This window comes from Gigantopelta aegis, chromosome 6 (genome assembly GCF_016097555.1).
Source record: "Gigantopelta aegis isolate Gae_Host chromosome 6, Gae_host_genome, whole genome shotgun sequence".
In the NCBI taxonomy this organism is placed as follows: Eukaryota; Metazoa; Mollusca; class Gastropoda; order Neomphalida; family Peltospiridae; genus Gigantopelta; species Gigantopelta aegis.
This window is the reverse complement of record NC_054704.1, coordinates 62,295,797-62,359,723: the sequence shown is the minus strand read 5'-3', so window position 1 is coordinate 62,359,723 and position 63,927 is coordinate 62,295,797. Positions and strand designations below refer to the sequence as shown.

Below are 63,927 nucleotides of genomic sequence, written 5' to 3'. Positions count from 1 at the left end.
GATGGAGAGATTATAGATGGATGGATGGAGGGAGAGATTATAGATGGATGGATGGATGGAAAGATTATAGATGGATTGATGGAGGGATGGATAGATAGGTCAGTGGAGAGATGGATGGACACACTGAATGGATACCTATATGCAAGATATCACATGCTGGTATAGAATCAATTTCTGAGAACACCTGTCTGTGTGAACAAGTGTCCTCGGGGCCACAAGCTATTGTTTCCCTGTTTACATTATGTCCAGTCTCTTGCCACTTTCTTCCATAAACAGATAATATTTCAATAAACACTTCCTCAGCTGAATGGGATTCCTCCTCTCCTATTTGATAATAAATCTAACATGCTCTCACTTTTGGCTACAACCACTGTACAGGATGTTTTTAATGTGCCATTCAAACAGAATGGGTTACATTCATGTATGGCATAAAACTTCTAGTTTATACTCAACCAATAATACTTGTCAGCCCCCCCCCCCCCCCCCCCCCCAAAAGTCAGAATGAATGAATGAATGAACGAATGAATGAACGAATGAATGAACGAATGAATGAATGAATGAATGAATGAATGAATGAATGAATGAATGAATGAATGAATGAATGAATGAATGAATGAATGAATGAATGAATGAATGAATGGATGAATGGATGGATGAATGAATGAATGAATGGATGAATGGATGAATGGATGAATGGATGAATGGATGAACGAATGAACGAATGAACGAACGAACGAATGAACAGATGAATGAATGAATGAACAGACAAAAAAACTAATTAATTGATGGGTGGATAGATGGATAGATGGTTTTATGATATCTATAATAATGTTTTACAAGTCATTAAAATTATAATATGCTATAGTACATAGAGAAAATTCTGAGCCTATTAAATTTGTTTAAACATGATAGGCGGTTCTATTACAATAGTTACAGTGACAAATGTGAACTGTCCATCATTCAGCCTGAACTCTTTGAACAAGTCTGAGTTAACCTGCATTTAAACAACATCATGTGGCATCATGTGCTGTATATTATAGCAGTATGCGCAGGTATTATAACTGTTAGCTAGGTTATTTAGCAGTCAGAGTGGTCGGTGCTAACATCATGTTATTCATACATGGTTATTAAATGTTGTCATAATCTTTACAATGTATATAGTGATTGCTGGATAAATTCATCTATTTTATTATTTGCTCATTACAGTATTAATATTGACAATTTGGTACAATAAGTTTTGTTTACTTAATTGCATTTTGTAATGAGAACACCTGTAGCCACTAGTTATGGTTGCAGATTTAAACCTGCTACAATGAAAATATTTATACATTCTCTAATGAGATAACAGCTGCTAAACAAGATATTAATATTAAAAAAACCCAACCCTGATGAGAATATAAGTATTTATAGAACAGTAAAAGAGAAAGAGTTCGTTAATGACAAAATTTACCAGCAATTGAAAACGGTAGACAATGTATTCATTAACCATATAGCTAAAATGTGTTCTGGCTGAGAAGACATCCTGTTTTATTACCATATCTCACCCAGGGACACTGGTGCAAGCGTATCAAGAAAATTACCCGCTTTTGCTAATAGTCGTCTGATCAAACATGAATGCCGATTATTACAATCTCCATGACAATGGAAAGACATAAAATTCATCTCTTTGTCGTGAAAACCTCCGGTCAGAGTAGATGGGACAGACAGGCTGGGAAAAATGTCTGCTTGGAAGGTGGTGGAGCTCTTCATTGCCTGGAGGTAGATTTAGGGTGGCCACTTGGGAGAAGAGATTTCCAGATTGTCAAGGTGACATGAAAACAGATGTGGCAGATAGCAGACTGTAGAAATATGTTAGCAATTTCATCCTGGAATTTTGGAGTGTTGTGTTTTCACTCTTTATTGCTAGTTTACTTGATTATCACACATTTTACAAACACTGGAAGCAGTTAGCATAAACAATAATATTAGTACCAGTACAGGCATTTTTATTATTAAAAATATAATAATACTGATATAGCCCAATATATACATGTATTTTAGCTTGCATTATAATGACAGTAGGTGAATTCCAAAGTGAGTTAGAAGGAAGGAAGGAATGTTTTATTCAACGATGCACTCAGCATATTTTATTTACGGCTATATGATGTTGGACGTATGGTTAAGGACCACACAGATATTGAGAGAGGAAACCCGCTGTTGCCACTTCATGGGCTATTCTTTTTGATTAGCAGCAAGGGATCTTTTATATGTACCATCTCACAGACAGGATAGTACATACCACAGCATTTGTTACATCAGTTGAAGAGCACTGGATGTAACAAGAAATAGCCCAATGGGTCCACTGACGGGAATCGACCCTAGATCGATTGCACATTAGGCGATCACTGTACTGAGTTAGAAGATAATATAATATATGTGGAAAATAAAAAGTTACCATTCTTTTCAAAATTAAAATTATTTTATAATAAATAATTTTATTCTGCAAAATGGAATTAGTTCAATCTTGTTGTCGGGTATTTTCTCATATTTAAATCAAATTTTATTTCACATATTTAATGCAGCCAGTAACAGTCCAACATTCACTCTGTAAAATACATCTTTTGATTGAAAAAGGTTAAAATGCTACAGATAAAATACCTTTTGCAATAAAACAACAATGTTGTGTCTCTCTATATAAACATAAAATAGGAAGCTAAAATTTCAGTCTGATGGAAGACTTGGCAAGCAAACACAGCTTATTAGACTAATGAACTGTTTTTACTCAAAATACAAACACTATGTGTTTGTTATTGAACAGTAAGAAATGAGAAACTCTACAAACACTGAACAGACAAGATGTTGTTTGATCTCAGTGTGGAATATAGATTAAAACCAGATCTGCAGTGAAAACACCAAGGAAGTTAGTTTCTTAATCTCAATATTATAATAAGTATTTCAAATAACTGGTATTGAACAGTCAAACAAGAAAAATCACTTTTCACAAAGTGACCTATTAAAATAGGTGGGGTTTTTTTTGGGGGGGGTTTCCAGGACGTTTGTTTTTGTTTGGGGGTTTGGGGTGCGTTTTTTTAGCACGATGTGCATATTTTACAATGTAGCCCTTGAGTTTGAGGAAACTTATGTTAAAATTGTATTTAAAAAGAATTTGAAATAAATAAATAGATTTAAATTGACTATTGTACAGTATTATAGATAACTTTTAATTAGTCAATATTAATTATGTTGCATGAGTTTCTATATCAGATCATATTGCACGGTTCTGTTGCTTTGCAAACTGGTAAATCATGTTAGTGGACCCATGAGGCATTCGGTTTCATCGATAACATTTGAAATTGTGGCCTCTTATTGCTTATGTTTCACACATGATATCATAGTGTAAATGATTAGTGCTTGTTATAGATTGCAAAGTGCAACTGGTAAATTGCTTTTATAAAATTTATGTATTTTATTGTATTTTATTTTATTTTATTTAAATTTATTGATGTAATAAAACAATTATGGTACTGTGATGACACCTATATGTTTGGGTTTTTTGTTTGTTGTTTGTTCATAAAACATCATATTGATCTAATTACAATGCTATAGCTGAATAATGTAACCAAATTCTTCTGAAGAAAATATTACATATAGCTGCATATAGCTGACTACAACATGTCAAAGTCTGAAGACAACATTACACATAACAAACATCATTCTAAGATAACATAAGTCTGAAGACAACATTACACATAACAATCATCATTTGTTTGCTATTTATTCTTTGTTTCTTCTACACACTCCTTTCTTCTATTCCCCCAACTATCCGTGTTATCTTTATTGTAATATTGTCAAGCCATCTTGATGTATAACATGTATATTTGTTAAATGTAGGGAGAGGCGTTAATATAGGCACTTGCCTGTTGGCCAATCCCAAATTTGATTTGCATATAAATATTGTTTAAACCAACAATCATCATTCTAAAATAACAATTTAAAATTTGAAGACACATAACAATAATTCTAATTTTTTTACTCTTATTTTTTTATATAAATGCACTAAATTTTAAAACAAATTAATAAAGTAATTGAATTACAATACATGTACATGTACCATACATAATATCTATGAAAGCAGTAAGACAAATGTCTTGAGAACGTCGGTTTGAATGGTGACAGGAAATGCCAGGAGGTGTAATAATCCTGTAGAGCACAGTGTCAAGTGGAGTGCCAGTCAATCTGAGAAACCTGTTCACCTGCAGCCATTGTCCTGCAGCTGGCAATGATGTACTAAGTAAATTAGAAGATAATGCCAGGATAAACACAGATAGATCTGATTACAGAGACCAGACAAGAGAATTAGCACAAGTCACAACACCTTGAGGCAAAAAACCATGAGGACCTTGCCACTTTTATGACCGGTGTAAATCAGATCAGTGTAAGTTACATCCATCAAGGTTTAGCTGTGCTCACGACACCACCAGATCACATCAGTCCTGTTAGCATGTTATGTTCTCCACCCACAGCGATCACAACATACAGCTACAATGTCAGTCCTGTTAGCATGTTATGTTCTCCACCCACAGCGATCACAACATACAGCTACAATGTCAGTCCTGTTAGCATGTTATGTTCTCCACCCACAGCGATCACAACATACAGCTACAATGTCAGTCCTGTTAGCATGTTATGTTCTCCACCCACAGCGATCACAACATACAGCTACAATGTCAGTGCTGTTAGCATGTTATGTTCTCCACCCACAGCGATCACAACATACAGCTACAATGTCAGTCCTGTTAGCATGTTATGTTCTCCACCCACAGCGATCACAACATACAGCTACAATGTCAGTCCTGTTAGCATGTTATGTTCTCCACCCACAGCGATCACAACATACAGCTACAATGTCAGTCCTGTTAGCATGTAATGTTCTCCACCCACAGCGATCACAACATACAGCTACAATGTCAGTGCTGTTAGCATGTTATGTTCTCCACCCACAGCGATCACAACATACAGCTACAATGTCAGTCCTGTTAGCATGTTATGTTCTCCACCCACAGCGATCACAACATACAGCTACAATGTCAGTGCCGTGATTCAAATCAACAAACTTTCACTTTACTCTCTCTAGGATGAATGTGTTGGGCTTTTTCTTTTATGTTAAATTTAGAACATTTGTTGTGAGACATTTTTCGTGTGAACTAATGCTTTATATTCATACAAATTAAAGATAGAATTGTTAGTAAATATATTATGGCAGATATAAAAAATATATACCTTACATTTTGATAAATATGAATACGTGAAAACATAGTACTTAGGAATGAAAAACACAAAAATTACTCAGGTCTTCATAAAATGATCAACATTTGAAAGAAGCCAACATTTTAGAAAATTAATCTAAAATAATTATGCAGCTTAGAAAAGTCAGTTTTTTTCTATACAACCACTATGCTTTTTGGCAGTCTTTTGAAAACCTAAACACACATGTAGTTTTATAGTTTCTTTCAATTTAAGCTTGATTATGGTAGAAGATACGTTCGTAAAGCCAAAAATTATAAAAGCAATAACTCTTTAACATTTTAAAATCATATTCTTAAAACCAGCAAAAAAACATACTAACAATTATACAAGCAGATACAATAGAATGAGATATAAAATATTAAGAAAAATTTACTTTAAAACCCCCCACAAAAAAACATGATTAGTCTAGATGAAAGAAGTATAACTTAAAATCTGAATATTGTTTTTCACTTCGAGCAATGCTCTATACGGTAGTCTGTTTACATCAAAATGGAACCAATGCATTGACATGTAATTCTTTATTGAATATCAAAATATATTATTACACTTTAAACCTATATCAATTCACAACATATTATTGCAATGAATTAAGAAGGCATTTAACTGTGGAATTTGAAATTTTAGTGTATGGTCTGGAACAGAACTTTAACTGACAAAATATTTTTAGAAAACAAATCTCAGAATTTTTTTAATAATAATTTTATTTTACAAAATATCATCATAGGTTCTTTAATTTATACAATTTGTTGGTAATTTGTTAAGATTTTATTTATGTCCATAGATGTTTTTGGTAAAAACTGCTATGAGAGTTGGTGTGGGTTTAACAGTTAATAATATGTGTTTCTGTAAGCTGTACATTATTTAGTATAAAGTTAAATGCCCATTCATCAGTTGCCCAAGGAGAAGCCACATTATGGTTGTACTCATAATTTTGATTATCTGTATGACAAATTTGTTTAGGTCTATCCTTTCGTAAAAGTATTAAAAAATAAATAAATGGTTTAACAGGCCCAAAATAAAATGGTAACAGCTACTCAGCCTGATTATAACATTTGCACTGATACCAAACTGAAATTATTATTATTTGTTAAAAATGTATTCTAATACCTAATTCTTAACACTTCCTAATTTAAAAACTTATCTATTAAGAATTTAAAAAAATAATGTGAAATCAATATTAGATCCAAACCATGAATACATTTTTTTTTTTTTTTTTTTTTTTTTTTTTAATACACTGGAACAAATTGCAAGTAACTCAGCTTATTTAGTTAATTTGTAATAGGGTGAGATTAAATTATTTTGTATACATATTCAGGGGTCAAACTAGATAAAGATATAGTCGTAACCTATCATCATTAAAGTAGTTTGTCATGATTTATTTATGTTTAAAATATAAATTCTTAATGTCATAATATACCTTGTATATCATCAAAGTCCCAAATATTTGGCCTTGTTAATTTGACATGCACTGAATGCTAATTCAATATCCTCCCATTTTAATACAATTTCTATGAGTCAATCTGAACTTGATCTCAGCAACTTTAAGCAATGAAAAAGGACTTGTTAATATTAAGGGTTTAAAGTTTTCTATTAAGATACTTACTTGCTTAACTTTTATTGTTAATGAAAATTATGCTTTTGAAGTGTGAAGAAATGCCTTCCAAATGAATGACCAGCAGATGACAACAAATCTGATGCTGACTGCATGAACTGTGCATAAAAAAAAACACACATCACAAAATTGAAAGCCTAATTCAATTAGGGATATTTATGATATACATTTTTAAAAGATAATAATGTAATGCAGTACATGATGTTTGGCACTATTAATGATATGTGAACAATGAAAAGTTGTTGTTATTTTAATTTCAAAATGTAACTGGAATAGAATTCAAACACTTTTTTTTTTAACATTTTAAAGAATCACCAGCCATTTTGCATCTGTCTCCAAACCAAGTTTTACTGCGTGAGTAGCACACATTACCTGTTCAGGCTGGACTCAATTTCTGCGACATTTATATTCAAAGAGAACTTTTCAAAAATCATAAGCTGAGACTGGTGTACAAAGGCTTTGGTTCTGTCCTATCCTGTCTATACATAATAAACATGAACAGGGTTTCTATTAAAGTCAGTTGTATGAACTTATACTGCTAACAGAACAACTGCACAGACTTAGAGAGCATCACTCTGTACATGTTTCTCTTCAGCTATTGTCTCACTATATAAGCCATTTAGCAAACATTTTAAAAGTTAAAAATGACTTGAAATTATTTTTCTGATTGAATTCGATAGCATCACATACCTGATAACAAGACTGTGATTTCTGACATTGATTATTTAGCTATTCAAAAATGAATAAGCTTGGTCTTTGTAGGTTTTTTTTGTTCTGCACAAATTAAATGAACAGGGTTTGTATTAAAGTCAGTTTTCATGGTATACTGCTTTTGTTAGAGAGTCACTGTACATGTTTCTCTTCAGTTGGTCACCATAAGCCATTTACAAAAATGTTTCTTGTAAATGACTGAATTTCAGTTTTGTTTGATTATACATCAACATAAGTAACAAGTGTGATATTTGATTATTTAAAAAATAAAAAACCTAATTTTTGTGTGCAATTTCAGTAAATTTTTGTTTGGTCACTTACAGTCTGTCATCCTAAAAAATAATTTCTTGTAAAAATTCCAGTTTAGTTTGAAGTATGAAGAAAAAAAAGTGTTTTCCCTGCAATTTGGAAAACAATCTGGGAAATAAATAATTTGTAGTAAATTCCATAGTATGAAAAAAAGTGTTCCATATGGGAAGGACTATAGTAGATGAGGTACTGTGAAACCCACCTTTAAAGGACAGTCCTCAGTTTGCAGCCATTGTAAGATCTTTCCAATGAATAGTCTTTTTGGCAACTAAAATTACATATTCAGGACATTTTTTGTTTATCCAATGTATTTGCTGCTGAGTGCTGACCATAATAGTACCAGTAATTTTTTCATTTTACTTTGTAATATATATATTTTTAGAATGTACAAAATTATTAAAAAATAAAATCTGGGTTGGGTTACTATAGACATTAGGATGACGACAAACATCTTGTTTATACATATATTGATATTCTAAACAAGGAAATGTATTTATGTAACTGTAGTCACCAAAAAGGGGCGGGATTTAGCTCAATTGGTTGAGTGCTCACTTGAAGTGCTTATGTCGCACAATCTAACCACATCGGTGGATCCATGCAACTGATTGGTTTTTTTCTCATTATAACCAGTGCTTCACAACTGGTCAAAGGCTGTGGTATGTGCTGTCCTGTCTGTGGGAAAGTGCATATAAATGATCTCTTACTGCATTAAGAAAAATGTAGCGGGTTTCCTCAGGTGACTACAAGTCAGAATTACTAAATGTTCGACATCCAATAGGTGATGATTAATAAATCAGTGTGCTCTAGTGGTGTCAATAAACAAAACAAACTCTTTAGTAGTGATCAAAACAGCTCTGTTAGTCAGAAACATCTCAGGCCAGTCTGTTTAATGTTAAGAAAAGATGTCCGATATTGCAAGTGATTTCCCACTTGCTGATACATGTTGCTTCCAGTGTTGCTATGATGATCAGCTGAACTAGATGAACGGTTACATAATTCATACAGATTTGCTTTTTACTTTTAGCATATTGAATCATCAATGCTTTCTACTATTTGCTAAAAGGATACCAGCTGGATGTTTATTTATTTATTAGGCTGACACAATACACAGCTTAGGCTATTGCTAATCACCCACAATACGTTCATCTTGCAATATTTAGTAGTTTTACATCTCGATATTTAAACAAGGCATAAAAAAAAAATTGTTGTTAGGCAACACTGAATGACATTAATAAAAACTGCACTGCACTACTACAATGGATATTCTTTATATAAATAGCACAGACAAGAATAGGACATACATATTTGAAACATGTGTTTTAAAATATATTATATTCTTTCACACCTGTTGGAGAGAACACTGTATTATTATTGGCATCATACAGCAAACTCCCACTGATTGGCTGTATCGTGGTGATGACCCAGTCACCACAGGAATATCATCAAATAAAGTTTGTTTTGTTTAACAACACCACTGGAGCACATTGATTAATTAATTAATGATCGGCTCTTGGATGTCAGACATTTGGTAATTCATACACACAGTCATCAGAGGAAACCCACTACATTTTTTCTAATGTAGCAAGGGATCTTTTATATGCACTTCCCCACAGACAGGACAGCACATACCACAGCCTTTGATACTCCAGTTGTGATGCACTGGCTGGAATGAGAAATTGCCCAATGGGTCCACGAACGGGGATCGATTCTAGATTGACTTTACATCAGGCAAGCTCTTTACCACTGGGCTACGTCCTGCCCCTATCATCCAATGAAATAAGCACAACCAAAATTGATTGCTGAATACCTTAACTTAAACTGAAACGGAGTGCTCTGTGGCAGGGTCTCCATGAGTACCTGAGTACTCGGGCACAGGCATGGTATATCTAGCCAGACTCGAGTCCCTTCACAGGACTTGAGTACCCGTGCAAGGAAAAGCACTCATTTAATTATATGTTTAACGTCTGTCTTTTTGCCATATGCTTGCAGCCGGGTACATTATGGGTCTATGAGACATGGTGGGAAAACAAAAGTAGAATGTGTGGAATGCAATACAATGGCATGAACTAGTATCCATGTCTTCCATCTGGAATTAAGATGCATAATCATATTTTATTTTACTTTATTCCTTAGTCTCATTATCATCTAGTTTACATGTTGGGTCCAGGTCGAGTTTGACCCTATAGTACTTGAGTCCAATATTTTGTGTTGGGTCCAGGTCGAGTTTGACCCTATAGTACTTGAGTCCAATATTTTGTGTTGGGTCCAGGTCGAGTTTGACCCTATAGTACTTGAGTCCAAATATTTTGTGTTGGGTCCAGGTCGAGTTTGACCCTCGAGTACTCGAGTCCAATATTTTGGACTCATGGAGGTCCTACTCTGTGGTGCAGGGCTTCTAGATTATGGTAACCCCACTCCCATAGCTAGTGATATTCAATGTTGGGCTAGTAAATAACTAATATTGCTATGCCTAACAGATAGTGAATTTTTTTGGGGTCAAATGCTGCATTTAAGTATTTTGTAAGTATAAATATCCTGCCTCCACCTCGACCCCCACCCAATCTTAATGGTTTAATCTCTATATTCCTCTTTAGGTAGCATATCTGATTATTACTATTGGTAAGACTGTATTAAGTAAAGTAGGGCTAGTGAATTTTTAATTGTGGCTAGTAAATTCTTAAAATCACTGATCCCATGGATAGTGGATTTTGTAAAAATTGTAGAAACTCTGGTGGTGTATAAGTTTACTGCACATACAAATGCATTAAATACGTTTTAGGTTAAAAAGTCATTTAAATTTCATTTCAAACTCGTTTTTGGTGATATGTAAAAAAAACCCAGAAAACTACACTAGTGTCCATGCGATGTTACAACTGGTTGTTTGAAAACTTATCCAACTCATGAGGTATGTTTTGAAACAACCTGTAAGATCAGTAGTATCTAAGAGCCAGTTATGTGGTATTCATTATATGTATTCAGTGGCAGATCTAAGAGGGCCCCCACAAAATTTTTCCAACAGTTATATTTTTATTTTATTTTTTCGTTTGTTATGTTGGAGAATCCAAGGAAGCCCTTCACAAATGTTTTTGGTGTTCGACCACATGTCATTGGGGTCCTCCCTAAATTAATTTTCTGGATCCACCACTGGTATTATATGTTTGTTATTTCCAGTAACTTGTTGCAGTTACATAAGCTAATCTATTGTCTGATTTAAAATAGTAAAATATACTCAACAACGAAAGTTTAGCTAATGTTAAAAGAAATGGCATAACATTTATAAATGAACCTATTTTTATTAATTAGTATTCACATCTGAAATGTTTACCATTTACAAACAACATAAACTCATCAACCTTTGCCTTAACACAACAGGAGGACCTGGTTTTCTTTTAAGTTTATTCAACCATGGCAAGTTTAGATGTCATAAAAGATATTTGCTAAACTTTTGTTGTTGAGTATATTATGGTGACTGTATTGTATATGGAGTTTGTGTCCAATTTACTGACTATACTGGCCACATTAGACAGTGTATATTTAATTGAAGTAAATTCTCAGTAAGATAAACTGTGGGAAAATTATTTAACTATTTATGAGAGTGATGGATTGTTGTGATGGCTGTTTATTAAAGGTGACTGAGTGTTATATGTTTTAACAAAAGGTCAATATATGAGATATTGTATATATGGGCTTATGGCCTTACATACAATAAAGAATTGAATGAAGATAGCTGAGCAGATTTCATTGTAAAATAAACATTTTCTTATAACATCTTGTAATATTCTACTTTTTACGTAATCATTTGTAGAAACCCTTTTTAACCCTTTGTATAAACACTTTTTAACTTACTTGTAAATAAAGTTTATTTAACCATTAATTAGTATTTTTTATCTAATCATTTGTATAAACGTTTTTAACTATTTTTTTTCTTCTTTTTTTTTACTAACACTCTCCGCACCCCTCTCGTTGTGAGCATAGTTTCTGGCCCTAGTCAGAAATCGTGCTCGCAACGAGCGTGTTTGAACATTAAATTGATATAAGCACGTTAATTTCCGACATCTGACCTGACAGTCATTTGTGAGCATACATACTTACATACATACATAATATATTGTAGCTCAACATGATTAAATATCTCGGTATACTATCACTGGTAAACCAGTTTCCAGCATGTAGTATTAATTTTAATACCAGGTAGATAAGAACAGAAAATATTAATCCAGTCTTTTCACATATATTTAATTTTTATCTGTTCTATCTAGGTAATTTGTCAGCTGTTATCTCTAAGGTAAAATAATTGTAAGAAATGCTTTTAAATAGATGACGTTTCTTTTCTATTCTTTATCCCAATACAAAACATTGATATTTTCCAGTGAATGTTATCTCTTTCTTTCTGTCATCTGCTCAATTCAAAGCAGCAATTATTTTCTCAGCATGCCTAAGTATTTAGAATGCATGCATCAATAAACTGTACTGTCATCTAAATTGGCAGATTTATGTTTTTCATTGATTGTTAAATGAATGTGTTCTGTAATTGCTACATCCAGTAATGTCCGTCATGGCACATAGGTACACAGTAGCTGGTTTCAGCTGTCTTTGTCACAGGCTCCCATTTTTGCTTTTTGACCGAATTAAACAAAAGTGCCCAAATCTGGATTACAACATTTATTTATATTAGAATTACTGCCAAACAGCTATATAGGGTTGCAAACGAATTACCACACATTTTTTTTTCATAGATTACAACTAATATTGTGGGTAGAATAATAAAAATACATGGTGAAAGTGTTCAGGCCAGCTCATTTTGCTCAAATTTTTCTATTCTTTTGCCCGAATTTGAGGATTTTCTCCAGAACTGGGGGGATTGTTTCTTCCCCTGCCTCCCTGCCCCCCTGTTTCATACCTTATGATCTTTGTATTGGTAAAAACATTGTTTGTCAGTAGGAGTGAAAATGGTAAAGCACTTCACCTACCAGTTCTTCTTTTTCAAATGTTTCTTCCTTATTCATTGCTTCAGTTATTTCAATTATTATTCAGCAGTCTTTCAACTAGATGAAGGTTTTAAAAATACCCCCACCCCTAATTTCTGTTATTACTTTATAATATTGTAATAGTAATTAATTCAAGCCATCCTTGGATGTGACTCTTATTTGTTAAACAATTAACATGCTGGTCAAGTAACAAAAACCCAACATAAATTTGAACTCCTAGGATGGCTGCTATTGGAGGTGAGGATCAGTTAATAAATATATCTTTTTTACTGACATTATGATGATATCTCAACTTTATTTTAACCATGAATTTACCACATTCTAAACCTCTATTTTCATTCAATTCTGAAAGACGTTAGCCAGTATTTAAATTATTTGAGGATAGTCTTGTACCATTTTACCCAGTTTAGATGAAAAGGATATTAGTCATAGCGCATTTATAATACATTTAAAAATATACCATCTTGTTCACTGAATCAAAACGCCATCACATTTTGAAAGATGTTTGATTCCTTTCAGCCAAGTTTCCCTCCAAGCTGAGATGTGGTCGTTTCCGTACGATGAATAGCTCAATATTTCTGTAGGTGGTGTGTGTCATTGAAAACACACATGTAGGTTCAATGGAGCATTAATATATTTTACAATAATGTCTTGTAATTACTGTTCAAGTGACAATGACGTTAGTCGTTTTATGAGATGCTTTCAGTGAAATATAATTTTCATAATTGTGAAGTTTTTTTTTAGTCCCACAATAACAGATTTTATTTCCTTCACAGCTCATCTGACAACATCATTTTCTAGAACTTTGTGACACTTGTAGGGTAGCTAAAAGCTTTCACAGTCTCACTTTGAAAGATAGATGGATCTACTGGTCATTAATACCCTGGTATATGTAAAAACATTCACATAACACAAAGAGTCAACATTCCATCTTGAAGGAAAGATACCGGTCTCGGTGGCGCAGTGGTTAAGCCATCGGACTACAGACTGGTAGGTACAGGGTTCGCAGCCCGGTACTGGCTCCAATCCAGAGCGAGTTCTTAAGGGCTCAAAGTTTAGTTGTAAAGCCACATCACCTTCTTCTCTCTCAGTAACCACTAACCAACTGACAACTAACCCACTGTCCTGGACAGACAGCCCAGAAAGCTGAGGTGTGTGCCCAGGACAGCGTGCTTGAATCTTAATTGGATATAAGCACGAAAATAAGTTGAAATGGAATGAAGGAAAGATAATTGTGGTTTTTTATGACACACTAACTGAAAGATGTAAAAGAGCATTTGACTATTCCTTACAAGACAAACAAACATTTTATTTTATATGGTAAGGAAGGAAGAATGTGTGTCTCTACGCAAACTCTGAGCAATGATAAACATTTTTTCTTTTTTAACAAAAAAAAAATCATATACATTCACCTTTTCTATGTAGGAAGTAAATAAGTTCATGAAAATAAAAACTTGATGACACGATCATAATAAATGATATGCAATTTGAAAATAAAAATATAATATTCAAATAGAAATTTATTTTTTATACACTACTGCAACTGCCAAGTAAGTATCTTCTGTAAGAGAAATACTATATTTCTTTCTTTCAACTTATTTTTGTGCTTATATCCAATTAAGGTTCAAGCACACTGTACTGGGCACACACCTGTCCAGTACAGTGGGTTAGTGGTTAGTGAGAGAAGAAGAGTGTGTAGTGGTCTTACACCTACCCACTGAATCATTAAAACTAATTCTGGCTGCGAACCAATACCTATCAACCTTATGTCTGATGGCTAAACCACACCGCCACTGAGGCCGGTTGACACACTATTATTACAGGTGTAAGTGTGAGCTGTTAAAGGTAGATAATTATAGCTACTGATGACAGGAAAATAACAGGCCACATGTTCTGTTGGGTAATCCCACCACAATGGACACTCACCCCATCACTAAAGTGACCCAATTATTGCTTTGTGGTGACTCCCAAATACTACCTTGTTTAACAGAACCTCCCACACTACAATAGCATTGTGACCATGAAGTTAATGTGATGAACATTTCCTGTGATGCTAAATTGGTTCTTCACGCTCTTCCATTTTCCCTCTTCTGAACAACAGCTGAATGGCAGAGTAAAAAACCATGACTGATGAAAGTCTTTAGATGCTGCATGATTAATTTTAGCTTTACTCAGTATACACTGTCATTAGTAATCTTAACTGCAAAGCAGATTTAAACCCCCCAAAAACTACCATATTTGTTTCATTTCAAGATAAAAGATGTTAAAATAAAAGACAGATTTACATTTTTGCTTGTGGTGTCTACAGCGGTATGGTCATAGTGAATACAAAATTAACAGATGGATCCATTTTATTTAAATATGAAATTGCTGAACTGTTAAATATTAAACATACAACAAAAATGGAATGAAAAAGAATGTTTGTTAATAATACTAGGACATATTTCAGTTAGGTGTGTGTGTGTGTGTGTGTGTTTAACTACACCACTAGAGCACATTGATTAATTAATCATTGGCTATTGGATGTCAAACATTTGGTAATTCTGACACCCGCTACATTTTTTCTTATGCAACAAGGGATCTTTTATATGCATTTTCCTACAGACAGAATAGCACATACCACAGCCTTTGATATTCCAGTCGTGGTACACTGGCTGAAACAAGAAATAGCCCAATGTGCCCACCGATGGGGATCTATCCCAAACTGACCACCCCTGTGTGTGTGTGTGTGTGTGTGTGTGTGCATGTATGTGTGTGTGTGTGTGTGTGCATGCATTTGTGTGCGTGTGTGTGTGTGTGTGTGTGTCTGTGTGTGTGTATATTAATATATATTTGAGTGTTTGTCCAGGTATTAATGCATACTGAGAGAGAGAGTAGGTGAAAGTAGCTGGTGTTGATATAATGAACTCTCTCACCTGGACACTGGAGTAGCCTGCTGCTGTAATCTGGAATGAAAGTCCACTCCAACACATAACACCAATATTGTTACAAACATTTATTCCACTCATTGTGTGCTTATTGTTTCTTTAAGTACATTTTACGGTTATATCACACCACTCCATGTCAGCTAATTGAGGTGTGCCACAGGCAACCCTTAAATAATCATGTTTTGTAATGACAGGTAATCAAATGTAACCGAATAAATATTTTCTTTTGGGTTCAAGTTAATAATAAGCTGGGATTTTGTAAATAATAATATTGTTGATTGATAAGAAAACATGGTATGCTAATGAATGAACTAATGGTGAGCTTTCTCTTACTCGGACAATGTCACTGGTTGTTTTCACATTCATGCTGCATGCTGACACCTGCTCCAACTTGTTACAAAGCTACCACGAAGTTCACTACTGTAACTAGCTAAAAGTCCTTTTTGCAAAATGTTTTTATAGAAGACCATAAGATCAATGGAATAACAGATTTATTAGATTTTATTTTTTCAGCATTATGAAATTCTTGTTTATTATAAAAAAGAAGTAAAATATTCAATTAATTTCTCTGTTGTAAGTAAAATTCCAAGTTAATCAAAGTTATATAATAACAGTCTAATATATATTTTTGTTTGGTGTGTGAAGGACAAAATAAACTACATTGTATCAAGATGAACTGAAATTGATCAATAACGTTTAATATTAGATTAAATCTTTTAATTGTTTTTTTAATTCAGCTATATCATATTTTTTTTATGTAATAGATATGTATGCAAATATGGGAGATAATACCATCTTCAAATAAATCTAATAAACCCAGGAACACAAAGTATATACATTGGTCTGTTGGCCATTGCTAAAGCTAAAACACCAAAAAAAGGTTGTTTCTTACATCATAATAAAATGTAATTCATTCAATTATCTATTAAATAACAACAAAGACAGTTTTTAATAAAATAAATATGTTTTATTAAAGACATTGATGTAAAAATAATATATTAAGGCTGCATCATTTTTGTTATGGATTATTTTCAATTCAAATGTCTAAGAGAAACAAAATCAGCATGAGATATCAGCAGTAACATAATATTTATAACAATTTAACACATACTGGTAATATTTACACTATAAATAATGTGACACTGAATCTTTCATTGTGTACCTGTAACCTGTGTATATATATATCACTGTATATAAATACTTTCAGTTAAGAACTGTTCTAAAATGAACATGTGAAATGGTAGGGGGGCATTGGAATGTGTTTCTGTTTTGTCTAGTGAATGAGCGTGAACTTGTTTTTAATTTAATACACAAATGAAGCAACATTGTTTATTTTTTATCAGTGGGATTGGTGACAAGGAAACATTTGTAATGCATTTTCTCACAAAATGGACATAATATACTGTGGCTTTTGATATGGGGGCGAGACGTAGTCCAGTGGTAAAGCACTCGGTCGGTTTGGGATCGATCCCCATCGGTGGGCCCATTGAACTATTTCTCGCTCCAGCCAATACACCAGGACTGGTACATCAACGGCCATGGTATGTGCTATCCTGTCTATGGGATGGTGCATATAAAAGATCCCTTGCTGCCAACTGAAAAGTAGCCCATGAAGTGGTAACAGCGGGTTTCCTCCTTCAATATCTGTGGGGTCCTTAACCATATGTCTGATGCCATATAACCATAAATAAAATGTGTTGAGTGCATCGTTAAATAAAATATTTCCTTCCTTCCTTTTTTTGATATGTTATTGAGCCCATAATGGAATAGGGAAGAAATAGTGAATTTAAAACCACAAAAAAACACTGAATTACAGAAATATTAAACTGGCTGACTTTGTACTTCAGCTAGAGATGTCAGTTATCTAGTACTAGTTATTAACATGTTAGTTTAATGTCATGGGTGAACTCAAAATTGATGAAACTAATAATCTATGGTGTCATGTTTTACATAAGGTACTTGGTGACCATTGGTCATTGTAAATATTGAAATTGGCAGTTTTGAAAACACAGTATCCACTAGGTCTATTCCCAAACATAGCATGGATAGCTGGAGGACACTTGTGCCAGTCATGAATAAACTCTTGGATATTTAATTATGTAGAAATATGTTCTTAATTAAGATTTAACACTGATTTATCAAGAACAAAACCTTTAACCTGTGTCATAGCAGGTGACTTAGGCATTGATTAAATGTTCACAGGCGTGGACTAAGTGTTCACTTCAATGTAAACTTTTGGTATATATCAGCTAATTTCATTAATTAATGAATAAAATTATGAGCACATCAAAAACACAGTATCATTACCTTTATGTCTATGTGTGTTAAAATAGTTCTAAGGATGTGGTGTAGGACATACATGCAGAACTACTGAAAAAATTTGAAGTGTTTACAAATAACAAGGACTAATTAATGTTATTGTTTCTTAAAATCATAATTGGAAAAGTGCTGTTCCCCTGTTTACTGTGGACTGACATTGTGAGGTGATGTTCAGGACTCCCCAACACTGTCAGCACCTATGATTCTCAGGGCAATAAATAATTTGAATAGAAAAAATATATATATATAAATAACAAGGACTTTAATGGAAAGGTTTGTACACACACATAAACCTAATTATATGGTGTCTTTGATGCACTTATTACTTTGTTAAATAACAAAAAACAAAGTAAATATTGAGCACAAATGTAAATGTTTTTTTCTGCATGGTAGACCAACATCTGTGATGTAGGCTGAAAAGCTTGAAAAATCTCATTTAAGCTGTTAGAAGTAGATTATTTAATTGGTATTTTTTCAACCTATTATGTATTTAAATATTTTCACATCATTGTTAAATCAATAAATATATGAAACAGCAGAGTGAGAATAAATTTTGAGTGTAGCCACCTGGTATATTTTACAGAAGATTTAATATCTTTGCATATTAACTCTACGTTTTTTGTGTGGGGCTGATTAAGGTTCAAGTTTACTGTCCTGGGCACACCTCTCAGCTATCTGGGCATTCTGACCAGGGCCGTGGTTAATTATTATTTGTGAATGATTAGTGAGAGAGAGAGAGAAGCTGGTCTAGTGGTCCCACACACCCACACTGAGTGAGTAAAACTTGCTCTGAAGTTGGTGTAGTGGTCCTACACACCCACACTGATCCAGTAAAACTTGCTCTGAAGTTGGTGTAGTGGTCCTACACACCCACACTGAACCAGTAAAACTTGCTCTGAAGCTGGTGTAGTGGTCCTACACACCCACACTGAGTCAGTAAAACTTGCTCTGAAGTTGGTGTAGCGGTCCTACACACCCATACTGAGCCAGTAAAACTTGCTCTGAAGCTGAAGCTGGTGTAGTGGTCCTACACACTCACACTGAGCCAGTAAAACTTGCTCTGAAGTTGGTGTAGTGGTCCTACACACCCACACTGAGCCAGTAAAACTTGCTCTGAAGCTGAAGCTGGTGTAGTGGTCCTACACACCCACACTGAGCCAGTAAAACTTGCTCTGAGGCTGGTGTAGTGGTCCTACACACCCACACTGAGCCAGTAAAACTTGCTCTGAAGCTGAAGCTGGTGTAGTGGTCCTACACACCCACACTGAGCCAGTAAAACTTGCTCTGAAGCTGAAGCTGGTGTAGTGGTCCTACACACTCACACTGAGCCAGTAAAACTTGCTCTGAAGTTGGTGTAGTGGTCCTACACACCCACACTGAGCCAGTAAAACTTGCTCTGAAGCTGAAGCTGGTGTAGTGGTCCTACACACCCACACTGAGCCAGTAAAACTTGCTCTGAAGCTGGTGTAGTGGTCCTACACACCCACACTGAGCCAGTAAAACTTGCTCAGCTGGTGTAGTAGTCCTACAAATTCACACTGAGCCAGTAAAACTTGCTCTGAAGCTGAAGCTGGTGTAGTGGTCCTACACACCCACACTGAGCCAGTAAAACTTGCTCTGAGGCTGGTGTAGTGGTCCTACACACCCACACTGAGCCAGTAAAACTTGCTCTGAAGCTGAAGCTGGTGTAGTAGTCCTACAAATTCACACTGAGCCAGTAAAACTTGCTCTGAAGCTGAAGCTGGTGTAGTGGTCCTACACACTCACACTGAGCCAGTAAAACTTGCTCTGAAGTTGGTGTAGTGGTCCTACACACCCACACCGAGCCAGTAAAACTTGCTCTGAAGCTGGTGTAGTGGTCCTACACACCCACACTGAGCCAGTAAAACTTGCTCTGAAGCTGGTGTAGTGGTCCTACACACCCACACTGAGCCAGTAAAACTTGCTCTGAAGTTAGGGTAGTGGTCCTACACACATCACAGTCGGTAAAACTTTGGCTGATGCTGATCGCTTAACCACTAAACCATCAATGCAACATTTATAATGGAATGAGTAATATACTAAATTTACATTTATGTACATTTGAGCAAACCAGGTACATAATGGTGTGATTGATAAAAAAAACCCGAACATTAATACTTTGTACACTTTGTACTTTGTACACAAATACCTACTGGCAATGAATCATTACAGCTAAATAAAAACTGTATAAGTAACCATGGTAACTATCGAAGTACATGCTGAGTGGACTTATTGCTGAATAATGGTTTACAAAATGCCTGAAGATTATGCAGTGTTCATAGCATTGAAGGGCAGATAGATTTATTCCACCTTATTAAAACAAAGCACCAAGAAAATACTAACTGCAAAGTAATTATATCAAGTTATCTTAGATAAATGTTTACATGCACTAATCTAGCTGGCGAAATGGCATTTATTTTGCCCAAAATAATATGTTCAGAACAATAAAGTGATCCAATAATTTATAAAAAAAAAAAAAAAAAAATGTGAAATACTTTACAGAACATTGTTTTCTTGCTTTTACTCTAAGATGTAATAGTGGATGTGCCTGTACATGTTTTGAAAACATAAACAAAAAATACTATATGTGTGATCACTAAATATCATTTACGAATCTTGAAAAAGCAAAAGTAAATTGGATACATTTTTAAAATATAAAATGAGTTGTAAGATAAATGATGTCTATGGGAACAACTGTAGTATTCCATTTCTTACAAATTATTAATGGACCTTGGACTTGTACGGTTATTTTGTATGTCAGTTGTAGACATTGGTATATGAAGTCTTAATTTCAGACTCGGTGGATAGTTTGGATTTGACAAGTAGGTAATTATCATAGAGCAGCCAATCCTATATGTTTAAATCAATTTGCAACTTATATATGTATGTATGTATGCACACAAAACATTGTCAGGTTAGATGAGAAGCTAAAACAATTATTCAGTATTAAGTCACCAAAAGCAATACACACTCTACGATAGCTTAAAAATAAATTACATCAATGTACAATGATTTTACACACACAATGAAAAACATCAATCTGTTTTCACACAATTCAGCAGTTTTAAGCAGTCACATTTCTGTTAGTAATCAATAACACTTACACACACACACAGATGGGTGAATTAGATCTCACTTCCAGTGTGGTTCACTGAATGATTATATGTATTCCCAGATCTTTATCTACCTTCTCCATCTTGTGACTCTTTTCAAACCCATTGTTCTCATTCATGACTTCAAGAAAAGTTTTTATGGCAATATATTTTGTCATCATGGTATACACAGTAACATAACTAGTTCCTTCAGGTGAGATGTTCAAACACAACACAGAACATATTGAACATCACTAGAAACAACAAGTCATTACATCAAGACATAACTTCTGTGTTCTGGTAATGGTAGACAAGACAAGAGAAGATTGTCTGACACTGCAGCCTATACTCTCCCCCTGTTTTGTTTGGTTTTAGTTCTTGTTGCTTACAACTAGTTATAAATGTCTACTGTTGTAGACAACCCAGTATAGTCCTAAATTCCTTATTTTGCTTCACAATCTTCAGAACCATATCATGCCACAGGTCTTCTTTGCATAGCATTTAGTACCTTGGATTTTGCTGTTGTCTCATTCCATAATTCTTTATATCTCTCTTGTTTTTTAAAGTGACAGACCCTAGTTTTTAATTACTAAGGTATATTTTTCACTATTAGAGCTGTTTTTGACAAATGAAATAATACTTTACGTATATTGTATTGCTTAGATTCTCCATTTCCATAAATCTGAAGTGTTTCTGGTCATCCGGGTATTTCTAATATCACAAAATGCATTTATGGAGTCGAGTTTTAGTCTATTTTTAAGGGTATTTCAACATCACTTTTGTTTCACTCTTTGTAAATTAACAAAAAAATGTATGGGTTGAAATGAGGGTCTGTGACTGTAATAGCTGTTGTTGCTAAAACAATGTTTTGAAAGATTTCTTTTACATTTCACAAAATCCAGTACAGCATCATTCATATACTACTATTGTTATTGTCTGCCATTATATAATGATAGGTTGATCCTTGAAAACGAAACACAACTGCTTAGTGTCACCAGCGATGTAAAACTGCTTCACTTTCAGATGTGTTTGTGGAAACAATGAGATCTCGCAGTGAAGTTTAGAATATATTACACAGCATATTCCTGAAGTATACAAACACCATCGACATATTGCACATTCACAGAGCACTTGTAAAGTTGTCCAGCGCATGGGAGATAAATATACGCAACAGTTCCAGTTATCTCCACTTGTAGGGTGGAGATCTTCCTGGGTTAGACATAACTTCCTATACTGTATACTGAAAAAGAAAAGTAAAAAAATATAAATTATGTGTTTTATCTAGTTATTCAACAATCCTTCTATCTATTATTTGTTCATTCACTGATTCTCACATTAGTTTACTTGTATTCATACACTGACAGAATTAAGCATTTACAGACAGACAGACAGACAGACAGACAGACAGACAGACCCCAAATATGAAGTAGTGTGTTAAGCTTGTTAAGGTTCCTACTTGAGGGGGTGGGATTTAGCTCAGTTGGTTGAGTGCTCGCCCGAGGTGCATGTGTCGCATGATCAAACCACCTCGGTGGATCCATTCAACTGGTTGGGTTTTTCCTTGTTACAACCAGTGTACCACAACTGGTCAAAGGCCGTGGTATGTGCTTTGCTGTCTGTGGGAAAGTGCATATAAAAGATTCTTTGCTGCTAATGGAAAACTGTAGCGGGTTTCCCCTGATGACTATGCGTCAGAATTATCAAATGTTGGACATCCAATAGCCGATGATTAATTAATCAATGTGCTCTAGTGGTGTTGTTAAACAAAATAAACACGTTTTTTTATTCTGACATTAGTTTACTTGTATTCATATAGTGATAGAATTAATCATTTACAGACAGACAGACAGACACAGACACACAGACACAGACACAGACACAGACACAGACACAGACACAGACACAGACAGACAGACAGACAAATATGAAGTAGTGTGTTAAGCTTGTTACGGTTCCTACTTGAATCACTGTGTTTGAGAATCTGCAGCGATCCCCTGACACTGTGGTTCTCCTCGTCACTGCAGCCTCTCCCACTGTCCGTCCCTCCCGACGAGTCACTGACAGCATCAATCATCTTGGAGAATATTGCAGCATCATCGAAGTGGACCAACTTGCGTGGAGTGAGACCCGTAGAAGAGAAACTCCTGTCATGACCTGTGTAGCTGGCTGGACTTGGTAATGAATTGTCCTGAAACAAGAGGGTTAACACATGATTTAATATTAAACAAAACCAAGATTAAATGACCACAAAATAACTTCTCGGTGGTGTCGTAGTTAACCCATCAGACTGGTAGGTACTGGGTTCGCAGCCCGGTACCGACTCCCACCCAGAGCAAGTTTTAATGACTCACTGGGTAGGTGTAAGACCACTACACCCTCTTCTCTCACTAACCACTAACAACTAACCCACTGTTCTGAACAGGCAGTCCAGATAGCTGAGGTGTGTGCCCAGGACAGCATGCTTGAACCTTAATTGGATATAAGCACGGAAATAAGTTGAAATGAATGACAGCTTCTTGATCTATGCGTAAGGAGGAAATGTGTGAATTATAGAATGTCTGCAATAGTACAAGAGTTGCTTTTATGACCATGTATTATACATAATTTACAAAAATCATACCACAGAGTGTTCTGATCAATAACCAATAGTAATTTTGAGTTAATATTAAGTGCTGAATCACTGGAAGTGTACACTGATGGGATTCGAACCTACTACACTGATTCACCTGGCTCTTTGAGAGTCCTGGACCCCATTCCACAAAGCGATCTTAGCCCTAAGATCACCTTAAATGCATAGCTACCTTATGCACTAAGGTGATCTTAGTGCTAAAATCGCTTCATGGAATGGGGCCCTGGAGATTAACCTATCTGTGATATCCAAATAAATAAATGTCAAATTAAGTGTAATTTAAATCAGTATTGTCAAAAACTCAATCTGAAGTCAAATATAATTTTTTTTTTAAATTATCCACAATGAATCAAAATAAAATATGTTTATGTTTTACTGTTCACACTGAATCACCATAATATACCAACAATTCATTTTATTTAGTTTTATTAATGTTCTTGTTGCTAGAGACATTCATTGCAGTGCTATGGGAGTCACTGCGTATGTTAGTGTATTCGTGTTACTTACCCTAGGACCACAGAAAGTGATTGCCACTAGTGTGTACTAACTATCCCCAGTGATAAAAGCGGTGAAACCTGCACACACAAAGCCCTGTCAATTATTGCTAATGTCGTCTCTCAAACGCTATTGATTCCTCTCACTTTAGTGCCTTGTCACTCACATAAAGCCTTGATTCATCCGTTTTCAGACTTGGCATACATATAAAGATTTGATCACATCATTTCAATTAACAGTACTATTTACATTCACATCACACTGATGATTAAGTCCTTAACTAATGTTGTCAGTAATAAAACCTACAATAAAACCATAATCCTGACATGCACAGTCTTGCTAGAAATGTATAAATTAGTTCAGTTAAGACTTTTATTTCTTCTCTACTTTTATGCTGGTACTACAACATTGATATAGGACTTCATTACCCATATGGGGCGGGGCGGGATGTAACCCAGTGGTAAAGCGTTCGCTTGATACGTGGTCAGTCTGGGATCGATCCCCATTGGTGGACCCATTGGGCTATTTCTCGTTCCAGCCAGTGCTCCACAACTGGTGTAACAAAGGCCGTGGTATGTACTAACCTGTCTAAGGGATGGTGCATATAAAAGATCCCTTGCTGCTAATCGAAAAGAGTAGCCCATGAAATGGCGACAGTGGGTTTCCTCTCTCTATATCTGTGTAGTCCTTAACCATATGTCTGACACCATATAACCGTAAATAAAATGTGTTGAGTGTGTTGTTAAATAAAACATTTCCTTCTTTTTTACCCATATAGTTAAAAATATCTTGGTACATATCAAAGTGATACGTCCCACTAGAATACTAAGTGGTACATAACACTTCGACATTATATGATGAAGTCATCGATTGGTGCACTACAACCTTACAGGAACGTCAACCAAACGAGTTGAGTGATATAAATTAAGATCGTTTATGGGTAATAAATAGGATATTAAACTTGCTACCATTTCGTATTATGTTTATGTCCCTCGTGAAAATGATTTTCATTGTTATTCACTAAAGCTCGTGACAAATGAAAATTATTTCACTTGAGACATAAACATGAAATGAAATGGAAGCTTGTTTAATATCCTATAAACATAACAATTCAAGTCAGTACTGAATAAGGAAGGAAGGAAATGTTTTATTTAACGACGCACTCAACACATTTTGCTTAAGGTTATATGGTGTCAGACATATGGTTAAGGACCACACAGATATATAGAGAGAAAACTTACTGTTGCCACTTCATGGGCTACTCTTTTCGATTAACAGCAAGGGATCTTTTATATGCACCATCCAACAGACAGGATAGTACATACCACAGCCTTTGCTACACCAGTTGTGGAGCACTGGCTAGAATAAGAAATAGCCCATGCAATGGGGCCCCCGATGGAGATCGATTCTAAACTGACAGTGCATCAAGCGAGTGCTTTACCACTGGGCTACATCCAGCCCCTCAGTACTGAATAATTCTGATTACCAAATAATGTTTGTTTGTGGCAAAACCTACTTTAGCCATCATAATATTGCAGATCTATATTAAAAAAACAATGTACATCATACCTCAAATGTTGCATTGTCATCAATATTTATCTCCAGCTCTTTTAACTTTTCTTCTTCAATGCCACTGTCTTTCTCATCCACACAGTACTCCTCATTCTCTATCGTGTATATCGTTTTAACTCGACTTTGGGCAAGTCTACGTTTCTTTCGGTTTGTGTCTATTTTTCGAATCAGACAGATGATGACACTGATTGCCAGACTGAGCACGAGAGTGACACACACCAGAATGACCACGATGATGATGTTGTCGTTAAGAGTGCTGGCACTGGCTGCTGGACCGGTCACAACTACATACAGCTTGGCAAATGAAGAATGTCTTGGTGTTCCAGCATCGTGCACTCCAATTATGATCTCATATGTGCCAGCATCTGCTGCAGTAATCTCCCTTGCTATTATTACCTCTCCAGAAATAGAGTTAATAAAAAACAAGTCTTTCTTATTGCCATAGTTTATAGAAAAAGTCAGTTTGTCATTGGATTTGTCATCATGGGCCTGTACAGTTGTGAAGATGCTGCCAACTACAGTGCCAAAAGTTACAGTGACTGAGTCATTTTGTGGGAAGGTGATGGTCGGAGCAAGGTCATAATCATCTGTTATGTTAACGGTCACATTTGCAAAGTCAATGAGGGCTGGATTCACCAGATCCACAACCACTACCCCAAATTCAAGATGGGTTCCAGCTTGAAAAACCATAACTTTATCTGTTACAATTGTACCAGTATCCGATTCAATGGAGAAATACTCTGTTACATTATTGTCTATGAAGAATGAAAAATAAAACTCATTCTGTTCATCTGGATCTATTGCAGTGACCTTTCCAATGACCACTTCCGCTGGTGTGTTTTCTACCACAGCCATTGTGAAGGATGACTGTGTAAAGCGCGGAGGGGAGTCGTTCTGGTCTAGGACTAATACAACCACTGTTGCTGTTGAAAACAGAGAAGGGGAGCCTGAATCCTGCGCTATAACAATAAACTGAAATGTTATGGTTTCTTCCCTGTCATACGATTTATTTGCAGTCACCTCTCCCAACAACGACACTCTAACCATGTTGGATGAATCTTCCAAAATGGCAAATGTAACATTGTTATTTCCTGGGCCATCCACATCTGTAGCAGACAACTGGAGAATAAACTGGCCAATTTTATTGTTTTCTGTAATGTTTCCAGCTATAACTTCATTGGGAAACATTGGAGGACTGTCATTTACATCTAAAACTTGGATATTAAATAATGAAGAAGTACTTTTCGATGGAATTCCCATATCTGTACATGTGACACTGACATTATGTTTTTGCAGTGTTTCAAAATCCAATGGCTTGTCGACAATAATTTTGTAATAATTAAATTCAGAAAACTTCATCAGTTTGAAATGTTCATCTGAAATATCACAAGCCACTTCACCATTTTGCCCACTGTCCTTGTCTGACACAGAAACGTAACCAATAAATGTTTCCATTTCTATATTTTCTGGAAGTCTGTGCATTGCTTCATGCAGAGTAAGGATAAGTTCTGGTGCATTGTCATTCACATCGAGTACATTAACAATAACAGAGGCTTGGGATGAAAGAGAAGGATTGCCGTGGTCATGTACCTCAACAAAGAACTGGAATTCTGGATCTTCTTCATAGTCCAGTTGTCTAGTGGAGTACAACACACCAGTACTTTCATTAACAGCCAAAATATTTCTAACTCTGGGGGAAGTTCTTGAACTAAATTGAAATACAAGTTTTCCATTCAAACCAATGTCTTTGTCATCAGCCGAAAACTTTATAATTGTGGATTTCACAGGATAATCTTCAGGAACTGAAATATTAAAGTCGGCATTCAGAAAGAATGGATTATTATCATTTGCATCTGTAACTGTTAAAGAAATGGACAGTGTTCCCACATTGGGTGGATGTCCCCCATCCTCTGCAATGACCTCTAAACTATAAAAGTCTTGGGTCTCACGGTCTAGTTTATTTAAGACTTTAACCCCCAGGTTAGTAGATCCATCCACACTAGTTTCCACAGTAAGGCTGAACATTCCATCATCTGGCTGGAGCACATAACTTTGAACTGAGTTATTTTTCCCAGTGTCCTTGTCAGTGGCACCACTGATCAAAGAAATATGGCCTACATTAACGGACTCAGACACACTAAGGAAAATATGAGTTTCTGGAAATGTTGGGAAATTGTCATTGATATCTTCAAGAGTAACCTGCACACGAATCACCCGGAGATCAAATGTGTTACTTTTTGAATCTCTGATGTAAACATTCACATCAAACTTGAGAATGCAATCTGCTACAGACGCACACAGCGTCTCTCTGTCCAAGCGGCCAGCCGTTGTGATGGAACTGGTTGTTTTGTGTATTGTGAACGCCTGCAATATGCGGTTGTGGGTGCTGGTGAGGGTGTACTGGATGTTCTCCAGCTGCTCCTGGTTGAACGAGTTGTATAGCTTACTGTCTATAGCAATGTTTCCTATCAGTGTTCCGTTCTTCACCTCCTCCTGCACTGTGTACTGCAGGCTGGTCTTTAGACTTGAGGCAGACGTACACATGAATACAATCACCACAACCCAACACAGTGCAAACCTAACCAAACTGCTGCCTTCCACTGTTTTGGCCATCATTTCTGCAGACACATTTAGAAGTGACCGAAAAGTTTCATATAGAGGTTTTATCAGAAACACTTTTAACTATTCACAAACATTTCACATAAAAGTTGTTATCTTTCAGCATGTGCTTTGATATCCATCAGCCAGTGTTATAAATGAAGAATTCTCCGAAATATTTATGAGATGTGCTATAAAATATATATTTACAAATATGTTTTTATATAGTTAAACAGGTGTAACTTTCTTATGCTTCACTATTATTCCGATCTGCAGAAAACCTTTGTACCACATTTTGTTCCTCATCACTAACTCTCACATGATTGTGTGTCAGTGTTACACACATCTTTCACATTTTTCCCAGCACATATACATGCATTATTATTCACTAGAATGCCCTGTTAGCCTGGACCATATAACCTTAAGTGAAGACTGCTCCTTTCTAAGAAGACTGAATAGTGTCTTTTTCACAACTGGTTCTTTTTGTACATCGTACAGCTAGATTCCTCTCCCTCCAACCAAACCGTGCATTCTCCGGTGGTGACCTGCAAATATAGGACTTAACTGTCAACACACACTTCTTTATTGATGGTTGTCATTAACAATAAAACATTTAATTAAACAAATATGAAAAGAGAGGAGGCCAAACTGTTAAAGACATCTCCAGCGGTAGTTAAGCCGGCCCGCACTGCTGGCTTATTGTTGTTGCATTAAAGACCAATAAGATGAAGAACCAGCAGCAAAAGCCGTAAGTTCAACAGTGGTGTTGGTATGTTGACCTGTTGGATTACTGGACAATGGTGAATGGCCTTAAACTGTATACGCACAAAAATGCTCAACACTGCAGGTGTACTAAGTGACACTCCTGAAGAACCTTTCCAAGCTGTTCTATGGGTTCAATTAAGCAAAAGCCTCACTAGTGAGAAAATGAGTTCCCAGTGTTTGATCAAGTCTTTATCACACTTGGGCAAACCACTGTTCATTCATTTACCATTACTCAATGAGTTGTTGAAATCTGTATTGACCAAAAGTAATATCTATACATAAATATTTAAATACAGTTTTCATTAATTTTGGGGGATCAAAGTTACATGTGTATGCCCTGCATTATTGAATGTAGATGTGTGCTTTCATTGTAGATAGGAATCCTTGCACATGACATACATTTTATGCATAAATTATGAATATCTTATTTAAGTCTTCCAATAAATTGTTACCTATGTATTAGAAGTATAACATGTATTTTGTTACAAAATACTGGTTGTCGTTATTATTCATAAAATGCATTACAGTTTAAAAATAAAAGTTTAAATATCATAACCTTTTATTTTAACCATTTGATTTAGTTCTATATATTTCTATATTATAATCAATGACTATGGAGAAGTTTAGTAAAACATGCATTTTACTGGCCACAGATTTTAAGATTAACTATGTGTTATAACTTAAACAAAGAACAGTACATATTTTGTAATGACATCATAAAGACACTTTCACTAGCACACAAAATGAATACGGATGACACTTTCACTAGCACACAAAATGAATACGGATGACACTTTCACTAGCACACAAAATGAATACGGATGACACTTTCACTAGCACACAAAATGAATACGGATGACACTTTCACTAGCACACAAAATGAATACGGATGACACTTTCACTAGCACACAAAATGAATACGGATGACACTTTCACTAGCACACAAAATGAATACGGATGACACTTTCACTAGCACACAAAATGAATACGGATGACACTTTCACTAGCACACAAAATGAATACGGATGACACTTTCACTAGCATACAAAATGAATACGGAATCACTTTAAAGTCAGACATGAATATATTCTTTGAGTAGAATTTATCCATATGTAAAAATTATTACACTATTAATGTCAACTTAAAATTGTGATTTAACTGTAACCAGATTTATTGATCCAACTAAAGTAATTTAATATCACATGGATTATCACAATAATTTTCCTTCCAATTATTTACATTGCTTTGAATAGCTGGTTGATTTTAATTCATTAGGAACAGAAATATAGCCATATGGTAACTGAAAAGCAAATCCAAGTAAGATTGAAGTAAAGAAGGAAGGTATGTTTTATTTAACGATGCACTGAACACATTTTAATTAGATTTATATGGTATCAGACATATGGTCACACAGATATTGAGAGAGGAAACTCGCTGCTGCCACACAATGGCTTAATCTTTCTGATTAGCAACAAGGTATCTTTGTATGCAGCATCCCACAGACAGTAAATAAATAAACATGATAAATTTCATGGCTGATGTCAGTAAGAATCTGATAGAAAGGCACTGAATTCAAGTCATAAATGGAATGTTTCTTTTCTAACTCTAGACCTGCCCAAAAGTATGAATGTGCATTTAAAACCTGTTCTATAACACTCAAATATTATAACTGAAATTAACTAAATATCCACATTATTTTAGAAAGCATGTTTTAAAAATACAAAAAAAGTACAATAAAAAAAAAAAAAAAAACCCCATATATATATATATATATATATATATATATATATATATATATATATATATATAAAATGCATTAGTAGATTAAGTTTAAAATCCACACAGTAATTATAGATCCTTGGATAATACATTTAAAAATCAATAACATTAAGATATGACAGTAATAACAATACTTATTTTAAAATCCATAATATTTTGATGTCATATTTGTTGCCTGGTTCAAAACTATATACATAATGGTAGTCCAGTATATATCCAGGAACAAATATTTCATACAAAGTTACTCACAAATCAAACAAGACACACGTGCTGAGCAGAATTGCTAACATTGTATTTGAAATTTCAACATTGATCACTGTGAGCCAAAAAACAGAAATCTCTGAAAACATCAATAGTAACAAAGAAATCTGCCACAACTGTCTTCCTTGAGAGAGTATAAGAATCTATACACTCCAACTGAGACACATTGTCAACAAACACCTCAAGTTTTCACTCACTCAACCTGCAGCACAACAAATTGTCTGTGTCATCCAAAAACGGTTCACTGAGGTTTTATGCTGTTATAAATCGTTAACTACAGGATGCACTTGGAGAATCCATTGAGCATCCCAGTGAAGATACATTCATCCTGGCCAGGCAAGGCAATCAATGCAATAAGCCAATGTGACGATTCAGTGCACAGAAGCATGAAAATCATCACAAAATATATTTTACCTTCATTTATGACACACACTGTATTCTTTAACAACACTTCAGTAATCCATAAACCATAAACTGGCATTGTAACAACTGCTATTTTCACCGATATAAACATTTTTCAACATCGTAAACAGTGTGATTCCCGTTTTATGACACAAACAGTTGTTTAATTGTGGCAACTTTCTGCCCACTCTTTTACATCATTACACTCCGCACCTATATAAACGATAAATGGAATTCGAGTTTGAAATAGCATCTCTAAGAGGCAAGTTTCATCAAGTGTCAAACAGCATTATAGATGCTCCAAGTGACTTCTAACAATGACTGTAAGAGTGAGCCAGGCCGCAACAACTGCAGGTAAGCTTACATCAAAGTGTTGAGGTCCCATTCCCTCAATGATTGTTTTCTGGGGACACTTGGGAAAAGCAGTATTTTTCTGGCTTATTAGCAGTGGCCCACAACGAGGGTTGTGCTTGACGGAGCAGTGATTGTTGCGGGGCCTCGAGTACTGCAGTGAGGCAGGTTCCCCGTGGAGAGTACAATAAAGGAGTTGTCACACTCACTGGACGCTGGCTCTAAGCAGGCTGTAGACCAGTGCATCATTAAAAGAACATCTCAGTTTGCAGAGGCCAATACACTGTTATCAGCTGGATGAAAAAGATACATCAACGGCAAACACACTGACAGCCGATGACATTAGCTACAAGCCGGATTGAATAAACCTTTTTACACAAAGTTCAGCCATGGGTCATAACTTTCACAAAATTAACTACAAACTTGATATTTGATATAAGAATACATGTTGTTTTATTTGACATGTAAATAAAGATATAATATTAAATCACAAATATACAGGACAATTATTCTATGAATATGGTAATAATTATAACAATTAAAAAAAAAAAAAATAATAATAATAAAAAAATAATAATAATAATAATAAAAAAAAAAAAAAAAAAAAAAAAAAAAAATATATATATATATATATATTTATTTCATATTCATAGAATTTGTCCTTTTTTATTATCATTATTTTTCTTCTGCTATTAAATCAAAAGATAGATGGATTATTTGGTTTTATTTATTATGTTCTATAAGGTTCATAGTGTAACAGAGTTGTTAAGTTTATTCTTTCTAGTACGACTGCACAAAACTTTCAATAAATATGTTACTGAATAATTTAAATAATAAATCAAAACAAACAATAACAACCAAAAAATTATTATTATTATTTTTTTTTTTAAATAAACAAACAAATCAAAAATAAAACTAAAAACAAACAACTCTATTCATCATTTAAAAAATAATATATGTACTTATTCATCAACAAAATTGATAAATATGTGTAGTATATAACTAATGACATATAAACATTATTTGTCATCACTGATTATTTTAAAATGTGAACGAGTTTATTTTAACAAAAATAAATACAAAGCTATCACTTTAATATGAAAATATTTATTATATTTAAGATTTTAGTTTAAAGAATATGTATAAAAAAAATTGGGACAGACATAATAACATTCAAAATATAATTTTGTATTTTATTATTTTTAACAACATTTCATTTTTATTTGATGTGTTTATATATATTTAATACCAAAGTATCATGTGATTTAGATAATGGTGAATTCAATTAATTCAATTTAAATAATATTACTTTTTAAAATTAATTATGTCAAACATTTGGTAACTGTTACATATAGTTTTAGAGAGGAAACCCAGTACATTTTTTCATTAGTAGCAAGTGATCTTTTATATACACCATCCCACAGACAGGATAGCACATACCACTACCTATGATATACAAGTCGTGGTGCACTGACTAACTTTTTTTTTAAAGATCCAACAATAAAATAAACTAGCATTAAAATTTGATGTGAGATTTTTGAGAGATAAAAACTAATTTAAAAAGCGTACTTCCACGTAAACAAGTTTGACACTAGGGATTTGATCCCAGATCCCACATCTAAACTGATATACAGGAAATTTTAAACAATCTGTTTATTCAACTTATTATTAAGAAATAAACTAAAGCAATTAAGCTTGTAACAAACTAATATGTTATTAGCACCATTAAGGGGACAGGGTTGACAAGTGACAAAGTACAGTGTGTACTCTCCAGGGACAGGGAAGCAGAATGCTGTCACAGGATAAGGAAACTTGTAGGCTAAATGAAAGAAAGAAAGAAATGTTTTATTTAACGAGGCACTCAACACATTTTATTTACGGTTATATGTCGTCAGACATATGGTTAAGGACCACACAGATTTTGAGAGGAAACCCGCTGTCGCCACTACATGGGCTACTCTTCCGATTAGCAGCAAGGGATCTTTTATTTGCACTTCCCACAGGCAGGATAGCACAAACCATGGCCTTTGTTGAACCAGTTATGGATCACTGGTCGTTGCAAGTGGTTTACACCTACCCATTGAGCCTTGCGAAGTACTCACTCAGGGTTTGGAGTCGGTATCTGGATTAAAAATCCCATGCCTCAACTGGGATCCGAACCCAGTACCTACCAGCCTGTAGACCAATGGCCTACCACGACGCCACCGAGGCCGGTTATGTAGGCTAAATGTAGATAAAGAGGTTTCCGTGAGGACATTATGTATGTGGCTCGTAAGACGAGTGTAGGTGGATGAGGATAGACTTGTAAGACTTGTAAGACACGCATCAGTAGACAGATAAACATTAAGTCCGGGTATCGCCGTGACAGTTTCATATCTATTACTAATGTGAAAATGCATGTGTTATCCCACCTGTGATCTTATCTGTGGTGTTGTTATTAATATGTCAGCAACAAAAAATCTGCATGAACCTGCAGCTGCACAAATCTACCAATTTATTCTCAAATTACATCAAAATTTATGTGAACAAAATCATGAATAATGATGAAAAGATATCACAATTACAACTATTCCTAACTTAGGGAGTTATTTTAAACTAAATATATTCATCAATTACAAAATTTCGCTCACTAGTCTAGTGACACTTATATAAACTGTTACATATGGACCAATGGCCTACACACAGCAATGAATAAACTATTTTGTGACACTAAAAAATTACTGCAGTGAACATGAAATGTTGCCAGTACTTTTTATTTATTCAACTCTTTGACATCAAATAACTATGAATTTAACAAGAAATTGAAAATCATAAGCTAAGTGGAAAAAACAACAACCAAAGACAAGATCTAAAATAAAATAACTGAAAAGATCATGGAGCCAGGACATTTGTATAATTTATACATTTAGAAAATGGCCGTATTGAACACATGGTACTAGACTGTAGCAGGAAAAAAACCTTTGAAAAGATAAAGAACACAGTGAAGGAAACAAAGCAAAGACTGTCACTACTTAGATACAAGTAGGATGACAATATATATGATATAAGCAAATAAACAAATACAAAGAAATTAAGGAAGTGTAAAAAAAAAAAAAAAAAATCATGAAAATAATATATAATTATTATTAACAGGCCAGTGACCAAATACAATATACCACACAAAACACTACAATGTCCTACTTTACCGACCATGTATGACTCCATAAATGAGGCAATCAAAACAAAAATATAATGATATAGTACTTGTTCAATAAAAACGTAAATTATTATTTACAATGTTTAAGAATGATTGCTCCAAAAAGACTCACTGCCATGTTTGACAACATCACTGAGCATGTTACGGTTTATACATATAGCTAAAAGCTATTTATTCTGAAAACATTGATTATACCTCTGACACCAATAACTGTTATGTGAGATTACAAACAAAGCCAATAGACTAAAATATATAATTAATTAGACGTAACAGAGTCATTCCTGGAGGCCAGAGTACCTGTGAATAAATAATGTGCTGAAAATTATCACAGCTGTAGATATGTAAAGGAAGCAATTAGCAAGAGCATGTGTTCTTTGTTAGAGATGTACAGTGTAACTACTCTAAACCAGACACCCATGGGACCAATAAAAAGTCTGGTTTTATGAAGGATCTGGTTTAGAAAAATTAATTTCAAGGGACTCTGTATAACGTCTGATTTTGAGGGAATTCCAGTTTACAGAGGGTCCAGTATTATGAGATTTCATTGTATATGGAAAGCACTCTTGGAAATCTGAATGAAATAATAAATTTCTCAACCAGAAATACTTTTCTGTTTGCATATTAGTAGTTTGCCCAGGGAATTCCAATATTATAGTTTATATGTTGTAGACTTTATTATATACTATACAGGTGCATTGAATTTACTGATGTACAAAAACTTTATATGGTAGGTAAAACTGACACAGACAAATAGAAAATTAAATGTTTTAAAGGTTTAAAAAAAACAAAAAAACATTAAATAATAAACTACAGATATCTGTCAGAAATGTTAAGGTTTAAACAAAATACTGGAAAATACTTTTGGCAAATCTTACATCAAATTTCTTTTGTACTAAAACCAAATTTATATTAATTAAAGAAAGTCAGTTCAAAGGTTAAACTAGGGATGGGCTATAGAAAAAGCCTGAATAGTAAACCGTGTACCCACCAGCCTTAGGGCCAATGGTTTTATGATTACACCACTGAGGCTGGTTAGTTAAAGTTGAGAATGATTAATATTTATTTGATGACAACAAAATAGTTTTCTAGTATTTTGTTACGCTAGAGTAAATCAGACAATTATTAACATTGACTACAAAGTGAAACTTCACAATAGCTATGACAAGGATTAAATGATGGTCAGTGCTAATAGCTAAAAGATCACTCTGTCTTCACAAGTCTGCTATACCTCTTCAAGCAGCTATTGGCATACAACAGCTAAACCTATTTCCAAATCAGAATGGGTTATAGTGTGAAAACTAATTAAAGTGTGGCGTATTTCGAGTAGTGCTGTAATGGATGTGGGGAACTAGAAGGGGGTCTTCGGCTGGTGACACTCTCATCACACTGGAGGCAAATGGCTGGAAACCACTAATGGAGAAATAAGACTTTAAATTAACTCAACAGGTTTTCAATTAACACTTGCAAATAATCCTATAATTAATGTAAAGAAGTTGACAGAAAAAAAAGAAACATTATTATGCATTATTTTGATAAAAAGGATTCATTTCATTTCTACTTATTTCTGTGGTTATATCCAATTAAGATCAAGCACGCTGTCCTGGACACATACATCAGCTATCTGGGCTGTCTGTCCGGGACACAGGGTTAGTGGTTAGTGACAGAGAAGTCGGTGAAATGGTCTTACACCTAACTACTGAGTGGTTAAAACTCATTCAGGTTGCAAACCCTGTACCTACCAGCCTTATGTCCGATGGCTTAACTACGACACCACTGAGGCCAGTAGAAAGGATTCAGTTTTATCTAAGTTTTACGTAAACTGCAAGTTCATTTTGATTGGTTTTCGTCAACAATAATGGTCCATCTAATGTTTATACACTTTCAGAGATCGTCATATTTGTAGAGCATCAATGAACAAAGTTGATGAAATCTTAAATAATAAAACACTGTATGAAAATTGCAAAACACACAAAATTTAAAACACATTCATTACAATTTATTTCTTATTTCAACAGCATTTAATTTAAATAAATAACAAGTTTTGTTACAGCTGCCCCAAGGACCAAGGAACTAAAAATAAAGAACATACCAGAATTTATAAATGAAAGAAAGTGTTTTATTTAACGACGCCACTAGAGCATATTGATTTTTTTATCTTATCATTGGCTATTGGACGTCAAACATATGGTCATTGTGACACTGTTTTTTTAGAGCAAACCCGCTGTCGCCACATAGGCTACTCTTTTATGACAGGCAGCAAGGGATCTTTTATTTGCGCTTCCCACAGGCAGGATAGCACAAACCATGGAATTTGTTGAACCAGTTATGGATCACTGGTCGGTGCAAGTGATTTACACCTACCCATTGAGCCTTGCGGAGCACTCACTCAGGGTTTGGAGTCGGTATCTGGATTAAAAATCCCATGCCTCGACTGTGATCCGAACCCAGTACCTACCAGCCTGTAGACCGATGGCCTAACCATGACGCCACTGAGGCCTGGTCTTATAAATGAATAAAATACTAACACATTCTTCTCAGTAAGATGTTTCCAGTTAACCAGCCTCGGTGGTGTAGTGGTTATGCCATCGGACTTCTGGCTGGTAGGTACTGGGTTCATATCCCACCTGAGGCAATGGGGGATATTTCATGTCAGTACCGGCTCCAACCCAGAGTGAGTGCACTGCTCAATGGGTAGGTGTAAGGCCACATACACCAAGTTTCACCCACTTCACGGGTGTGATTATGGGTGTGTCTCCCGAGTGTATGACCCCACATGGGGGATGATTACCTGGCATGCACTGCAGGTTCCGTGTATTCCGAGCTTGGGTGATACCAAGATAGCTCAACTGACAGCAAGCGTGGAGCATGGACTGAAATGGAAATACTGTGGCTTCACCATTCATCTCAAACATCATCCATGTTTGTAATGTCCAAAATACAAAAAATGTCTTTGTCTCTGTGTTAAATGTTTGTGGTGTTGTTGTTTTTTAAAAGAAAAGAAAAAATGTTTCCAGTTTTAGTTTTTACTTTTACAAACCTTAGTGATTAAAAATAAAAAGACAGTGAAAACATTATTCATTGATGAAAAGCATTGTTGTTATAGTTATAATTCCTTCTTCTAGATTTAACCATTTTTATCATAAAACAACAGATGGGTTGACCTAAATAAATATTCTAAATAAGATTTCTTCAAACTCTAACCAGTATCCACACATTTAAATTTTTTTTAAAATTAAATGATGCAACGACTAGAGTTTTGACAGACAATTAAGAACAGACCCAGGTGTCCATCTCAAGTTGTCACATGTTTGAAATTCCGTTAAACACTATCTTTTATTAATTCTAAAATAACACAATACTCATTACTTCCCCATGACATGACACCAATATGGAGCTCGCAAACCAGCACAAACTAGAAGCAATCCATTTTGAGTGTTTTGTTTCTTTGCATTTAACATTATAGTGCTTGACGTAGTCACTGCTGTCCTGTCTTGATGAAAAGATAAATGGAAGAAACTAGTTTCTTTACATTCCGTTAGACAAGTCTTTGTCCAGCCAACAAATATAATCCGCATCTTGTAGGTGACACGTTAGATCATTTCCAGTCCACTTCGTAAACACAAAGTGACTTGCAGAGGTATAAAAAGAGGAACCATCTCCATTACAAAGAAACCCACTGGAGTTTGAATAGTGTCATCTTAGCATCCCACACAACACATTAAAATAACAAATAAAATCACAAACACTGGCCATAAAGTGTCCTCTCTCTTAACTTGTACAAATACAACTTCAGTTGGCAGTCACAGTCGATGTGTGATTTTTTTTGGATAATTATTCATAATAAATGAAAATTAGCATGAACTGATATTCAGTGGTGTTGCAGTTGGGGTGGTGGGGGCCTGAGAGGAGCCATTGGTGTTGGTGTCGCAGTTGGGGTGGTGGGGGCTGGGAGGAGCCATTGGTGTTGGCATCGCAGTTGGGGTGGTGGGGGCTGGGAGGAGCCATTGGTGTTGGCGTCGCAGTTGGGGTGGTGGGGGCTGGGAGGAGCCATTGGTGTTGGCGTCGCAGTTGGGGTGGTGGGGGCTGGAAGGAGCCATTGGTGCTGGCGTCGCAGTTGGGGTGGTGGAGACTGGGAGGAGCCATTGGTGTTGATGTTGTTGTTGGGGTGGTGGGGGCTGGGAGGAGCCATTGGTGTTGGCGTCGCAGTTGGGGTGGTGGGGGCTGGGAGGAGCCATTGGTGTTGGCATCGCAGTTGGGGTGGTGGGGGCTGGAAGGAGCCATTGGTGTTGGCGTCGCAGTTGGGGTGGTGGAGACTGGGAGGAGCCATTGGTGTTGATGTTGTTGTTGGGGTGGTGGGGGCTGGGAGGAGCCATTGGTGTTGGCATCGCAGTTGAGGTGGTGGGGGCTGGGAGGAGCCATTGGTGCTGGCTTCGCAGTTGGGGTGGTGTGGGCTGAGAGGAGCCATTGGTGTTGGTGTCGCAGTTGGGGTGGTGGGAGCTGGGGGGGGGGGGGAGCCATGGGAACACCACTTTCAATTTTTAAATAATCTAAGTCTGAAAATGCACCCAAGAGTATCTGTAATTTTAAAAAAAACTTTGTTTTGTTTAATGACACAACTAGAGCACATTGACTAATTAATCATCAGCTGTTGGATTTCAAACGTTTGTCAAGTCTGATGCTTAGTCAGAGGAAATCTACTACATGTTTCCTGATGCAGCAAGATCTTTTATATGCACTTTCCCACCAACAGGAAAGCACATACCACAGCCTTTGACCAGTTGTGGTTCAGTGGTTGGAATGAGAAAAAAACTCAATCAGTTGAATGGATTCACTGAGGTGGTTCGATCCTGCGATGCAAAGCACCTCAAGCAAGCACTCAAATGACAGCTAAATCCTGCCCCATAATAAAAAAGAGAGTAAATTCCACCCCACTGTCCACCCTTGAGAATATCAGTCATTACTTATATCTATAGTCTGTCCCACCATTCTACGAAAATTTGAAAAAAAAGAAAAAAAAAAAGTCATTATTTTTTTATGCAATTTAGAAAACAATCAGCTTAAAAATAAATAATGTGTAGTGAATTCCATAGTTTGAAAAAAGGTGTTCCTTGTGGGTAGGACTTAGTTCCATACTTCTTTGCAATATGAAGCAGTATTTCTATGAACATACAGTAGTCAAGTGACTGCTGACTGAGTGACATCTTAACAATTAAGCATGAATAACAAATCAGAGTTTCAGTTTTGAGGATATATTTTAACAAATATCCAACAAGATAATAATGTTTATAAAACAATGCCCACTTTATCATCATTATTAATTATTAGATACTTTAATGTTTAAAACATGAATTAAAGTATATGTACTATTATCACATATCAATGTGTGTAAAATTACAGAACACAAGATTTATATTCAGTGTAGTAAAAGAATATTAAAAATGAAAGACATTATGAAACTACATTAATTAAGCACTGGCGTAAGAAGCAAGGGGGCATGTGCCCCCACTTTTCAGATAGTTTTCTTTATATTTGCTTTATAATAGTGTAATAATGTGTGAATATAAAAGTGTCTCCCCCCCCCCCCCCACACTTTTTGGCACCTTCCTACACCACTGTTAAGTAAATTAACTTTATGCATATACCATATTGACATGGGCGTACGACCCGGGGGGGCAGGGGGGGGGGGGCAATTGCCCCCCCCCCCCAAATACGGGCCACTGTTAAGTGAAAAATTAATCTTTATGCAGCCCCCCTAAATCAAAGAGTCCCCATACCATATTGAGGATTGTTTGTTTGTTGTTATTTTTGTTGTTTTGTTTTGTTTTGTTTAAAATTACAATGAAAATAAGTTTAATACACATTAATTTTCATCTAAACATTGTTTTAATACATATTAGCTTCTGTTTGAACATTGCTTTAATATGCATTAACATCCCTCCAAACATTGTTTTAATATGCATTAAAGGCATACTGTCACAGATTTAAGGACCTTATTTCTCTTTTAATGAATAATAAATAAAAATTACATTAATTTTTACAGACCAAATCTAACTATTGCATCACTTTAACTACATCATGATGGAGTAAAATCCATATCAACCATCTCAGAAATATTAGTTTTTTAATTATGGACCATTGCCATAATTCAATTATTTTTATAAAATATCATTAATAAGTGGAATATGGTGGTTACGTAGATGGTTGAATAAAGTACGTTTAGGGACAAATCAAATATATATATTTTTAAGTAATACTTTGTTTGGCCATGAAACCGGTCAGTGGTCTGTGGTCCTTCCAAACATTGTTTTAACATGCATTAACATCACTCCAAACATTGTTTTAACATGCATTAACATCCCTCCAAACATTGTTTTAATATGCATTAAAATCCCCATAATATTGTTTTTAAAGACATTAGCTTCTCTTTACACATTAACTTCCCTCAAGATATTTTAAAACATGTCAGAATACCTCTAAACATAGTTTTAATACAAATTAATTTCTAGTTTAATACATTAATGTTTACATAGAAACCTTTTGAATCAATATGCAAATTACCGGTAGGTTCTCTACAAACCTATTGACAGAATATTCAAGGTCCAAACAGCGGTGAGTTTCTCTATTAAACCAATATTCAAACATTTAATATCTTGAAACATTGCAAAAAAACAGACACTAACATCAAACTTACATGTATGTTAACAATTTCCATGGTAGTAAAATATCTGTCATTAAAATGTGTTTTAAAACTTACCGACATTTTTTGGTGACCCAATAGCTAATACACGGTGTGCTTGAATAAACGTGAAGAAAAAAGTATGCATACAAATAGAGTGTTTTTGAATCGCAGGCTAACTGTTGTGTGCACATTGAAACTCCTAACAAACAGAAAAGATAAAATCTCACCATACCACTTCTTGCGACCTGCCCAACCGTGACAGATAAAAACGGTATTGTCATGTAGCAATGTTGAGTAAAGTGTAAGTACGGAGGAATTGCGTTCTGTTCATTTATCTACTAATATTTATTTCTTCACACTAAATAGCCAGATGAATACCTTTAGGTTCATTCAGTTTGGCAAGTACAACATAAACCAATGGTATCACCCAGCTCTTTGATTGTACATACATAATATGCAGTGTATGTGTAACTAGTAATCTTGAGGCAAGGTATAGGAAGGTATTTGAAAGTACCTGCTTTGGACGGTATTGAAAACACTTTTTAAATGCAGTATTCACTGATACAGTGGAAAGTTACAGCTATACCATGCTGAAATATCAGTTCTTGTAATATTTGAATTTAAACATTTTTGCTCACTTAGAACTAAGCAGTCACAAGTTTACGAAACTTGCATGTAGTAATTAAGTAATAATTAAATTAATATTTTTAGTCAGACTTAACAAGAAACAGTATTGCTTTGAAAGTCCAGCAGCAAGGCCATGGCATGTACTATCCTGTTCTGTTTATTTATCAAATATTAAATTAATGATACCTCAGCACATTTTAAATTATGGTTATTTTGACACATAGTCTTGAGAAGAAAGATCTGGCCTGGCATTTATTGGCTTCCAACCGGCCTCGGTGGCATTTTGGTTAGGCCATCGGTCTACAAGCTGGTAGGTACTGGGTTCGCATCCCAGTCAAGGCATGGGATTTTTAATCCAGATACCGACTCCAAACCCTGAGTGAGTGCTCCACAAGGCTCAATGGGTAGGTGTAAACGGTGTTGGCCCGGGGTGTAGAAAATCCGATTTTGTGTAGTACCGGTTTGCCGAATTATGAATGTCCCGGGAAGTAGAAGGAACTAATTGGTTTACATGTTCTGCTTTGCAGTGTGAGCCGTGGTTTCTTTACCAACGGAATGAGAAGCATTATATTCTAGCATTACTGTTCGGGGTAGCAATTAAGCACGCGCTTGTGTGTGTGTTTTCTTTTATTAAAATTATTATTATTGTTATTTCTTCTTTTTCTCCTCAGTTTTGTTTTATCTTGCTCGTATTGGTCTCTATTGTCTTAATGGATTACTGTCCTGGGTTGTATTTTATATCTGCTCACAACGCTGTACACACTATATTCCCCACCACATGATTGAGAGGCTGGGTTTTTTTTTCTTTCCCATTATGTCGTATGTGCAAAAAGCAGTACTAGCATCAGACTATATTGAAAATGATGATGTACAAAAGGTGGTAAGGTGTGCTTCAGCCCTTCCGATGGTTCTGCTGGACAAAGTTTACAACATTTTGGGCTGACATAATTGCCGACAGTTCCCAGGATGAAAAGGTAACATTACTGATGGACTACGTTACTAACACCTGGATAGAAGGACCATGAAGACCAGAAATGTGGAACCACTTTGGCAATGACAGTCACCGGACAAATAACCATTTGAAAGGATGGCACCATAAAATAAATCAAATCGCCCAGAAGAGTCATCTGAACATAGTTGAGGTGGTAGGTCTATTGAAAAGTGAGCAATCTATAGTGGAAGTTAACCTACAGCAGTTAGATGGTCACTGGTGAGCTCCGGCACGAAAACGAAAATACCGCACAAAAGGCTATGTTTTTTATTCTACGACACGGCAGATGTCATAACATTTCTATCCAGTGCCAACTAAAATATTTGACTGCATGGTTTTACCAGTCCTATTATATGGCAGCAAAATATGGGTTTTTTGAAAATTTGTCATTATCTGAAAAATTATGTAACCAGTTTATAAAATTGTTATTACCGGTGAGAAAATCTACACCATTGTATATATTATATGGAGAACTTGGACGTTACCCAGTATATATAACCATAAAAATAAGAATGATCATTTTCTGGTATTAACAAACAGACAGACATAGGTACAGAGAGACAGACAACGGACAGACAGACATATTTACACCAGAGCCGTTAAAACTTAGGTTGGAGCCGATATTATTTTATATCATTTTAAAATTTATTTTATTTTATTTATTTGTAATACCTACAACATAACCAGTGGCACGAATTCTTAGTGCTAATAACTGCACTGTGGTACAGAATTAGTTCGTTGTTACCTTTTGACTGCACACACCGCCGACCAGGTACAAGGACAATTAACGAGTACCAGGACGTAGATAGATCCTAAATGGTACACATCAACAAGTCCCGCGACGTAGAATTTATTTTAGGATCATTTATACAAGTTTATCTACTTTCCGGGCCATAACCATGTAAACCATTTGCACCGACCAGTGATCCATAACTGGTTCAACAAAGGCCATGATTTGTGCTATCCTGCCTGTGGGAAGCGCAAATAAAAGATCCCTTGCTGCTAATCGGAAAGAGTAGCCCATGTAGTGGCGACAGCGGGTTTCCTCTCAAAATCTGTGTGGTCCTTAACCATATGTCTGACGCCATATAACCATAAATACAATGTGTTGAGTGAGTTGTTAAATAAAACATTTCTTTCTTTGTTTGTTTTGTTTAACAACACCACTAGAGCACATTGATTTATTAATCATCGGCTATTGGATGTCAAACATTTGGTAATTTTGACATTTAGTCTCACAAAGGAAACCTGCTACATTTTCTCATCTTGTATATGCACCATCCTACAGACATGATAGCACACACCACAGCCTTTGATATACCAGTCGTGGTGCACTAGCTGAAACGAGAAATAGCCCAATGGGCCCACCAACAGGGATCGATCCCAAACCGACAGCACATCAAGTGAGCACGTTACCACTGGGCTACGTGCCGTCCCTTGTTGAACAAATACATGTATTCCTTTATTTTGTGTGTGACGTGAAGTGGCGAATGACTCAGGTCTCTTTCAGATAAACAAGTCATATCTGACAAGGATTTTCTAAAGAGCTCCATCCCTCCAGCTTTTTGTAAAAGGGACCTTCAGTTTATGGTGAAACTAAATTCAGATCATATACACAGCTGCTTTTGCTACAGTTCAGCCGTTACACTCTGATTCTGTTACACAAGTACTGTTATTGCAGTAGGAAGCAGTACAAAACATCTTGGCATGTCACACATCGGCAAGCTCGTAATTCAAGTGACGTCCTCTGAACCATCACAAAAAAATCAACGAAACCGGATAAAAGTTACCTAAAATTGACTTCTTAAAATTGTTTTAACTAATATCCAGATCACAGATAAATCTACAGATGTAGAAAACCAGTAGGCTGTATAAAAAGTTTTACTTTTTTATATCAATACAATGAAGGTATAATACAAGTGGAAATTAGTAGCACAAATTAAAATAAATTAAAACTGTATATTTACAGTGAAACCTCTCAAAATCGGACCCTCTGTAACCATAATTCCCTCAAAACCAGACGTTTCTCACGGTCCAATTTTAATCGTCAGTACATCACTCAACCTCTCTAAACCAGATACCTCTTTAAATCAGACATTTTACTTGGTCCCAAAGGTGTCCGGTTTAGAGGGGTTTCATTATATACAAAACCGGCCTCGGTGGCGCCATGGCAGGCCATCGGTCTACAGGCTGGTAGGTACTGGGTTCGGATCCCAGTCGAGGCATGGGATTTTTAATCCAGATACCGACTCCAAACCCTGAGTGAGTGCACCGCAAGGCTCAATGGGTAGGTGTAAACCACTAGCACTGACCAGTGATCCATAACTGGTTCAACAAAGGCCATGGTTTGTGCTATCCTGCCTGTGGGAAGCGCAAATAAAAGATCCCTTGCTGCCTGTCGTAAAAAGAGTAGCCTATGTGGCGACAGCGGGTTTCCTCTAAAAACAGTGTCAGAATGACCATATGTTTGACGTCCAATAGCCGATGATAAGATAAAAAATCAATGTGCTCTAGCGGCGTCGTTAAATAAAACAAACTTTACTTTTTTCATTATATACATGTATATAATACCAGTATTATATGTGATGTTTCAGTAAGTTATTACTGAGCTTTATGGTCCAAGACACACAAATATCACAAAGGAAAAGAATGTTTAATAACACTATGTTTACTTGGTGACTAATATTACAGTTATTTACCAGCCTCAGTGGTGTCGTGGTTAAGCCATCGGACATAAGGCTGGTAGGTACAGGGTTCGCAGCCCGGTACCGTCTCCTACCAAGAGCGAGTTTTAACGACTCGATGGGTAGGTGTAAGGCCACTACACCTTCTTCTCTCTCATTAACCACTAACAATTAACAACTAGCACACTGTCCTGGACACAAAGCCCAGACAGCTAAGGTGTGTGTCCAGGACAGCGTGCTTGAACCATAATTGGATATAAGCAAGAAAATAAGTTAAAATAGTTATTTTAAAGTTTTGGTCTAGACAGTAAGAGAAGAAACCTGCTGCCACCACATAGTCTAGTCCTACCAAACAGCAAGCAGGACAGGACTTCTCATAGACTGACAGCACATACCATCACCGTTAGTATTTCAGATGTGAGCGACAAGAACAAAAATTCCAGGTCCACAACATTTCATCACTGACCTACATGAGCCCATCTCTCTCGCCACTCCAATCAAAATGATTCAAGTACAACATAACATGTTATTATTTGAATAGTTTTACATGTTAAACAAAACATATTCTAGTATATAAATATAAAAATGGATTAATGAAGGTAAAGATGAATGTGTGGACAGATGGATGCATAAATGAATGCATGGATGGATAAATACTCAGATAAAGAAAGAAATGTTTTATTTAATGACGCACTCAACACATTTTATCTACGGTTATATGGCGTCAGACATATGGTTAAGGACCACAGATTTTGAGAGGAAACCCGCTGTCGCCACTACATGGGCTACTCTTTCCGATTAGCAGCAAGGGATCTTTTATTTTCGCTTCCCACAGGCAGGATAGCACAAACCATGGCCTTTGTTGAACCAGTTATGGATCACTGGTCAGTGCAAGTGGTTTACACCTACCCATTGAGCCTTGCGGAGCACTCACTCAGAGTTTGGAGTCGGTATCTGGATTAAAAATCCCATGCTTCGACTGGTATCCGTACCCAGTACCTACCAGCCTGTAGACCGATGGCCTAACCATGACGCCACCGAGGCCGGTATACTCAGACAGGTTCTCAGAGCTACTCTTGGTAAACTAAGTTCAAATTAACATGTAGCTCCCTTTTTTTTTTTTTTCAATGAACCGTTAAAAAATGTGCCAAAATTCCTTCAAGAACTTGTGCACTACTTTCCTTTTTGACTTAATCCTACGGAATATTCAAAATTCAATAGCACCAAAATTGCCCCCGCCAGCTACCGATTCCAGTCGGGCTGCTGGTGTTCCCTTGCACTTATAAGTGCAGGCAGTCCCCTCTTCCACCCACCCAAATCCTTTTCCTGTCCTGAACGCTGCCACCTGTACACATGACAGTAGTGCCAACCCTATGACATGACCTGATCTGGTGAGAATGTTTACACTGAAATAGTAACAAAGAGATTGATACATCAACAGTGTTTTGAAATAACAAATAGTAAAGAGCAAACTTCATGTGTTAGGTTATGATCTCCCTTAGTGTATGGAGGGCTTTACAAGTTGAACACATATGCAGAAATATTAGTAGTACATGTATATATACTGGTATGATAATATAACATGTTATCAACAAAGTCCCCATAACAAGGCTGACCACTCAGGAATAATGAGGTTCAGAGCTGCTGAATAAATTATGTGTTTTCTCATTCAAAGCTTTCCCCATCATTAAATTATTTGTAAAAGTATCATTAAGTACCTATAACAATTAGTACAGCAGGAAACACTGACATTAACAACATCCATGTTTTAAGCAGTGTTATCACACTTGAATAATTAAACATCTTCCTAATACAAATTACAATTACAGCCTTGATAAACCCATAAATAACAAATAGTATCCAGCAACATTTCTAAATTATTTTGAAAACCCCTGCCATATCATACCGCAGTGTGATTTCGGTACATTATTTGCCACCCAACAAAGAGAAGATAGGGAAGAAGTATATACATGTGTAGACCAGATTGCTGTAGTGTAAGAACATCACTATAGCACACTGATGGGTAACAATCTAAATACTAAGATAGGTGTGTGGCACAAATGGGCACAAGAAACAAGCACCTGTTCTTATTGGACAGACAAGGACTGGAATGTGCAGGTGTGGATATAAGCACAAAAATAAGTTGAAATGAACTGTTGTGTCAGGTACTGATTGCAGTCTGCTGAGGAATCAAGGGATGCTGATAAAAATCCATAGCCAATCCAGTTCATGACAATAAATTTAAAATCATAAATTAAAAAAACAAAGCAAAACTACAAACTACAAATCTATGTTTTATTTAATGATTTATGTAAATAACTAACAAAATTCAGTCAGTGTTATAAAACAGTGATAGTTATTTTATAGCAAATGGGTACAGAAATGATTTTGTTTTGTATGTTTAACAACACCACTAGAGCACATTGATTTATTAATCATCGTTTATTGGATGCTAAACATTTGGTAATTTTGACATATAGTCTTAGAGAGGAAACATCCTACATTTTTTTCATTTGTATCAAGGGATCTTTTAAAAGCATCATCCCACAGACAGGACTGTACATACCACGACCTTTGATATACCAGTCATGGTGTACTGGCTGGAATGAAAAATAGCTCAATGGGCCCACCACCGACAGGAATCGATCTCAGACTGACCTCACATCAAGTGAGCGATTTACCACTGGGCTACACCCCGCCCTATACACACATGATGACCACAGCCGTACAAAGTGTTTTATCTACCACATGATGACCACAGCCGTACAAAGTGTTTTATCTACCACATGATGACCACAGCCTTACAAAGTGTTTTATCTACCACATGATGACCACAGCCGTACAAACTGTTTTATCTACCACATGATGACCACAGCCTTACAAAGTGTTTTATCTACCACATGATGACCACAGCCTTACAAAGAGTTTTATCTACCACATGATGACCACAGCCTTACAAAGTGTTTTATCTACCACATGATGACCACAGCCTTACAAAGTGTTTTATCTACCACATGATGACCACAGCCTTACAAAGTGTTTTATCTACACACATGATGACCACAGCCTTACAAAGTGTTTTATCTACCACATGATGACCACAGCCTTACAAAGTGTTTTATCTACACACATGATGACCACAGCCGTACAAAGTGTTTTATCTACCACATGATGACCACAGCCTTACAAAGTGTTTTATCTACCACATGATGACCACAGCCGTACAAAGTGTTTTATCTACACACATGATGACCACAGCCGTACAAAGTGTTTTATCTACCACATGATGACCACAGCCTTACAAAGTGTTTTATCTACCACATGATGACCACAGCCTTACAAAGTGTTTTATCTACCACATGATGACCACAGCCTTACAAAGTGTTTTATCTACCACATGATGACCACAGCCTTACAAAGTGTTTTATCTACCACATGATGACCACAGCCGTACAAAGTGTTTTATCTACCACATGATGACCACAGCCTTACAAAGTGTTTTATCTACCACATGATGACCACAGCCGTACAAAGAGTTTTATCTACCACATGATGACCACAGCCTTACAAAGTGTTTTATCTACCACATGATGACCACAGCCTTACAAAGAGTTTTATCTACCACATGATGACCACAGCCTTACAAAGTGTTTTATCTACCACATGATGACCACAGCCTTACAAAGCGTTTTATCTACCACATGATGACCACAGCCTTACAAAGAGTTTTATCTACCACATGATGACCACAGCCTTACAAAGTGTTTTATCTACCACAAAATCCACAAAATAAGCAAATACATATTGTTTTCCTTAGTAAATTGAGGCATATTAAAATGGAAATTATAACACAAACATCATACCATAAGACTGACATCTTAACATTAACTTGCAGTCACACCTCTATACCATTGGGTTACAGGATGTTTTGTTCCTGATTCAGATTGTCTCTGGACATTTCATATGCACTGTTTTAAACCCTTAACATTAACTTGCAGTCACACCTCTATACCATTGGGTTACAGGATGTTTTGTTCCTGATTTGGATTGTCTCTGGACATTTCATATGCACTGTTATAAACCCTTAACATTTAGTACATGTTTTATGTTCAATTACATGGTATATCTTAGTCTCTTGTTTGCATACATTTTTTTAACTGTGTTTTATTCCCGAGGGTTCAAACATGCTTATTCTGTGGGCTTAGTCAGGTTACATGTATTGTAATCATACATTTGCAATTAGTAAAAAAAATTATTATATAACAATTGCAAATGTTTTTATTTCATATTTAAAAAACAATTAACACTTGATGAATCTAGATTATTAACACATGCTTCGGTGTTATTTTTGAGTTTATTACAATGTACTTTAATCAATAATTATCAGGCTATATCATATACAGTATTTGGAAACCTCAATAAAAAAATATCATAAAAATAACTGGTTTGAGTTTAGTTAGATGACCTTAAGCGATACTCATAATTGAAATACTAAATATTCACATAGCTTGATCCATCTACATGTAAGTCATGTATTTTTCAATGGCAAATATTAAATAGAAATATTGTACATTTAATTGGGGATGTTTAAATGTGCTGAGATGTTAAACAAACTTTCCTCTTTTTTTTTTTTAAGATACCTAATTTTAAATATTATATATGGACTAGATATATTTTCCATTAGTAGCAAGGGGTCTTTTATATGTACTATTCCACAGACAAGATAGTACATACCATGGCCTTTGATATACCAGTCATGGTGCAATGGCTGGAGGGAGAAATAGCCCAATGTCCCACCAACAGGGATCAATCCTAGACCGACCACCCAACAGGTGAGCACTCTAACACTGGGCTATGTCCTGCCCCCTGTATAGGTATAATACCTGAAAAGAGTTGTCTTTCAAGTATTATGTTCACAAACTGATGTAAACAGAAATAATACTTTTCAGTTATGTTCTGCTTAGCAATTTGGTAAATGTGCTTAAATAGCAGAAACTTGTGACTTACAAAATAAAATTGGACACTGGATTTAATTGAGGCATCATTTGTCAGCACAAGTAACAGGAGATTTTTAATTCAAAATGAAATGTGTGACTGTCACATCGTTAAATGGTGATTGGGGGTCCATACACAAAAATCTATAAATTGTCAGTAACGGGTCTGAGCACCTTGGCCATTGCATGTTGACAACGGTACAACGTCGACTCATGCTTCTGATGAGACGGTGGATCTCTGGAATAGTGATAGAGATCCATTCATGAGTTAAAGCGTTTTTAAGGTTGTGGACGTTGAGAATATGCGTGTGGTTCTTTTGCACCCTATGACCCGACAAATCCCATACCTTCTTCTAGGAAAGAAAGAAAGAAAGAAAGAAATGTTTTATTTAACGACACACTCAACACATTTTATTTATGGTTATATGGCATCAGACATATGGTTAAGGACCACACAGACACTGAGAGAGGAAACCTGCTGTCGCCACCTCATGGGATACTATTTTCGATTAGCAGCAAGGGATCTTTTATATGCTCCATCCCACAGACAGGGTAGTACATACCACAGCCTTTGATATACCAGTCGTGGTGCATTGGCTGGAACGAGAAATCAATAGGGAAGAAGTCAGCCCATCTTGGAAGCCACTTTAGTGCCTCAATATTGTTTCTCTAAAGAAGTACAGTCATTAGTCTGAATGAATGCTGGCATGCATTGTCCTGTTAAAACAAAATGCCTGGATGCTGCTGCATGAACAGAATGACAATTGATGTGGTGATTTCGTCACTGTAATGCTGAGCATTCAGATTCCAATGAATGATAAAAATTAGGTTATTTTGTCCGATGTCATGAATACCTGCCCACACTATGACACCACCACCACCAAATCGATCATGTTCAGTGCATGAGGCGATGTTGTACCACTGTCAATGCCCAATGTGCTTAGACATTTTCAGATTTTCATGTATGGACTCCCAATCACCATTTAACGACATGACAGTCACACATTTCATTTTGCATTGAAAATCTCCTGTTACTTATATTGACAAATGATGCCTCAATTATTTTGTAAGTCACAAGTTCTCTTTTATTTAAGCACATTTACCAAATTGCTAAGCGTTTTTGGCTAAGTGTATATATATATATATATATATATATATATATATATATATATATATATATATATATATAAATATAAATATAGAAAGCTCATACGGTAACAAACATATAAAAAGATCTCTATTAAAATTACTAACCTGCTGTAACAGAAGATTCAAACATGTACTACCAGTATGTAGCATAGATGATATGGTGTATGATTCATCCCTAGTCACCAACCATGCAAAAGTCCAGCACCCTGTTCCAACTGTGCAGTTTGTACCTACAATAAAGATCGTATTACACATCCACTATATCACCGTTAATTCAACAGGATGCTTAATAGGATACCCATAAACATATTTATATATATATTTAGGTAAGCTTTCAAGTAATCACATGTAGTGTTATGCCACTTACACAAATGTGAAGTAAAATGTGTAGCTGTAAACTATAATTGGCATGAAGCATTTTGGCGACAGTATCAGTCAATATACTGTTATTGCTTCTCAACAGCTTTATAGGTTCCAAATCAATTCTTAGTGCCATCAATGTTAACATTTCTAAAACAACTGTTTGTTTTGTTTAACGACACTACTAGAGCACATTGATTTATTAATCATTGGCTATTGGATGTCAACCATGTGGTAATTTTGACATACCATAGTCTTAGAGAGGAAACCTGCTACATTTTTCATTAGTAACAAGGGATCTTTTATACGCACCATCCCAGAGACAGGATAGCACATACCACGACCTTTGATATACCAGTTGTGGCACACTGGTTGGAACATGAATAAAACGACTGATACAAGAAAAAAGTTTATAATCTACCTGCAAGAAAAAGGAATATCATATCATATTAATATATTTAAAAAAACGTTTTTATTGGTCAGCCTTAATTTTTACACAAAACTGCAATTCCATTTTTACTGCATACATGTACTTTGCTAATGTTAACCTTTAGTGTGCACGGCATAACAGTACTTTGTTTATTAGCTTACTGTAAATAGTAATAGTATTTTCACAAATAAAAAATGTCAAAAGGTACTACCAACGAGTTGCTTTTACTCCATAAGTTATACACTTCAAACCTTGGCACAAAACCCCTTATTTTATGTAGTGCAACCTATAATTATTATACTGTTAAACCTGTCTATAGCAAGTGACCTTTGTGAGCAGATTGACTTTAGATAGAGAAAAAATATGAGCAGTTGTACATGGGACATTTGTCAGGTGCTCCTTAGAAACAGTGTTTTTGTAAATAAAATCCTCACAAAAGGTTAAGTAACAACCAATGAAGTATAAAAACAAAGAATTTATTTGACAGTATTCTTTAAATTATTTGATGTGTTATTAAACTGTTACCATCCAGAAAACACACCCAAATATGACATTGGCCTTTTTTTTATTAATTCAACACCCATGGATATGCACGTTCAAAACATGCATATTTGTTTACATGACACAGTTGAATTTGCTTTATAAAGTGGAAGCCAATTGGTTTAGACATCTTCAGCTATGGTTAGGCATAATTTAAGTCCCACTGAGATGGCAGAAAACTCTCTCTTTTTTTTGTGGAGACAATCAGTGATGGAATTCAGGTTGGACAAAGAGCTGATCTTGTCATCATCAGAAGGGACATCACGACTAGTGTGAGATACATGGATGAAATCATTACACCTGTAGGTGTTCCTCTAACCCAAAATTAAGGAGCAGGTTTAATTTTTATGAAAGATAACACTTGACCCCATCGCACATACATTGTCAATGCCGTGCATGTACTCCAGGCAAACAATATCACTCACATGGACTAGCCTGCACATTAACCTGATTTGAATCTTGTAGAACATGTCTGGGTCATCTTTGAGGGGCATGTTTATGGTTGCCATATCCACCCACAATAGCTAGACAGGCTGGAAATAGTTAAATGGTGCAACATTTCATACTGTTGATGCCAAGATGTGTACAAGCCTGCACTGATGCTCATGGAGGCTAAACATGACTTTAAAGACAATTACTCTAATGAAGGAAGGAAATGTTTTATTTAACAACGCATTCAACACATGTTACTTACAGTTATATGGCGTCAGACATATGGTTAAGGACCACACAGATATTGAGAGAGAAAACCCGCTGTCACCACTTCATGGGCTATTCTTTTCGATTAGCAGCAAGGGATCTTTTATATGCACCATCCCACAGACAGGATATCACATACCACAGCCTTTGATATACCAGTCGTGGTGCACTGGCTGGAACAAAAAATAGCCCAATGGGCCCACCAACGGGGATCAATCCCAGACCAACCACGCATCGAGCGAGCGCTTTGCCACTGGGCTACATCCCGTCTCCTACTCTAATGAAAACACTGGTTTTGTGTTGTTTTATTTTCCTGCTGATCTGTTTGCACATGCATTTTTAAGGCTGTTGTATTCAAGAAAAGATAACTTTAACACAACTTGTAACATGACAAATGTCATGTTTTACCTCTTTGCAGTATTGCGTGAATACAACTATGTATATAACAAATTAATAAAAATAGATGTATCATAAATCCTTGAATACAATCCCACAGACAGAATAGCACATACCATGGCCTTTGATATACCAGTTGTGGTGCACTGTCTGAAATGAGAAATAGCCCAATGGGCCTATCAACGGGGATCGACCGTAAACCAACTGTGCATCAGGCAAACACGTTACCACTGAGCTATGTTCCATCCTTGAAAAAGAAATAGAGACCTGCCTTAAATAGAGGCCTACGTTATAAAGAGGCCTGTTTGTGCTATTCTAGCTTAAACAGTTAATGACCGATAATACTCAACACTCCTGTTACATGATATCAAAAACTTTTGCTTTTTGTTAATAAAAGTTTTTTCAAATAATAATCTGATTCTTCAATACCATACAGTCTATAAACAAAATAATGTAAAATAAGTGATCAACTTTACTATTCTTTAATGCATGGAAAAATAGAAGCCTGCCTTGAACAGAGAGAAGTCTGGAATGAACAGAAAGAAAGAAATGTTTTATTTAACGACGCACTCAACACATTTTATTTATGGTTATATGGTGTCAGACATATGATTAAGGACCACACAGATATTGAGAGAAGAAACCGGCTGTTGCCACTTCATGGGCTACTCTTTTCAATTAGCAGCAAGGGATCTTTTGTATTCACTATCCCACAGATAAGGTAGTACATACCACAGCCTTTGATATACCAATCGTGGTACACTGGCTGGAACAAGAAGCCAGGTTTTAGAGCATCACGGAAATATTTATAGAAGCCTAGGTTTCTATTTCAGGATTTACGGTATGTAGCTTATATAACTCTGATCTACACATCGATACTGTGATGGCCGAATCAAAACTTAAAAATCATTCACTGCAGAATGTGTTGTTTCAAGTGCTGTTGTCAGGAATAAACGAAGTAGAACTGCCCTCGAGACATGTTGAATAGAAATCTCTAATGGATACCACCAAACATGTGATGTCATGCTGCAGACGTCTCTAGCTTCAGGTGATCACATCGGTAATGTGGGGGGAAAATAACATACTGGATAATCACTGCAGTCATTAACCATTAGTATTAAGTCTGTAGTTACTTTCACAGGCAATTTACTTAACATTTAGCTAATACCTTTCACTATTTGTACAGGTTATTTTTAGCAAAATATGGATATTTGTACAAACTATTTTTAGTTGAACGTGTATATCTGTATAAACCATTTTCAATTAAAGATGAATATAAATGAAACATGAATATTTGTAAAAACAATTGTTCACAAAACACTGATATTTCTACAAACCATTTTTAAAGAAACATGAATATTTGTACAAACTATTTATAAAGAAACATGGATATTTGTAAAACTATTTTTAATTACAGGTACAAACATGAATATTTGTATAACATATTTTTCATGAAATATAGATATTTGTAAAACCTGTATTCCAAAAACATTTGATTCATTATGCACCTTCTGTTAATAATCATTCTGGTATGATTAATATTGAGAATGGTGATTTTATAAATAAGTTAATATTTTTAATAAAAAAAATATCAAGTTATTAAAAAAGCCACCTCCCATTCTTAAAGTTGAATAGGAGAAAAAGCATATAATGCAAAACATTGAAATGTTGCACAAAATCAGTTTATTATGTGTATTGCTGGTAAAATTGTAATTTTGACACATAGCTTATTTTTAATATTAATATAAAATTCAAAACCGTTTCAGTCTGGATTGGCTGTTCACACCTATTTTCAATTTATATTATTTTTTTGCACAGTGCATTCAAATTGGCACCCATGGTTTAGATGGTCTCATACCAGTTTGGAAGCAAATTGTGAATTTTGTTTCTCAGTAAGAACAGTAGGGGGTGGTGTGTGGGGAAGGGGAGAGGAACAAACACTTTTTTTTTTCCATAAATACAATAGAATAAAAAAAAAGTAAATATTTTGGGTCTCAAGACTCCCTCCCTACAGGTTTCAAATAAATGTGTATCAAATGAATTGAAGGTCATGTGATTTGAATAATGTCAGAAGACCATTTTTGCATCAAATAACAAATAAAACTTCAATTGGCTGTCCACACTGCAATATACTTAAATAGCTTGCCTTTCTTTAGTGACAATGTAAAATTAATGCCAACTAAATCTCATTCATTCTGAATTGTGTTAGCGAATTAGATGTTTACAGGGCTGCTTGTGTTAACCTGACTTCTTTAAATAAAAATGTAAAAGAAAGGCTTGGGTTTAAATTCTGCATGATCCTGCCTGAATATATTAATTATAATTAATACAATATAAACTGTTAATAAAATTATATCTTTAACTTGTTACAAAACAACAACTAATAACACTTATGATTTACAATTAACATTTGAGCCACCACTGGGGCCTAATTCACTAAACTCTTGCAACTTTGCGATCTCACAATGCTAAAAAACTTGTAAAGAGGATGCTTGTTGCCTAGCAGAGCCTGAGAGACCTTTGTGAATTAGGCCTGTTGGTATGCGACTGAAAGAAAAATGATCTTGAGACCTTTTTTCACATGATAATGTCTAATTATTCTATTATATAATTATCATGTGTTACAGACAAAACAATCCATTGTCGTGGTTTGAACCAAGCCTGCATTGTTTCCATTATGCCTTGGAAATATTTTAGTTAATTGATTTTTTTTGTCTCATCTAATTATTCCTATGTAAAAGTATAACTGCTACAATTATCCAAGTATTCTACAAAGAAATATGAACTCAGTGGCCATACAAAAATCATTTTTTTCCCTCTCTCTGATTCCCGATAAACATAGCAGCCCCACAAACTATAACAATGGTATCTAGCTGAATGGCAAGGTGCGTGTTGACACAAGATGAGAGAATAACTTAAAAAATGGATTTGTTTTCTTCACTGATTATCTCTTTGTTACACTCAGTGTTTGGTATTTCAGCAATATTGATGACGGTGTGTGCACGGTTTAGTTGACATCAACAAATTAGTGTCAAGTAACACAACATGATTGACAGCACCCGATAACTAATGTCTGCATGCAACAAACATAAATTATTTGATTAATACATCTTTACTTCTGATGAAAAATAAAATGTGTTATTTTACTTGTAATATAATAACAAATTCTATATACTAATAGTATATATAGAGACAAATATTTAAGTGCCAAGATCTTGACAGTATATGGGGGTTTTAAAACAAATATTCTAAGTGAATATTTAGTATTCTAAAGCATATTAATACAGATATCTTTGCAAAAGTTTTTAAAGATTCAACACAATTGACAACATCTGATCAACAATCAATTAAAATATTATGTCAAATGACTTTGCAGTTTTGATACCTTAAAACAGGACAACTTATAGGGAATGGGCTTTTTTAAAAATTAAATTTGATTAAAATCCCAAATTAATTCAGGGTAACAAACAACATGTATACTCCTTATGAAATGCAGGGTGGGATTAAGCTCAGTCAGTCGAGTGCTTGCTTGAGGTGCTTGTGTCGCAGGATCAAACCACCTCGGTGGATCCATTCAACTGATTGGATTTCTTCTCGTTCCAATCAGTGAACCACAACTGGTCAAAGGCCATGGTATGTGCTTTCCTGTCTGTGGGAAAGTGCATATAAAAGATCCCTTGCTGCATCAGGTTTCCTCCGATGACTAAGTGTCAGAATTACCAAATATTTGACATTCAATAGCCGATGATTAATTAATCAATGTGCTCTAGTGGTGTGGTTAAAAACCAAAACAAAACAAATCAAACCTTATGAAATATGAAGTTTTCATTGATAAACAGCTTAGCCTGATATTGCTAAAAATATTACTAACTTGTTAAGTAATATTAGCTAAAATGTATGCTACGATTACAGGCTGCTGAAAATTGCCAGAGCATTAGTTTCATTTGAGCGTCACTCAAATAAGTATAGTTTGTGTAACCCATTTTTTATTTACTTCTTGAATTTATGACATCATTTACATGATCATGATGGGTTATGTAAACACGAAATGGGTTACCTGAATTTGTTGATGCAAATTTCCAGTTCTGAGAGGCCTGGGTTATTTATTATGGATCACAATGGTTCATGACAGGTGACAATAACAGTAGTTTTATCTATTGCTTGACCGAAATAAGGATCAAATAAACAGATGCTCCCAACAATAATGAAATCTTACCTGGTTTTGATCCATACATTTTCAAAATGTTTAGTTTACATATTTCTTTCATAGAAATACTTCTTAAAGACAACTCATGATGTATAGGATGACACAGATTCATCAAATATAGTAAATATTTTATAGTTCTGAACTAGTAATAAACTATTGTGTGTTTCTGGAATTGTACCAAACAATTTTTTAAATAATATTAATGTAGGTAGAGTAGGTCGTTTTTTTGGTGGTGGTTGTTAGATTGTTTTTCTCATACCATATTTACCCCTCCTTTAACGCCATTCTTGAAAATATTTTGTTTTGTCCATTTCTGACCAGTAGTTTCAAATGTGGGTAGGTAGGTAGGGAATATTATTATTTTAATTATTATTATTACTATTATTATTTTTATTATTATTTTTATTTTTTGCTTCATACATATAATGCCACATATGTGACACTTCATTCTGTAACATATTAATGTTGTAGTTTTGAATATTTCCCCCAGATTCTGTTTAACAATATAAACTAAAAACCTTATTGTTCATTAAGGACTATCATGTAGTTTTAATATTTATTAGTAGTTTATATTTCACAGTAGGCTTAAATGCTTATGATTTACAAAAACCCACCCTAAAACAACATGTTTAAATAAAAGTAAATGATTTTTTTTATTATTATATTTTTTTTTAAAGTTATTTGGCTACCAATTTTTACTGAGGGCTATTAGATTTTATAACCTAGTAGCCTGATGGGCTACCACTGAAAAAACCCTAAGCCTGGTTCATCACAAAAGTAGTATACAAATACACTGCAAAATGACCACTGCCCCCCCCCCCCCCCCAAAAAAAAAAAAAAAAAAAAAAAAAAAAAAAAAAAAAAAAATTAAAATAAAAAAAAAAAAAATAAAATAAAATAAAATAAAATAAATATGATAATTGTATCACATTCTAATCCTGTAAATAAATTATATATTTACAGTATGTTCTTTAATTATTCTTTTCTAACATGGCTGTGAGCTATGCATTCAGTCAAACAGATTGAAACGGAGTTTGTTTGATGCTTGTCTTATTCTGTGTCAAAGCAGGGCAAAAAAAATTATAACCATACATTTTATTTGCTATGTAACATAATCATGGACAAGTGGTTGGTGAACATTTTCCGTTTTTGTTAAAAAGTGCTGATTCACTTGTGCACTGCAGTTTCGGATTGTTTATTCAAGCCAACATATCCTCCACTGCAGCACCAAACAATTGCACAGACTCCCTTGAAAGCTTGCCAGAGACATTTTCACCTTATTATTCTAGATTTCATAGATTACTTGTAATCATGGGAAAGGTCACACACTGCTGATTTTGATATAAAGGGTACTCAGATACGCCTAACCTGGGAGGGCAACTTGTACAGAATAGAGTCTGAGCTTTTTTCTCTCTTTTTTCATATACATATACTACTTTCTAAACAATAATCATACTTGTTGATGGTGTCTATTGCTAACCTGACAGGTGTTGGGAGACATAAAGACCACCATAAAAACAAACTAATATATGTTTAATAACTTTTATTAGAGGTACAAAAATATTAATCTAAGCTTAGAAATATAGAATATAATACTTGATTTGATGGGTTGTAATCTCAGTGGCTGGTAGGTAATGGGTTCACATTCCACCTGCCAACAAGACAATCTTGTTGTTTTATTATCCCATCACTACATGTAACTCCATCCCACTGTCCTAACCACTGCTCTATGATTAGTACATCAAACGCTGTGGTATGTACTGTTGTGTTTATAGGAAAACAAAGTTTGTTTTGTTTAACAACACCACTAGAGCACCGATTTACTAATCATCGGCTATTGGATGTCAGACTTTTGGTAATTTTGACATAGTCTTAGAGGAAACCTGCTACATTTTTCTATTAATAGCAAGGGATCTTTTATATGCATCATCCCACAAACAGGATAACACATACCACAGTTTTTGATATACCTGTTGTGGTGCACTGGCTGGAATGAGAAACAGCCCAATGGGCCCACCGACAGGCATCGATCCCAATGGGCCCACCGACAGGCATCGATCCCAAACCGACCGAGCATCAAGCGAGCACTTTACCACTTGGCTAGGTCCTGCCTCTGTTTATGGGAAAGTGCATATAAAATATCCTTTGCAGGGATCAAAATTGGCTGAAATTAGTGATGACACAAAATATTAAACTGAATAACCTCTTTTAGCCATGGTTTAGGATCGATCCCCATCAGTGGGCCCATTTGGGCTATTTCTCATTCCAGCCAGTGCACCACAACTGGTATATCAAAGGCCTTGGTATGTGCTATCATGTCTGTGGGATGGTATATATAAAAGATACCTTGCTACTAATGGAAAAATGTAGCGGGTTTCCTCCCTAAGACTATGAAAATTACCAAATATTTGACATACAATAGCCCATGATTAATAAATCAATGTGTTCTAGTGGTGTTTTAGCCATGTGTCAATTTGTGTGTTCACACAGAACACCTTGGCCAATGACTTTCATACATATAAGATTCCATCACTCTGCTGAGATATTCTAAGTTATCCAAATAAATGCCATGGTTTATAATCATTTATATTTTTTCAAATATTTTCCTCAAACTTATGTGTGAGTATTAATGCAAACTAATTGTCAGTCCAATGGGACGGCATGTATAAAAAGCTGCCAGCCTATGGTGATGTTGACCGGCCTAGCCTGGTTGAGGTGGCATAATTTCAACCAGAAGCTTGCTGCTTCAACAGTAGGAGTAGGCTGTGTAGTGGCAGCAGGTTTCCTCTCTGTCTTGACAAAACTTTGAAATAACCATTTGTTAGACACCAAAAAGCCATGTAACCCAGGCTTAGGTGACACCAATAAACAGTGTACTGACAGTAAGAAATGAGCATAATTATAGCATACAGGAAAGAAGAAGGAAAGAAATGTTTTATTTAACGACGCACTCAACACATTTTATTTAAGATTATATGGCGTCAGACATATGGTTAAGGACCACACAAATATTGAGTGAGGATACCCGCTGTTGCCACTTCATGGGCTACTCTTTTCGATTAGCAGCAAGGGATCTTTTACTTGCACCATCCCACAGACAGGATAGTAGATACCACGACCTTTATTACACCAGTTGTGGAGCACTGGCTGAAAAGAGAAATAGCCCAATGGGTCCACTGATGGGGATCGATCCTAGACCGTCCACACATCAAGCGAACACTTTACCACTGATCTACGTCCTGCCCCCAATAAACAGTGTACATACTGACAGTAAGAAATGAGCATAATTATAGCCCACACATTATTTTGTTTCATTTGATTTAACACTTTTTAAGAATGCTTCTTATATCAGGTACTTGCACAATACCAACAGGATCGTAACCTACACACTCCCTGAGACAGCATTAAGCATTAATTTAAACTACATCTTCCCTAAAGTGAGATCACATTATACGACGCGATGCAAGTCAATTGTCACGTTGTCTATTGAAAAAAAACAGTCATCTGTACGGTTGCAGACAACAATTGTCATATAGTTTGAACGAGTTGTGGTTCATGATGCGACACGACCATCCTGTTGAGTCGCGTTGTTTAATCTGATCTAGGCTTAAAACAGCATGACTGGTACATCAAACTGTGTGGTATACCATTGTCAATTCTTTTTTACAAACTTGGTAACATTAACCTTAAAAATAGAACCCCAGACTAAAACTTTAATCTCCTATGCTGAACCTTTTCAGTGACTGTCAATAAATATGGTACCTGAAATGTTACACCTTTGAAAAGTAGTCTAGTGGTAAAGCGTTCACTTGATGCATGATCGGTTTGGGATCGATCCCCATTGGTGGGCTCATTGGGCTATTTCTCGTTCCAGCCAGTGCTCTACAACTGGTATATCAAGTGATATGGGCTATCCTGTCTGTGGGAAAGTGCATATAAAAGTGTATTAGAAAAAATGTAGCGGGTTTCCTCTAATGACTATGTGTCAGAATGACCAAATGTCTTACATCCAATAGCCAATGGTTTATTAATCAATCTGCTCAAGTGATGTCGTTAAACAAAACAAACAATCAAACCTTTGAAAAATTATCTTTTATTTAAAAATAAGAGTAAAAAAATGAAGACATGATATAGTTGGAATTTGATCTATATATGGAAAACTCCTAATTAAAAATATTAAATAATTTGGTTCAGGTTTATTATTTTACAACTAAGGGGTCATTCATTAAATATATATGTAATAAAAACTGGCTTTTATTAACATTAAACTTAACTAAATGGATTACTTATTTATGAAATGTTGTCAAGCATTAACCTCATAATTCATGGTTTAGGAAAAGCTTTTAAATTTCAAGAAAAAAGGACAAGAAACAACTAAATAGTATCATCTAAAACATTACTATTTATTTCTTCATGCCATCCATACACTCTCTTGAATTGCTCACACTCACTCGCCTAAATATACTTTCTTACAAGATCGCACTGCATGCATATTTATGACTTAAACATGTCTTAAAATTTAAACCCTAGGTTTAAATTTCCTCAATATGACAAAAATAGCTATATCACATTTTTGGACATGAACTCTTCATATATAGTGTGATATTATTTATTTTATCTATGTCTGGTTGTTGTATCTACAGATCACATTTCACTTGTTTATTTAAAAACTAACCTAAAAAAAAGAAGACCATCAACAATTTAATGTTAAATAATGTAATAAATCAAATATAAAACACAAAAGCCAAGAGTTTCAGTCTAGTAAAGGAAATAAAAAAAATATATTACCTTAAATTATCCATCTAACACCTCTCAACAGAAGAGCACACAAAATGAGTTGATTGGGTACAGGTCAAGT

The 63,927-nt window shown here is 35.3% G+C and overlaps 2 protein-coding genes across 5 annotated transcripts; both read right to left on the bottom strand.

The window, feature by feature from the left end:
- Positions 1–19,667: 19,667 nt before the first annotated feature.
- Positions 19,668–52,653, bottom strand: LOC121374046 (protocadherin-9-like). Of its 4 annotated transcripts, none has more exons than XM_041500930.1 (4): positions 52,543–52,653; positions 25,959–29,104; positions 23,225–23,453; positions 19,668–22,505 (listed from the first exon to the last, which is right to left on the bottom strand). In XM_041500930.1, the coding sequence occupies exons 2-4, from the start codon at positions 28,575–28,577 to the stop codon at positions 22,480–22,482; spliced, it is 2,874 nt and encodes a 957-aa protein (XP_041356864.1). In that variant the 5' UTR covers positions 28,578–29,104; positions 52,543–52,653; the 3' UTR covers positions 19,668–22,479. The 4 variants fall into 4 exon arrangements, with proteins under 4 accessions (XP_041356864.1, XP_041356866.1, XP_041356867.1 ...); XM_041500932.1 differs by lacking the exon at positions 52,543–52,653 and adding an exon at positions 42,068–42,140; XM_041500933.1 differs by lacking the exon at positions 52,543–52,653 and adding an exon at positions 38,102–38,172.
- On the bottom strand, positions 39,182–39,778 carry LOC121374660 (extensin-like). Its single transcript, XM_041501769.1, has one exon. The coding sequence runs from the start codon at positions 39,776–39,778 to the stop codon at positions 39,182–39,184; it is 597 nt and encodes a 198-aa protein (XP_041357703.1).
- Positions 52,654–63,927: the final 11,274 nt, after the last annotated feature.

What these genes read in the sequence shown, in the direction of transcription:
- LOC121374660 (XM_041501769.1), bottom strand. Translation starts at nt 39,778, where the DNA reads ATGGCTCCTCTCAGCCCACACCACCCCAACTGCGAAGCCAGCACCAAT.
- LOC121374046 (XM_041500930.1), bottom strand. Translation starts at nt 28,577, where the DNA reads ATGATGGCCAAAACAGTGGAAGGCAGCAGTTTGGTTAGGTTTGCACTG. An exon ending in ATGACAATGCAACATTTGAG is followed by an intron (nt 23,454 to 25,958) that starts GTATGATGTACA and finishes CTCTTGTTTCAG; the next exon opens with GACAATTCATTACCAAGTCC. An exon ending in TCTCAAACACAGTGATTCAA is followed by an intron (nt 22,506 to 23,224) that starts GTAGGAACCGTA and finishes TTTCTTTTTCAG; the next exon opens with TATACAGTATAGGAAGTTAT.